Source organism: Phragmites australis, chromosome 4 (assembly GCF_958298935.1).
Source record: "Phragmites australis chromosome 4, lpPhrAust1.1, whole genome shotgun sequence".
Classification (NCBI taxonomy): Eukaryota; Viridiplantae; Streptophyta; class Magnoliopsida; order Poales; family Poaceae; genus Phragmites; species Phragmites australis.
In genome coordinates this window covers 47,243,556-47,312,366 of record NC_084924.1, presented here as the reverse complement: position 1 = coordinate 47,312,366, position 68,811 = coordinate 47,243,556, and the positions used below count along the sequence as shown (strand labels likewise).

Sequence of the window (68,811 nt, the reverse complement as noted above, 5' to 3'; positions counted from 1 at the left end):
GACCAGTTGACACCGGACAGGAACGAGTATGCTTAGACTATTTATAACTATTTTTCTTTATTTTGTTCCTTTTCTGATTCTATTTTCTATTTTTATTTTTTTTATTTTTTTTTATTTTTAAGAGTTTTATTTTGAAGGGATTTGTAAAAATAAGGGGAGAGAATCTTGTCCCGAAAAAATAATCTTTAAATTTTTTTTTCGTGAAAATAATTATAAAAGAAAACCGTTGAAGTGTTAAAAAAAATGAAAATCTCTTCGTAAGGAAATTTTGTATCGCGAAGGAAATCTGTTAGATATGATATTATCACCTGATCCAATCGCAGATCGATCATAACATGCATGCGGTAGTAGTCGTCGATCATATCTCATCTAGTCGCTGCTTTGCTGGAAGAGGAGTTCGTTTATCCAGAGGATCGATTTGGTCCTGTCAAGCTTGATCTGGTAGGGAATGGCAAATTTTTATATTCTTTAGCTGTATTAAAACTGCCTTGATGAAGCTTAAAAACTTGAGACAACTTCCGCGAATTATGAGCTGGTGCTCTCGGTCAAAGTTGGATGTGCTTATGAGCTGGATCACTTGGCTTCGTAGCTTGAGGGGGCATAACAAATTGACGAAGCAATTTGTTCTGAAAGAAAATAATTTAGGCAATTTGTGTAGGTTTCAGTACTAAAGTCTACCTATAAACTACGCATTAGGTCCTTTGTTGCCATCAAAGAAAATTTGAAGAATCCTTCAAAAGAAAACGGACGTTGCTCCTTTCCCTTTTGGGTTTAAAATAAGAGTAGCATGAATTGGCATGCCTGTTCTTTAGACTTCAGTGAAAATAAAACATCAACGACTACGACGTAGTACTGCAATGCATATATGAAACTCCATCAGTTTTTTTTCAAACGCGGAGAAACCCTATTTTCATTAACAAGTAACGGAACACGGTATATTCACAGAGTTCAGATTTTTTAGAAGGGAACATGAGAAACAACCAGCTCCGAACAGAACCAAAAGACATGGGGAACAACTAAACATAACCAAACCAGACTAGAACGGCGCTAGAGAGCACTACAAGGACCCAGCCACGTACGTCCCAGAACGAAACATGCCAAAACATTGGAAAGCCACCTCAAACAGAGGTATTAGCATCATCCACTTCCATGCGCTCTTCTTCCTCAGGATTATCACCACTTAGGAGCATCAAACGGTTGCCAGGAGGAGCTGAAGATGGCTGTTGCTGAACCAGAACTTGAGAAATTGTCTGCAGCAAGCTTTGAGCACCGCGGATTAGATCCTACCTGCTCATCTCCTTCAGAAGATCTACCCAAATATATAGCGAAGAACACGCATGAAAGACAATATCACTAAGATGCCAAATCAGTTTCTTCTCAAAAAAGCTCTATTACGAGCTTTCCAAATCACCCAACATATAGAGGTGAGACCAATAGTGAAAAAAGTTCTGCCCTCCTTCAAATGACCATCAATCCACTCAAAAAATTATGAGACAGAACTTTGGATAGTTGTAGTCCCAATCCACACAGCCACAAGACCCAAACAACTTTGGCAACAAGACATAGAAAGAACAAATGTCTATAACTCTCAGACTGGATACAGAAATAGCAGGACCTATCACTAACCCATCTTCTTAGTAAGAAGGGCATCTTGTTCTGAAAGTTATAAAAAGATTTTAAACTTTAGAGAAATCTTAGCTTTCCAAATATGACTAAAATGATGATTGAGAGAATCTCTCATCAACTAATCATACATTAATTTTACAGTAAAAGACCCCTTTGAATGTAAAGCCTAAGTTACTCTATCTCTCTTATCATAAAAGGTAAATTTCAACATTTCTTTCCTAATACCCTCCCATTGGACTTGAAAATCCCGAGGGAGCCATCTTCTAAATGACACATGCCGCAAACTCAAGTAAACATCATGTATAAAACATTTTTGTTCACACAAAATACTATAGAGAGTAGGAAACAACACATCAAGAGGCTTGTTTTTGATCTAGGAATCTTTCCAGAAACTAGTACATTTTTCATCCCCACCAATATTCTCCTACCCTGCAGGTAAACATTTCCGACCTTTAAAAGGTCTGCCCAGCAGGGGGCATCAGAGGCTTTATGTTACATCAAGGTTATGAGAATACCTTATACCTCTAATAATACTTCCTCTTAACAATTTCCTGCAACATACCATCTCCTTGTTTTCAAGGCATCACCATACACATAAGAGCACAATCATTTTTTTAATAACCTTGATATCAAGACCACCTTTCTTCTTAGATCTATAAATCTTATCCCAAACAACTAAGTGATACTTCCCAGACAACTAAGTGATACTCTATCAGTTGTCAGTTTGTTAACTGCTCTTTCACACTTGGATAGTTGCCTTCCTCCCGTACCTTTCTTCACCATGTCATGTTCGGATGAGTAGTTGCATCGTTGTTCTACTTAACACTTCCTCTACATGCTGACCACAACTTTTTGCATCTCTTTGCTTCAGAATTTCTATCTTTCTCTTCTTTTTCTGAAGAGTATGCTGCAGAAATTTCTATCACCAGCTTGAAAGCGTGGTTTCTCGCATCTCATGCAGAGCATCTATGCGCGGGCTCGGCCTGGAGCATATCTACTAGCTACTCGAACCTTCTTATTTATATATTTTTAATCTAAAAAATGCAAATATATGCTTTTGTTTTGAAATTTTGCAACTCTATAATCCTATCGCCCTTCCAATGCTGTTTTGGATTTTATATGACCATTTCGATAGTGTTTTGAATTTTAAAATCACTGAAATGCTGCATTTTTTAAAACCTATCGCCTGTTGGAAGAGCGACAGTAGTATAGAATTACAAAATTTCAAAACAGATGTATATATTTGCATTTTTTAGATTTAACAAACAAATAAAAATGATTTTTTTAAGAAAAAGGGGTGATTTTATTCTCGTTAAGCACAAACAAAGTACAACCAGAAACTTGAAAAATAAAAAGCAATACACACACAGGTCCCGATCAATAACACCTCGAAGCTTCTCTACATACCCCTGTCAAGCTAGATCGAAGGAGTCAACACCGTTACTTCCGCTACCGACAAAGTAGGGTCATAAGAGGCCAATAAATTCCTTGAGCCACCATCAGCAGCGCAAAGCACTATTAGAATGCTGAACGAACAGGACAACATACAAACAGGCTAAGATGCACCTTCCTCTTTTAGATGAATACCATTGAGAATCAACATGGCAAGACCAACAAGTTAGAGAAAAAAAAACCCTTCATAGTTCCTCAAGGAGAAACCATGAAGGAACAGAAGCACAAATGAATCTCTCACTTAATCCATAAAAAAACCTAAAAACTAACATAACAATTAGACTGCAAACTAAACTAATAAGAAGAAACACTACTACACTAATACTAACCACCAGAAGGGGTCGGTAGGCCGTCAAGGCGAGGGGGCCGGGCCACCCTCCTCCTCCAAGGCCGACAGGCCGTCAGGGCGAGGGGACATGCAAAACTTTTTAAAGGGTCGGGGAAGGTGGGCTAGGACATGTAAAACTTCTTCCACTAAACGTATGGGTTTGGGCCCGGAGTCCGGACTGGGCTCTGGAGGCTCCTGCTTTCTCGGTTCCTGCAATACTCGATGCGTTGCTTTGTGTGGAAGATACTAAGGGCGTGTACAATACAAAATGTTTAAACAGCTGCTTAAAGGGGGATAATTAACAAGCAAACATACAAGATCCTCAAACTACAGCTGTAACAATTCCAGCATGGATGCTTAAATGCCCGGATGAAATTAAGAACCCGTTTTAGCATCATCTATGCAATACATACGCTACACACTCCAGCTATTTTTTAACCTTTGCCCAAGTGCCCGCCTCCATAGGTTTAGTTGAAGCAGTGACGCCTAAGTCTAAGACTACCTCCAATCATATTTTTTCATTTCATTCCCTTCTCGATTCTCTTCCTCGTTCCTATTTCTTTTATTTACTCTCATCTCCAACAGCTTCCCTTCGAGGAGAATCGTGAAGAGAAAGGAGAGATAATCCCGTCCTGAAGGGAATGACCCTGAGAATCCCGTCGTGAAGGGAACCGTGAAGGGAAACCGTTGATACGCTGAAGGGAACATGAATCCCTTCACGACGAGAATCTCCTCTACGTTCGTCCCCGCTCTCTCACCGTGGCAACAGAATCAATTAACTGCCGTTAAGTGCCCGTGCTGTGCATGGCCTAACAGTACCAAGGAATTTCATTCCTATCTTTTTTTTTTACATAACTCACTATAAATCCCGCAACAATTCTACTATATTCTAACCTTCTAAACATGGCCTTAGAACTTTTTTGAAACTTTATAATATTCTACATTTCGCGCGTCCGGTTCATGTGAAATTGCTAGGTTCAGCATGCCACTAACCAGACAAATTGCGGACCTTATTTTCACATGGAAACAAAAATGGAAGGATGTACTTCCATATTTCAGGAATCCAGTAACGGGCAAATCAGCTTATTAATTTTTTTCTCTCCTCCAATCCGCGATTTCAAAATTCAAAATTCCCTCCCCTCCACGTTCTCTTGCCTCGCGAATTCAAACCCGGATCCAGCCCACGCCGCCGATTAATACGGTGGTGATCCGTAACGACTACTTTGCCCTACCCGCGCTGTTCCATCTCCGCCGTCCATCTCCGCACCGATGGCCACGCCCCACTGTTTCCTTTTTAAATACGCTCCCCCACCTCGGTCCCCATCCGTCTCCGCCCCCACGCTCCCCTTGCTGCTAGTTTCGGCTGCTCCACGCCAACTGCATCCGCTCCTCCGCGCTCCGAGGTTTGTGCGTCGCCTCCCCCCAAATCCCTTGATTTCTCGTGTTTTCCGCGGAATGTTCCTCTTTGAATGGTAGTTTTGTTCCGATTGCTGCGCGATTTGGCTGGTTGTTTTGGGGTTTTCGTTGATTTTTTGGGGATTTTTTTCTTGTAGAGAATTTGATCAGGAAGTGGTGGTGGACATGGGCCAGATCCAGTACTCCGAGAAGTACTTCGATGACACCTACGAGTACAGGTAGATGCGAAACCCTAGCCCCCGGTCTTCACCCGTCTCCTCCTCTTCGGTGTGCCGTGGTTGGCAAAACCCTAACTTGACCCCCTTTGGTCGGTGCAGGCACGTCGTCCTCCCGCCCGAGGTCGCCAAGCTCCTCCCCAAGAATCGCCTCCTCTCCGAGGTAAGCGTCAAGAATCTCACCTGAATTCGTGTAGATCGCGTTCTTGGCCTTTTGTCTGATGGACGATGGGGTTTTGTGGGGATTTTTTTGCAGAACGAGTGGCGTGCGATCGGCGTGCAGCAGAGCCGCGGGTGGGTGCACTACGCGATCCACAGGCCGGAGCCGCACATCATGCTATTCCGCCGCCCGCTCAACTACCAGCAGCAGCAGGAGGCGGCTGCCACGGTGGCGGCGCAGATGCTGCCCAAGTGAGCCCTCTAGCGTAGGCGGCGGCGGCCGTGGGGTTGGAATGTCTAAAACCCTAGCCCCTTTTCATCTCTAAAAGGGTTGTCGCGATACTGTTGGTTAATTTCTGTGGCTGTTGACTGGAATATATCGATCGCGGTGGTGTCCGCCTTGGAAATGCCTGGGAAGGAACTGGCATGTGCTAGGCTGTGTGTTATCATGAGTACTCTTAATTACTCAGTGCTATGTGTTTCTGGTTGATACTCCTGTTAATCTTCTATGTGATGCCGTGATGATCTGGTAGTGTTTAATCTTGCTTGTCTGGTTATGCATTCTCCAAAGTGCAAATTGCATTGCAAGGGCAAGGTGAATCTTGTTTATTTTGTGTGGTTCGGTGTGATGTTGTTATGGATTTGTGAGGATATTGTGGGTGTCAGCTCTGAGCAAAGGTTCTCTTCCTAGTATTTCTGGCAATGTATATGAACAACATTTTTTTTCCTTTGACGACCGGCTGTATGCAGGTTGAAGTCATGCTTCTGAACAAATAGCCCAGCAAGAGGAGCCTATGGGATTCAATCGTGATAGCATGTAGTAGTAGTTTGTAATTCGATCTTGTTGGTGTCCGCCTTGTGTTCATGGAAATGCCCGTGAAGGAACTGCCATGTGCCAGTGAAGGATTCTGCTTGGTATTGTTGTGCTATTAATCTGTTATGTGATGATCTGGTTTTGTTTAATCTTGCTTATCTGGTTCTTTAACCTGTTACTAGCAGCTAAGAGGTCATGTGATAATTCCTTGTGATGGATATGCATTCGCTGAGGTGCAAATGTGCCCACTGAAAAAACGGTCAGAGTTAACACAGAGTTAATGTGAAGTGCATGCATTTCCAAGATGCTATGGGTAAAGAACACCCAACAAGTGAAATGGACTATGCAACCTGGGCAGTGATTTTGGGGCAAGGTAGGCATCTGTATACCTCAATTGCTGATGTTATGTAGTTTTGCTTTAGCGCTTAGTATCGCAAGTGCAAAGCGAATCTTGTTTCTTTTTCTTTGGCACCGTATGATGTTGATATGGGTATGTGAGAATATTCTCGTTGTCAAAGCTGCGAGTAAAAGTTCTAGTATTTCTGAGAATGTATATGAACAACATTTTTGTTTCTCTCCCTTCGATGAGCGTCTATATGCAGGTTGAATATTTTCTGCTGAACAAATAACCCAGCAAAAGGATAATAGATCGGATCAATCGTGTGATAACATTTAGTAGTAGTTTGCACAACTGAAATTAGAAGGTTTATGCTTGAAAGATACCATGTTCTTCAATTGAAATGTTGATCCATGATGGACAGAGGAACAGGGTTCAAATTTGAGTTAAAGGCACAACGAAAAGTTAGTGAAGTTGAGGCAGGCAGGCACCACGTTTGTTTGCCACCGCTAAGAAGTAGCTTCGTTTATTTACCACTCCCAATATTATCTTCGTTTATTTGTCACTCAGAACAATAACTCTTTGATTATCTTGCCACTATCCCATTTTAAATCATTTTTCTTTTCTTTTCAGCTCTCACACCAAGTAAATGGACCGAATAGCCCTAGGCTCATCTAAGCTGTATGCTCCGACTAGACTGGGTTGGGTCCAACCATATCGGCGCCGATCCACTATTGTAGAATAGCCCTCCAAAACGCCGCCGTGGCACGACAACGTCCTCACCTTCGTCTCACCAACAACGCTCTCCCGCCATGCGTGAGTGTGAGTCGTGACAGAGGAAACGATACTTGAGGAGGAGGAGTTGGTTGGCCGGCGAATGCAATAGAAGTCTGCATAGATGGGGTCCAAGTACACATGGGGGTGCTGCGGGTAGCTGATGATTTTTAAATATTACTTTTTTGCGGATATTATAGAAATAATATAGAAAATAAAGAAATTCCAAAATATTATCTATTCGTCCAACGGTTTTACAAAAATAGAGTTTTCACTGTATATTTCCGCCAAACCGTATGACGAAAATAGGTGACGTGTCCCCCGACGACAGATGAAGGGTCCGTGGCGGTAGTTTTTGATGCTATTTTCGCCAACCGTTCAGTGAAAACAAGTTTTCGCCAAACCGTTGACGGAAAACTAGTTTTCGCCAAACGGTTGGTTGAAAACTCCCTATCCCCGTGAACCCATCTCCTGCGTTGGTCCTCGTGAACTCAATCTCATTTCGCTCGCCACGGGTGTGACTGCATGAGCAGAGGTGCAGAGGAGGCGACGTCAGTTGAGAATGGAGAAGAGAGAAGAGAAAGGAGGAAGGAGGAGGGAGAAGAAAGAAGGAGAAGGAAGGAGAAGGGGAGGAGGAAGAAGAGTAAGGTATTTTTTCTTTTTAATTTTGTTTTTAGATGTATGCATTTTGCTTTATCTGTATGTAAGATTTAATTATGGATTAGAAAAATAATTTTTCTTTTATAATTGTTGATTTTATGTACAAATATTTGTATTAGGTTATTTAGAGTATTATGTTAAGAAAATAAAATATATGTGCGCAGAAATATTAGATCTCAGTACTCTATTGATGTATTTACGATTATATTATTGGATTGTAATAATATGTGCTTTACACTAAAATACGATATTTATTGGTTTATTTTGACGTATGGACTAGTGGTTGTAACAGAAAACAATCAAACAAAGAGAGCATAAAAAACCAATGCAGCACCAAAGTATTTTTGTTAAAGTTTTAAAATTCAATGGTATTAATTAGTAAGTTCTTTAGAATTAAATATATGCAATTTGTTGTTGCTTGTAATATGTTTATTTAATTATGTTATCTCCGATTTAGATTTAGGACGGTAATATTGATTAGATTTTAGGCAACAAAGACTATAATAGTTCACAATTTAGGAAAATTAATTGATCATTATGTTAGTTAGTTTAAGTTAGTCGCATCGTATGAATGCAATATAAGTTGATAATTTAATTGATATACTTTTTTTAGTCACAGTTATGTCAAACTCTATAAATCTTAGAGTATTTTATGGAAATAGTCAAATCCGTAACAATCCATCTGGTGTTGATTTGAGTAATTTTTTATTTACGATCCTCGAGCCTCCAAACCTTGAGGGTACAAGGATGAATGAGATGAAAATATGGTTCACCCCAGATTTATTATGTTACGATGCAATACATGTGGATTCGTACATTAAACCTAGTTTTTTAGAGTTAAAGCCGGTGTATCGGATCGAAAAGTAGTGAAATGGTTGGAGTGGTGCAGGCGGTATCGAGCTGAGTTCAATATCCTTGTGCAACCATGTCCAAGAGAAGTGTATGATAGTAGCAGTGTAACGGCACCGGTAGAAGAAGAGGATGCACGAGGGCATGCAATATCGATGGAGGATGTTGAACAAAGGCAAACGATTGAGGTTGAGGTTGTTGTGCATAGGAAAGCGACAGAGGTTGAGGACGATCAGACTGATGCAAGGGAGGAAATTGAAGAAATTATTATTGAGCTCGAGAACGTGGACCATAACACAAATTTTGAGGAAGACACTTTATTGGAATCTATAAATGTAGATGATGATTATGGTGATGATGAGGATGATGAAGACGATGAATGCTCTAATATTGTCATCCCAGAAGAATGGAACATTTCAGGCAAAGCGAGGCTGCAAGTTATGAAGAATCATGACTCACTTTGGGAGTATGTTTCAAGTATGATTCATCTAAATCAGGTGTTTTCCAATCGATCTGAAATGAAGGATGCAGTGGCACAGTAAGCAGTGACATCACACAGAGAGGTATTTATTGTTGTATCAAGCCTAGAAAAATACAGTGTAAAGTGTAGAACTCATGTATACAACTTCTATGTTCATGCATACAAGCCAAATCATTCGACCTATCGGGTAGCCTCTAGAGTGGTTAAATACAATTGTATGCTGAAAAATATTGGTCGAAAGTACTGCAACCTCACTGCTGCACTAGTTGCAAATGAATTGTTCATTGCGATTATTCAGAAACAAAACATAGAATGCTCATTCATCCAACGAGCAATATTACGGCAATTCAAATATAAGATTACTTATCAAAAGGCTTGACGTGTGAAGCAAAAAGACTTAGAGAAGCGGCGGGGTACATATGAGGCTTCTTATTGCAACCTACCTCGTGTGCTTCAAATTCTGAAGAACAGAAACCACGATACATACACCGCTTTCAAGGAAACTGAACTTAATGAACACCAGCCTAGGATTTTTTGACGTACTTTTTCTTCTTCTTTAGATCAGTGTATTTAGTCCTTTCAACATTGTCATCCTTTGCTTTTCGTGGATAGTACATTCTTGACCGGTAATATTAGGAGTAATATTAGCATTACTTGAAGACCCCAATGAATCAGTTCAACTAACTACTGTCCAATGCTTGTTAACTGTGAGTTCTTTTTTTTAATAATGTAATTCCATTTTTAATCAATATTAACAGAATAAATGAACAGCGTATACTGGTTCCAGGTTCTTGATTTGTCAGAACAAGATGCTGTTGATCCCATCTTAATAAATCTCTTAATAAGGCTGCGGAATCTCCAGGTAACCATCCATAACAAGCATACTTCCTTGCATTGCTGGTTTTTACTGCATGATGCAGGACAATCTGCACATTGTAAAATGCTTGTTATGGAAAGGATAATGTGGAATTGGACTAAGTGCATGGGATAGAAGGTACTGGACTGTTTGGAGATCTGTGAGATAATGTGGAATTAGAGTGAATATGTAATTTGGAACAACCATAATGCCCGCACATACTAGCAACTAGCCAACATGCAAGTTGCACTTGCTCGGATCTGTCCTGGCAAAATTGTTAATGACCAGCTCACTTCCTGAGGCAGGGATGCTCGCCCCACTGCGTATACAAAGAAACTATGGAATTAATACATCAGCAGTAGTGATTATCTTTAGAAGCTATGCTGTCTTAGATTTTTATCTGCTTTCCTGCACTAGTCGATAATGGGTACATGCAGGCTAAGTGCTTTGTTAATGTAAGACCTGAAGTTGAATGTTTGGGTTGGTCTCCTCTGTTCAAAGTGGATGTAATTTTCTTAATATACGAATTTTGCAGCTATTTCTTAATAATGCTTTTGGTATTGCAAGATGATTGTTGTGATTCTCTATGGTAAATGGAAACTTAACATTTTACATGTTTCATTGGGAAAATCGCATTTCACTGATGTTTCGTTTGGACTTTTCCTTGTATTTTCCAGATTGTTTTAATTTGATCTTGCTTTTTAGTTTTTAGGGAAAAGTACTAACATGGTATGCTTCTTTATCATTCTATACATTGAAATTAGCAGCCCATGGCTGTAAACTATTCTGCAACTGTTGTGCCACAGGTCTCGATGAATACGAAAATGAGGTCCAATGCATTTGCAGCTTATGGTGCTCTAAGTGCCTATGGTGTAGGTTCACAGCGTACTGCTTTTCTTGAGCAGGTAGCATGCATTTCCACTTCAGTTGCTTTATTACTGCATCATAAGCAGGGGACTGTATCTTGTAAGGCTCCTCCTTTGGATGCTGTTATAGTGCTCACATAAAGTGCCAAGGTAATTACAAACTTACAATGTTTTGTAAGGTAGTTGAATAAGGTTCTATGATTCTATCACCCATGTCATTCCTGATTTTCTACAGCTTTTTAATTTGTTGGAAACAATAAAGTAGATAAATTTTCTACAGCACGTGCCCTTCTACTGTTTCTTGTTTTCTTATGCTGCTCAAACTATCAAGTTCTTTGCCTCTCTTTGCCCCCTTTTGCAGATACATGCCATCTTTCCTCGTTTGATCCTCCATCTTAGAGTGTGTGCAATCACAAAGCATTAGAAAGACGTACATGCATAGAGATGATGGATGAGCTACATTCGGAACTTGAGTGGCATAAAAGAAACTGCAAACATAATTAAAAATATAGAAAAAATGCACCAGCCGGGAATCGAACCCGGGTCTGTACCGTGGCAGGGTACTATTCTACCACTAGACCACTGGTGCTTGTTGGTTAGAGTGCATATTGTTAAAATATTTTAAACTAGAATATATGTTCCACACTTCCAGCTTCCAGGTTGCAGTATTTGTATATCTAGCTCACCTGTGGTTATCGGTACAATAAAATAGTATTGTCTTGTAAGTTAGATTTGAGTATCTCACAAAGCGAACCTTCTTTTCCCCTCCAATACTGACGTCACTCTACCAAATTACCAGTAGTTATTAGAATTATGTATCCTGGCGCATGTCAAAAACTGAATTGCATATATACACAAAATCGCCGATACACAGCATGAATGCGATGTGTACAATACATCACATCGTACCAAGTGGACTGCACACTGACTTCCTCCAAAAGGAAGAAGAGAGCCAAACTGTGTAGCCCCACAGCCTCCATGATCATGACGCCTGCCGAAACCCTAGTTTAGACTGCCGCCACCACCTCCTCGATCTCATGGTCATGGAGGATTTCTTTCTCACTTTGGCAGGAGCCGAACACAGGAGGCTGATGATGACAACACCACACGAAGCAGCTGCTTCTCCTCCCAGACCGACAGCAAGAAAAGGCCGGGGCACCCAAAGGAGGAACACGAGCGCACTTGCGCTGCCGGGGGCACCTCGCCTCGGATATCCTCAAGATGCCGCCCCCGCTCACGTGGGCGCCGAGGGAAAGTGCACCAAAGTTGCAGCTGGTGGCATCACCCCGGAGAAAGCGCTAATGCTCGCCGCATATCCGTGGGAAGATACCCTTCCCCGTCTACCCACGCTGCGCAAGCACAGCCCCCGGCAGATTGCGCGATCGCGCCCTGATCTCTGCAAGAATTGCATGCATCGCCAAAGATTGAGCTCAGTTCACTACTTCACTTCGACAGAATGACTGACAGGTATGAAAAGCTCGAGCTGTTCCCTTCGGCCGAACAAAGTTTTGGACCAGATCGCGGCTCGTGCAAAGCTGTTGTGGGTTAGTGCAAAACTTCGGTGATTTAGGTAGCAAAGTCTCGCTTCGGCTTTATAAAAAAAGTTTCTGCAAGAAAGCCCCTCCAATCTCAAAGAGTCGGCAATGCTTCCAAATAAAAGCGCCCAATGGGAGCTTCCTCTTCTCCCCCTCTTAACCCACGTATGCCCGGGCAGGGCACGCTAGCTCCATTATCCGCGCGCACACCATGTAAGCCACAAAGATCTAGCTTATGTCATGCATGGTCGCGTGCGTGCTCTTATTTTGGAGCGTGTCGCCGTGTCCCAGCAATGGGTAACTGCGCTCCGGGCGCCTAAAGAGAGTGGGCTCCTGGTCATGGAGGCTACTTCCTTTCTTGAGGAGTGACGGCCATGGCCTCGTCGACAACGACGACCTTTACCTCTCTACTAAGGTAGGGCAACTTGTATCCTTTGGCAAATGTTTCTGATCATCAGGGGGTGTCTCTTGGTTATGGTGGAGATAGGATGATGGATCTTGTGATCTTGGCTATATATATCAGCAAGGGGTTGATGAAGTGGTGTGGTGGTATAACCTTGGTGTTTTGTTTCTTTTAATAATTCGTTGAATAGTGTTGTATTGCTACTCCTTTGTTACCCGGTTCCTCCATGTGCTAATACTGTCATCAATAATATGAATTTGATATATTAAGTTTAATTTGTGTGCAAAGTATGTTGATTTCCTTTGTATAATCTGCATCTATCCATCAATATGTGCGGTTTCCTCTTGTTGTTTTGTTCACCACTTATGTTAATCGTACTTCTTTGTTTTTGCTATTATTCAAGTGCTTGAAACCAACTTATTGTTCGATCGATCACCTTCCCAGGCTATTGGATAAACAATCAGCATCCAACTACTTCTGCCTTGAGGTGGTTGGTGTTGATCCAAATGATTAGGATGTCGATTGAAATTAAGTTGGATTCAAGCACTTGGAAAATAGTCACTCCCATAGTTCTTCGTCGTTGTCAGTTTATCTGGCAAGATACTTTTTGTGTTTCAATTATCCGTATCGTTCAGCATGAACATGTCCAACGTAAGCTCAGCAATCGAGTGAAAATCAGATGCGTAAAACTGAAGTTCATAGATTGTTGGCTCTTCTCTTCTACTGATCTTGATCAAGGGCATGTCCCATGAACCATCTCTCTCTCTCTCTCTCTCTCTCTCTCTCTCTCTCTCTCTCTCTCTCTCTCTCTCTCTCTCTCTCTCTCTCCAGCAGAACGGAAGACATCGAAGAACATTGACAGGAATAGTCTCGTCTTCCTCCTCCGATTTCTATCCTCCCCGCTGCCTTCTCCATTTCCCAGTCCCCTTCCTCTTCTTCCCAGTCTAGAATTGTTGTTGCCTTCCTCGATCTGAAGCTGTATCCCGCACTGTGTACCGAATTGGTTGCTTAATCCACTCACCGAGCTTGTCGATTTGATATGCTCTGTGTGCTGATTTGCTGGTTTGATCAACCGGGATCGTGACCTCTAGTCAATGTTGCTAGCATGCAAGATTGACCCTTTTGTAGGCTTCAAGGACTGGATCGATCATGATCAGGCAACACGTCACGTTGTCGCCCTTGGTGCATCTGAAGGTGAAAAGATGACATGACCGATTCGGTCCAGGGGCCATTTTTGCCTCGGCGTTGAGCTGGTAATTCACTGCAAAAAGGACTTGGCTGATCGAGCGCGTGCACGCAGCTACATGAGCCAGCAGCGGTTCGCGTCCAACAGAGACGATGCCATCGCACATCACCACCCGCGCGCGCATGGTTTCCCACGCCCGATATATACAAAGTCTCGATCGGCGGCAACGCGCGCGGCCGCTGGCCGCTGGTGTTAAGCGTCGGCCGGCCGCCGCGTCGACCTCCGATCTGCCAAGACCATTGGGCTGCTGGCTGGTCGTGCGCGCACTCTTCGTTTGGTGTGTCAACTTGAGCTTCACAATAACACGGTTTGGCGTAGTTTGGAATGTTTTGCACTTGGTCTACAAAGATTTTACTGGGAATCTATTATATTATTAGTGAGTGTTACAAAGAGTATCATGTTCGCTCTCGAGATCACTAAATTATTATATTAATTGGAAAAAAAATATGGAAAAAACAAAGAATCTAAATTACTTATTAGTATGAATATCTAACGGTCTAGATTAAATCAAAAAATCCATATCAAATATGATTAATAAATAGTTAAATTCGGAATTAAAATTATAGAAAATTAGCAATTCGATTTCATACTGTTTAGGAACCAAATATCTAAATAAAGAGTTAAAAAATAAAATAAATAATAATTGAAATTAGGATTAAAATATAAAAAAGGATTCATATCAAATATAGTCTTAGAATAAATAAAAATTAAATAGATAAATAAAAAGTCCAAATAAAATACAATTAATCAAATGTTATTGTGATAAAATATTACAGCGAGACTAACCACCTTGCACAAGTGTATGTATATACATACCTAGCACTCACAGACTTGTATTGGCTATTGAAAGCGCGCGTATGATGCTATTTTTCAGGCTTTCAGCGCAGCTAGGATTTACATGCACCCAAAGCTACCATTAAGGCGCTTGATGCACCAAGATGTAAAATTGCTGCAATGATATGGTGTGTCCATACCCCATATTTGCTGCACTTTCTTAATAAAGGATGAAGGGTACAAGTTGCATGGCTTGAAAGCAGAAACTAGTACTGCATGTGTAGCACATGTACTGATGCACAAGAACTCCAATCCACAAATGAACACAAGCGACGGATGCACGCCTGGGTGCCACTGCATGCAAGTAAAATCTTTTTGTTCGATTCCTACCCGCACTGAAAAGTGCAAGACCTTTAAGCACGGGGTTTCACCCGCTTCAGCATTTGAACATACAGCGACAGAACATGAACACATATTTAACATTCAGTAACACAACAACGACCAAACACTCATCATGTAGCCTGAAACGAGTGGACAATGTATCGCACCGTTAAGAAAGGCACATCATGACAAATCTCAACACCTCGATCAAACTCTGTTCTTCGGAACATACATAACCCGGGCACACAAATCATGCAGTATAGTGTGAGGCCAAAATTGCTGGCTACATATAATGAGAAAAGATACATTTTTTAGACGAAAGATTACTCGGTTTTTATTAAAAGCCAATAAGAAGTTTTAACAACCATACGAAAACCAAACCGAAAGCGAAACAAAAACAAAAGCAAAGCTGGAAGGACCGGCTGAGTGCTGACAGATTAGAGACTACAGCACAAAGCTTAACTCTGCCAACCTAGCAGATCCAGCCCTTAGCTTAGAGTAGACTTTGCCAGCAGGAGACCCTAAGATAAGACTGCAAAGTGAGTCCCGAGCAACCTTGATGTTAACGAAGGACCCAAGAATATGGATCTTCGTATCAGCTATAACAATGCGGGTCCTGGTAGAGTTCTCCATGGCATATTTGGTCTTGCCTCCCGTCCCCGAGAGCCGTCCAATAGCACGTGACAGATGCTCCCCTCGGAGTGTCTTCACATCCTTGATCTCAAACGAATCCACATACAGGTCATCAAGACGTAGCAAGGCAACAGCATCTGCAATGTCAAATCCAAGCGTAAAAGCATGTACAAAGTCCGCGCATTTCTGAAGGTTGCTCACATCCGGTGTGTATTGCCTTGTTTTCAGCTCAACTCTTCTTGCCAGAGATAAAAAAAAAATGGGATCCGAGAATCTCGACACCTACCTTGAGGTTCATGCCATGCGGATGTCGACTTTCATGTGCTCGTAGATGGGCATGTAGATCTACATCCAACACCTCTTCAGCGGCGCGAACCGGTAGCTCAGCGCTGGCACCTTCCGAAACTGGGGCCTCCAGCCGCTCATCTCGCTCGGCATCAGCCGCTCGAACCGCGGCCTCCCCTCGCCACCCGCGGTGTCCACAGCCATCGCGCCAGAGGAGGAGTCTCCCGCCACGGCCGCACTCGTGGTCCTGTCGATTTCCATCTTCTGGGAGCAGCAGAGACGCTTCGTCGTTGACGGCAACGGGAAGAGCAAGGTCTCGGCTCTCGAGAGACTACATCATTATAAATATCACGGTTTTAAATATGTAAATACACTTTTAATATTTAAAAAATATTATTATAAATTTTCTAAAATTAGATTCATATTATTATAATTTTTTTGAAATTAGATCTATACCATTAGAAATCTACTGAAATTGATCATGCCACTACAAATCTTATAGTAGTAAAACTGAGAGACGAAGCAGTCCGAAGCGCTATTGGGCTGAACAGAACAAAAACTAGTACTTGCACAAGCCCAATAAGGTGATGTGCTGCTTGAAATTTGTAGTGGGCCCACCGCTTCGCAGTATGCCAAATTTCACCAATGTTTCGGACGAGTTTCAAAAGCAGAGTTTCGAGTGAGATTCAGTTTCGGAAGCAAAGCACCATGCTTGTTCCAAGATTTCAAAATAAAGTTTCAAGCATATTTCGGCTAAGCATCTGGAACATCAAAAGTGAAACGAGACACCAAAGCATTCTTCTTCATCAGCCCTATTTGCAACCTCCGTTCAGAACTGAAAATGCAGGCTACATGGTCAGCCATCTGCAGCCTGCTCACGGTCCGCTTAGCAGCGACAAATGGGCACAGACGGAGACATACATACACTGATACACACAATTGAGTCACAGGACAAGCCTATTTTACATGTGCTTTCTTATTGGAAGGATTCATCATTCTGCTTCTTGTATACACTATCTTCTGCCGTCAGCTGCTTCAGTAACTGATGACGATGAGCAGCCCGATCGCCGTGACAACGATGGTTGACGGGACCCCGAATCGGAGGTGGCTCCAGAAGGTGAGGTTGTAGCCGAAGAACTGAGCTCGTCTAGCCTGCTCGCAGACTATCAGATTCGCGGCAGAACCCAGGAGCGTGAGGTTCCCAGCCACGGTGCTGACCCATGCAAGTATCAGCCAGGCCTTCCTCTCTGAGTCATGAGAAATCACAGCAGCTGATGCAGCCACTCTTGTGCCGAGCAAAAGAACTGAAAGAAAGAAGTTCAGAAATGTAGAGCAAGGCAGTAAACGAGGCAAGGAAACAAAGCATAATGCAACACGCAGATGCGTCGCTTGAACCACTCTTTTGTTCAGCAGAACAGCCCCAGAATGAATAATGACTGAAATGCATGAATGACGCAAGACAAAGACTATTATCAGTTGGCTTACAACATAACAATAGGGTCTGAACAGGACCACATAAAGAAAAGGGAAAATTACTGAGATGGACTCCTACATAGGAAAAACAGACTAGAACAATTAATTAATCGCATCCCCAAACTTGTAAAACATATGTAGAGGCTAAGAAAGAACATGATGCATGACATCAGGCAACCAAAAAGCTTCACGATTTACTAAATTTTCTCAGTCCGGTACAATATATTGCTGTCTTAATGGGCAAATAGTACCTTCAAACCTTTTTCCTGTGAGAAGAATATAGTCTTTCAAGATTACGTTTCCACAAAAATAGTCTCAGGATTACATGCTTTTTCTGTATAGAAATTACTTTGCTGAGGCATCTGAAAGATATTTCAAGTCTTAATATCAGTGGCACACCACCTATCCTGTGGTCCAACATGAATTGTTGTTGCAATTTAGTTTACTTCTGAATAGACTAATATTTCCAGTTCTTTAATGTAATCATGCTTAGCACATGAAAAATAATAGGCCACAAGACCATATTTAGCGGCAAACTCTCACAGTGCCACATATCAAGGATTTTGTAAATAAAAGAGCATATGTATATAAATGATTAATTTGGCATTGATGGTCATACATCAGCAATTTCCAAGAGTACCCAAAAGAACACCAATTTCGAATATTTACCTGTGGGAACATTTGATGCAACATTTGAAAGTATAAGAATCACCACTGCAAGAAGTGCAACACCTTTGGCACTATCAATTCGTGAATATGGTTCCACTAACTCCCATAGTGTGTTCGGTATGCCAGTTTTGTTGAAGCCATCAACCGTAATAAACATCCCGCAGAAAAAGATCAGCAATGAGTATGACACCTGCCAGTCAGCAGAGTTATAAGAAGATGCTTTCTTAAAAATGTACTAAGAAGATGATCATCATTCAAGCTAGGTAAAAGATCCACCCTTTAAGTGTTAACTGATTAAAAATTAAGGAGCATACCTTCTCAAGACAAGCCTGTGCATCCGTAAAATCAAGTGCCAGAAGAACAAGAGCCGCAGTGATTGCAGTCCAGGACATATTAAGCCCCATTAGAAGTGCAATGAGCATACCAAGAGTTATAAGATAAACAGCTGTTTTCCACACAAGAATTTTCCATCTCTTCTCTGCAACTTCAGTTTCTTTCTCCTTTTCCCCATTTGTGTCTGGAGAGGGTGGCAAGTCCTCTATTATCACACTACGTTGCTGGCTAGCAGTTCTTGTGAACTTCCTTGAGGATGCACCTTCATCTCTCCTATCAGGAACCGTCGAGACCTCTAGCATCTCATGCGACATGCTCGACGCCCGCAGAGACTTGATTGCAAGTTGAATGTCGCCCTCAGAATTGATGCTTCTGCTTCTCAGGTTCTCACTCACACTGGTTCTGACACTGTTGCTCCTGATGATTGGTTCACTTATGATATCCATATCGTCTGGATTCAGAGAGGAGACATGTGACATCCTAGCCGGTGTGAACCGATGTGAGGTAACCTCATCATCGGCAACCACCTCCGGTCCTGTCGGTTGCCCACCCTCCTGATCCTTCTCCACAGACAAGTATTTCCAGAAGTACAAAAGGAGGATAGCAGCATTTGTCAGAACCCCGACAATCATTGCTGGGAAAATTCCCAGCAAGAACTGGCCAAATGAAATCCCACTCTCCACAGCTATGACAAGGTTCTGAGGGTTACCGATCGGCGTCGCAGCAGAGCCGATGTTTGAACTGGTGGCAAGGGCTAGGAGGAAAGGCTGTGGAGGCAGGTTGTTCTGCCTCGCAACCTTGAGGATGAATTCAGTGAGCACAACACAGCATGTGTCATTGGTGAAAAGCGCGCTCGCAAATGCGGACACGATGCAAACTCGGAAGAGCAGGTCCTTGCTGCCTCTGCTCTTCCACGAGAGCAGGTTGCCAAGGTACTTAAACATGTCAGCCCTCTCAAGGAAGATGCTGACGACCATTGTCCCGAAGAGCAGGCCGATGATCGGGAGGTCAATCGCAGCATATGCGTCCTCCGGTGATATGACACGGAACAGGACCATTAGCATAGCACCAAGGAGGGACCCAGCCGTCCGTCCAACGGGCATGAACGGGACGGTGGGGAAGACGGCCATCACCCAGAAAATCCCAAAGGCGACACATCCCAGCACTACTTTGGAGGTCCCTGCCAACGCCATATTAGCAAATTCTCTCTTCTGCTACAACTAAAACTCTAACAATTGCACTTCAAGAACCTGTCACAACTCACAAAGTAAAGACAGTACAGAACAACCCCCAATATCAAGGCCGTTCAGACTAAGTTCACGAGAAGGATCATGTTGGAATCAACCACCTCCATGCCCAACTTAACTTAAGATCCTGCAAAATTGCAGCAAACAAACAAAGATTGCACATCAACCCAAAGCTAAAAGGTGGGATATTTAGCAAAAATAAAAGGAAAGCAAAGAAATATGCAAAGATCCTTAATAAAAAATGTTTCTTGATCCCTTAAACTAAAACGAATTAGCGAGAAACGGTGTTAGACTGCATGAAAACGGGGGGGCACATTGATATCAAGCACCACCACGCCTACTCACGGTGTATCCTGCAACAATTCAAACGAGAAAAGAGCCTTTATCAATATAAAAGTTTTCACACGGTTCACCAATCCAAATAAAGCCAAAAAGATCCCAAGATTTTGGGCAGGTGCTACTGCTAGAATAAGCCGGTTGGCAAACCCCTACAAGCCCAAACAAGATTGTTCCTAACTCTGGGCTTGTAGTCCAGATCAGAAATTTGTTTGTGCAGGGATCAGATCCAAGCTTACCAGCGATGAAAACTCCAGCGCAACTTCATCATGCACTGGTGCCGAGGTCGAACGGGTATTTAATTTGTGTGCTACGCTACGATCGGATTATTATCAATTTATCAGAGAAAATTAACATGGGCGCGGGACTGCTCACCTCGGAGTAGGGGAGTGGAGACTGGATAGTCCACAGTGCTGTGGCGAGAGACGCAAGAGCGAGGAGAAGGAGGAGGACTAGGTGGTGGTGGATTGGTGGAGTGGAAGCGGAAGCAGAAGTCGAGTGGAGGCGAGAATAAAGTGGAGGTGCAGTGGGGGTGGCTAAATAGGGCGCCATGGCAGCGATGCTGGGGAGGGCGCAGGCCAGTGAGTGCCTCAGCTTTCACGGATGAGGAATAAGGTGACTTGGGTCAGGCGGGCCCACAGGTGGGGTTGCCTCCTAGGACGGTATTTTACTATGTGCACACCAGTGGAAATCCTAATTTTTTTTAGGTTGGAGTTGGGGTATCATTATCGGATCCAAAGCTACCAAATAAACAAATTTATCATCTTCCTTTTCTTTCTTATCTTCTTTTTTCTCTTCCATACCTAAAAGTAGAAGAGGGAGGGGGCTTTGAGGGGCTCATAAATACATCCAGGGTAGTGGGCTTAGCCTCTCTACCCCTGTGGTGGATCTCTGGGTAGTAGGTAGTTAGGGCAACTCTAACATATGTCAAAAACAATCTCAATAGCTAATTTTAGGTATATGAACAAAAAAAACTCCTCAAATAGAAACCCAAAATGTTTAAAAAATAGCTATACCTAAAAAACACCTCTGAACTCGCACGATGTAACGAACCCCGATCAGACTCCCAATCAGCGAAATTCTCGATCTCGCGCTCATCCCACGCTTCGTGTGCCTCCTTCGCATGCCACCGCTGGTTCCCATGCCGCCCGTAGTAGAGCGCTCGCCAATGGGACAGCTGCTTCACATGCCCTTCGCAGCCCGGCGAGGGCGTCGTTTGGTGCTCGGTGGTGGGCAGCTGCAGCACTTGTCGGGCGAGGGTGGCGGAAAGATTGGCTAGGAGGAGGCAACGACTTCCCTTTGATTCATGTGCAATTCTTGCAGTTCCTTAGAGTTCATGGACAGCAACTACGTCACGAACCTGCTGATGGGCGTCGCTGCATCTGCTCCGGTGCTCGACTTTGGCACACTGGATGATGGGTCTTGGAGACGCTTTGCGGCGACAGTGGTGCCAACATGTTCGGGGTGTGCGTCCCTGGAGCGGTCGTCGGTGCCCGACTCAGTGTGGACGCACGCGAGGGATGGCGGGAATGCCAGGAAGAGGAAGGCGCGGCTAGAGCCAGCGGTAGGAAGGGCGATGAGGCCTGCTTGGCAAGGTGTGGGAACGAGGAGCGCAGAGAGGGTTCTGCCATGGTCTAGCTTTCTAGTTCATAATGTGTTGGTCTCATTCTAAATTCTGGTTTGGCAAGTGGGGGAGGCAAAGGGGTCGGATGGGAAGAGGTGCAAAGTGGGCGACGACGAGAGCCTCGTGAAGCCGAAGGTGGAGGAGGCGACGACGAGTGATAGCTTGTTTCCTATTTTCAATCGCTGCGACAGCAAGTTGAGGTGAGGATGCCACTTACATTTGGTTGCATCACACGGTCGTAGCTCAAAATTCTGATATTTTTTCTGTTCATTACACTTTTAGTTATTGTCCATGAAGCTCGCGACCATGAATCCGCAACTTGACTTCAGCAACCTGTCTACACTCTTAAACAAAGATGTGAGCTTGAATTATCCCATTTATGGTGCTCCAGATCTATGAAACAATTCTCCCTAAAATATTATTTCCTCGGTAACAATCAGTGCTCTCAAGTTTGTTAGACATGTCTCTACCTCACACAACAATTTGCTTTTCAGAAGCAGGTGACTAATTATCGATATGGTGTGATTGATGTAGGTCAGTTACAAGCTGATCATATAAAGATCAAGTTCTAATCCTTGGTAATATCCGGTTTTGATATTTTAGTATGTAGGGAGTATGAAGACCTGTGGCCAGTGAAGTCCTAAGCTAACTGTCATTAGACTTTAGGTCTGAGAACTGATTAATTTTATGATATGCTAGATGTACGACAATTTGATTCTTCTTATAGAGATCATATCGATCTCACAAAATTAAAGTAGATCGTGTAATATATACGGTGTAAATATTATAAGCACCATTTTCTAAAGTTCTAATATGTAAGATTTGACTGGTATTAGAATGACACCATGGTGCAAATCCTATAGATTGCTATAGGTCATAAATATTTTTACTATAGCGTGTGGGTGTTGTAATTCAATTTACTCTAGTTGCGTTGTCTATGTCCGAATTGTAACTATTGTTATCATAACTTGAATGGTAACTGCGCTCATAGTGCACCTGCTAATGTTGTAACTAGAGTTACGCTGCTCATACCCGAGTTGTAACTATTATTACCATGATTTAAATGGTAACTACGATCACAGTGCACCTGTCAGTGTCGTAACTAGAGTTACGTTGCTCATGCTCGAGTTGTAACTATTGTTACCATGACTTTAATGGTAACTGTTATTGATATTTATATGTTTAAAAATAGTTGTTGAAAATACTACGGTTTGAATTGTAACCATTTAAAAATATAGTCGTTGGGATATAGGAAGTTAGATATTGAGAGTTTATTAGAGAGTAAAACCATATTGAGAAATAATCTTATTAGGAAGGCTCCCTATATGAGATTTTTGGAAGTGACTTTTTAGGAGTTTATTGGAGATACCCTTAGGTCATATCTTGTTTATTTTCAAAGCTTAGACTACAAACAAAACAATATCAGTTTGTTTGGACGGTTACATCGGACCATGTTATTACTTAGGAATGTTGGGTCTGACTAATCATTTTATTAAATCGTGGACCAAAATGTGGTCACCATATAAGTGACAAATAGGTTCAGATTTTGTTGAGGTAATTTCATGGAATTTCCTGCTTGTGTATTGGAAAGCTCATCCCAATAAGTTTTAACAAGTATGCCTTTGAAAAGAATAGCCCATTCGTAAGAATCAAATTATTTTTTAGCACAAACAAGCGGCCAGTCGGTGTGCTAGCAGCCAGTCAAGAGTTTGATTCTCGACCAACTCCCAACCTCACACTCACGCCCAGGTTTAGCCCGGGTTATTGGCTTTCTTTCGATCAGCCTCAAGCGTATGTGGTTTGCAAGAGAAATACAACGTGCTCGTCGCTTGCGGAGCCAAATGCAGGCTCCGTTGATCTTTTTAGTAGATATGTGTAGGTTGTAAATCTAGAATATGTGTGAATGTATATCTATAGAGTGTGATATAAGTTTATATTCTACAACTTATATCATATTCTTAGGCTAAAAAAATCATTTTTTTAGCATAAAGGAGCGCGTTATTGGTCGGTGTCCTTCGGAGTAGAGCTAGCATTTTTCACATGCTAGTGAACCCCTTATCCGATCTGTGGTACCATGATTTTGATGTCGCTGATCTGGATTTTGCGCGTTGGAATTTGGGACGTTTCCGGCGGCCAGCTGACTGATGTCGCCTGTTTCTTCAGATCCAAGAAACGCATCCGGTTCAAGCGACAAAACCAGAGGGCAGCTATCAATCTCGATTGCTTTGATGGATATATCTTGGAACAAACAGGGGCGTATCGTGGAACACATAGGGGTAGATCCACCGTGGGGCAGGCTACTTTACCCCTTGGGCACACAGGAGAACCCTGAATTTTTGGTAGAGAGAAAGAAGAGGAGTAGAAAGAACAAGATAAAGATCATTTTTATTTGGTGGTTCTGAATCTGCTATTTGGAATAAATGTATAATCTTTTCAGGAGAACAAATTAAAAGAACAGTTTAGATTTGAGGTTTGATGCTTAGGTACATAGTACTAAGAGACAATGTTTTAGTGATCAATCCCATTCCGTCGAAAATTTTGGATATAATCATTTTGGATATTTTTATCTCATTATTTTGGGTTGTCAAACTAGGGTTTTTCTTGGAACCCAGTAATATCAAATGACACAATAGAACTGGTGAATAACTCTAGCCTTCGAAACATGAGCTTAATATGTAATCTAGGCTAGCTGGCAGGGGCGATGCCAAGTACAACTACGGTGGTGCACATGTACCAGATTAAAACAATATTTAAGTAGTAATTAGTTTATAATGATCACTATATTACTTTAAAATTGTATATATTACTAAATGTACTATAATATGGTGTATACCGTCAATTTGTTTCTAACTTTGCTCCTGCTAGCTCGTCTTTTGCTTATTAACAGGGGATTGGTTGTCAGGTTTGTTGCTTTTATCTTCTTCTCTTTTATTATGCGGGAGGTTTGTTGCTATGGGTGACATCAGGTGTGATAAGCTCTTGATTAAAGGTCCACCAAGACCCACTACAGTATACGGTACTCACTCAGATGCTGCCTGCTCGCCAGAGCTGACTTGGTGAGGCTTTGCAATCACGACCAAATGACACAGGACTGAGCCACGTGTCAAAACACCTGTGGACACAGCTACAGATTAGATGAACGCGAAAGTTTCTCTTTCTAATGACCGGCCAATAATTGAGTAATATATACGTATGTGTTAATCAGAGCACAGAGCCTAATTGGCCTAAAAAAGAGAGAGGGCACAAAGCCTAGTGGAACACTGTTGGAAGTGCCAAGTGCTAACCTCGTGAAGACAGCACTGACTATCAAGGCCCTGAATGATAGAAATAAATCTTATAGGATTCTATAAAAAAAACTCATATAAGATCTTATCTATGTTATCTATTATGTGATTTAATGATCGTGCTGAAGAGGAAAGAAAAAAAATAGATGCATATCATTATAAAGAAGAGAGTCTTTCGTAGAACAGAGTCTTATAGAATTTGTTTTCGTGAATGACACATGTGATTGCAGTCATATTGTGATTTTCTCCATATAATTGGCTCTAGTCATGTCAGTAAACCTATATCACCAATGTCCAGCAACCTTCTAATCAGAGGTCTCCTAGCTCGCTTAGGAAGGCGACGTCGAATTTAATTTCCTGCCGCGTCATTTGATCCCAGCAGAGGCAAGACAACTCATGCGACGTCTCATGGGCGTAACGACATCGGACCGGGACGATTCACCTACAAATACAGCTAGTCTTGTCACCGTTTGATCACATCGATTCAACGATATCCAACCGTGAAGAGGAGGAAGAAAAGATGAGGAAGAATGATCCTGGATCCGTTACTGACTCCAACTGATACCCGTGTCCGCTCAATCATATTACTCATGTGATGAAAGAGGGGAAGGGAAGATCTTCTGCACCCACCGGCTTTTGGCCGGAGTTGACAAATTACGCATTTTGGAGATACGATCGTGTCAGGTTTTTCCTCACCGTCTCTTTGCGAGCTATAAAAGTGATCGGTGCAGTTTCAAGGAACAGGCATAAAAAAGGGTCGTTTTGTCAACTTCTTTCAGGGATAGGCAGAAATCTGCCTGTCACGGTTCTAGCCAAGGCACATCGATGCATTATTTTCCTCGAAAGCTGAGCACGGTCTCAAAACTCCACCTACCAGTAACTCGTGTTGACAAAAATGTAGTTCATATTGTGATAGTGTTTGGCTGGTGAGTGATGTTGAATTTGGTGCTATGGCACGTGCGGTTGATGTTGAATTTTTTTTAGAAATCATTCAAGCTAATTTGTCATGACTTTTTTTTTCCCAGATGAATTTGTCATGGAATTGGCTCAACGTGCTAGCGAAACATTGCCCAATTTGGGTGGCCAAGGCATTGATTTATGGCATATTTATTTCAGCGGTAGATTATAAAAAGTAGCTTATGGCTCGGTTTGTTTCTGCTTACGAGCAGTTTCTGTTTCTCAGAAAAGTTGATAAACTAAAACAAACGTCAAACGTATTGCTGAGCTATGACTTTTCTAATAAGCTGATTTCTATTAAAATAAACTAAAAATTAATAAACTGGTTGAAATCAGCTTTTTTGAAAAATGATGTGTTAAAAGCTAAAAATTAAAACCATAAACTAATCGTTTTTCTTAGAAGCAATAAACAGTTTTTTAGATAAGCAAATTTTCAGAAAACAAATCCATAAGTTCGAGTTGTACCAAATAGGGTATATAGATTGTGAATTGTGATAGTTTAAATTGTTATAATCTATTGTAAAAGCTAGTAACTGTTTAACAACTTAGATTATGAAATATGTGGTTTGCTTCTTTTAAATATCAATAGTCTGTAATGCCCTCGGTTATTTTGAGTAACATATTTATTCTCTTATAATACATTTATTTTAAAACATAAAAAAATATAAATAAAATTTAAACAATACATAATTCACGCAAAATTGAATATTTGTCTATAGCAAACAAAGCATTAGCTGCTCTCTCTCTCTCTCTCCATCTTCTCTCTCAGCTGCAAGCAGCAGCACACCTTCCTCTGCCATTTTTCCCCTCCAGAGCTGCAGCAGCACTGAGCTGATCCTACTCACCATCTCCGTCCAGTTGTTGGCCTTCCCATTGCCCAGAGCTCCGCCACTGCTCTCCTCTGCTCTCTCCCTCACTTTCCTCCCCAGCCGAGCATACATCGCACAGGGAGAACACATCACCAAGCAGCACGCCACCACCTCGTCGAGCTTCCTGCTGCTCCACCCCTCCTCTGACCAAGCCAGCCGCTCGGTGAGCTCCCTCCTGTCACGGTGAGGCTCGCAGCCGCCCTCGCTCCTCTCTCCCTCCCCCTCGTTTTTCCTCTCACAACCAAGCACCATTGAGCAGGACACCACCATTGCAGCACCCCGAGCTCAAATCCGAAGCCAACAAGCACAGATCTGCCCAACCAAGCCCCAAATCGCGTTTTGGAAGGTCGTTCGGAGCTTTCCCCGCTGAATGCCGGGACACTGCGCCGGAGATGCCGTCCTTGAACGCGATGGCAGCCGCGCTCGGGCCCGACGACCCAGCGCCACACGCCGTGGCCACGAACTCGCCGGGGACGGGTGCAGTCGCGCCGGGAGTCGCCCGGGTGTGCGCAGCCGCCTTCTCCGCCAAATCCAATTCCGGCGCGTCGGAGATTGACCTCGCGCCACAAGCCGCGGCCATGAAGGCGGTGGCGGTGGACCTCGCGACACCACTCGCGCCGGGGAGTGGGAGATGCGCGCCGGGAGCCGCCGATCCGTGCGCTGCCGCGTCGAAGACCTCTGCCGGATCCCAATCCGCGGCGCCGGAGAGGCCGTCCATCTCAGGCCGGGGGCGCTAAGGTTTCGAGGTGTTGCGGAAGAGAGAGAGAGGAGTTGCGGGTGTGAGGCGAACCGAGCTCGGGAAAGAGGAAGAAAGCGTTTCGATCGATAACTTCATCGATGGCACTGGCGGGTTTTACCTCCTAACTTGAGGGGGACTCTCGTTTGCACCCTCCACAGAATCTATAAAATCTCCTCAAACGTGGATTACGGATTTAGCCATAATCCGAGTCTGGATGGTGAAAATCCGATTCCATAATCTGGTAGTTTGTTTACGCAATCGGATTGTGGAGCGCAATCCACAATCTAAAATCCTAAACAAATAAGCTCTTATTCTGTCCTAAAACGTTTTGGTGAACCATTAGTAAATCGGTAACGAGTACTTATATATTAAGTAGGGATCTAGGATGGTTACAGAGTATGTATAAAAATAGAGATACTAATTGTTATATTGGTTTAGATTTTTTTTAATAACATGTATATATCATATCTAGTCTTAATTAATCTCATAAATAGATAATTACAATAAGTATTTAGATCTAGTCCTAAGACTATAGACGAATTCCTCCGCGTTCTTAGATCCTCGAAGCTCTTGCATAATAATTATAATATTATCATGAATCTAATATTGCAATATCATAGTATTGGATGGCTTGAGAGGCATGTGATTTGATGTACCTCTCTCCTCTTTTTATAGTCGGATAAGTTAGTCTCATTGTACTCAAATTCCTCTTAGTATAATCTTTTTGATTGTAACTCTTCCAAATATATGAGAAATCATTTCCAAGTATGAGCATGATCTTCGAGTCGCACACGATGAAGTGCTAGATATTTCAGCACATGCGCTATTTATTTTATAACAGTTACGACACCTTCCGAAATGAGTAAATGATACGTATTATAAATATATTGATATATACTAAATAATTATATATCTCGTCAGTAAAAGATACGTGTGGTGGGCCCTGTTGCCCCTTGACTATTGCAGAACGTGTGGTGGGCCCTGTTGCCCCAGAGCAGCACAGGGGCAACGATCGCTTCCAAGTCCAGGCCCGGGCACGCCCGAGCTGTTCACGACGACACGCCCCGTCACATTGTTGCCTGCTGTTGGGGGCATAGAAATAGACATAGACTCGTGAATCACCCAACTGCATGTTGCTCTATTGTCGGACTACCAGCCCGTGAAGTCAGAAAGATCCACTGCACAACGTACGAGCTAGTACGAAGACTCCATGGTATACTATTTCCTCAGTATTACTTTATTCGCAAATTAATCTGAATCAACTAAAAACTATATATGGCACGTGTAAATAACTCGTACGTGTGTTAAGTTGCCTCACCCAAGGCATATATACACACTGCCCTTAGTACTAGCCGGTCACTGCTCGCTAGCTTCAGTACTTTAGTTCAGGACCGTATTGCTCCTGCATTCGCACGTGCACATGCACTGATATCCATGTGCGTTTCAGCGTTTCAACCATGAACTTGTTGTTAATCCAGCTGCAACTTGTGTACGTTAGTTAGACTCCAAACATGCAAGGACTCCTCGCCTCCATGGTTACAACTTGTGTAACGAAGAAACATCGAGTAGGATCTGATCATCTATCTCAAGATAGAGTGCATTCCAAAGCTAGCGCCCGGCAAATTCACATGCATGGATCAATCGTAGAACACGTCGCAGCAGCATGTATGCACGCATGAAATTGAGCAAAGCGCAAGAACCAACAAGAAGCATGAAACATAAACTTACACAATGCCCTGATCGCACGTAGGCGGACGCGCGGCTCGCCGATCAGCTCCTCGATATCCTTCTGAGCTCTGATCCAACCCAAAGATGGCACCGTTTGGCTCCCTCGACGCCACCAAGCTTCCGGCAGGCGCGCGCGGCGGTGGACGGTGCCCGATCGTGCGCTGCCGGCTGGCTCTGTATGGAGAAGTGAGGCAGACCCCGGCCGGGGCGGGGAGGTTTAAATAAGGGCGCCGGCGACGAATGGGGCCGGCCGGGGCTAGACGATCGACGTAATGTGAGGCTAGCGTTGGGACTTAGGCCGTGCCGTGCCAAGGGAAGTACGAAGCCAGCACGGCACCGTCCACCATCGTAACTTGTGTTATATCGTGTCATATTTACTAGAGACGATTAGTTTATTGTGACTACTGTGTCGGTATGAGTTAACTTTAGAAAGGCCCATGCACGACTCTGCTCCATGTCGTCGTGCCATGTCAGCTCAAGCACAACTCTAGTTCATATCATCTGACAATATTTATATATTTATTTTTTATCATCTCACACATGTATCTCTTATGTTTATACATGCTCTATATCGCTTGATAATATTTACATATTTATCTCTTATCATCTCATACTTATATCTCTTATACTCACGTATCTTTCTTAGTATCTCATATTTTGTATCAGAGAGATTAGATAATAAACATGAAAAAAATGTTAATACAAATTGTGTCGTGGCGTGCACAATCTAAGCCACCGTATCGTACTGACACGCCTACCATACCGGTACTAAACATGGTATGAATCTCGTGTTCATACCGTACCGTACCGATTTAACCTAAAATATTTCATATTTCGTATTGTGTCGTACTTTAAGCCGTACCAAAACTTATATAGTGAACGACCTAGAGATAGCACGACCCTAAGTCCAGGTCTATGTGAGGCCACGAAACTACGAAAGGTTCGCTGCACATCTCTATCGCGGACATAGCCGGTCCATCGCCCTGTTAAGGCCGACAGCGACGGCGCAGCTTCGCAGAGCAGCGGAAGCTGGTGGCTGGCTGCCCTGCTGTGGAAGAAGATGGTTGGCTCATCGCTGTCCGTCCAATCCATCCATTCACACGTCAGCGTTATGCATCGCGAGCATCCACGTACGTGGTGCTGGTAAAAAAAGTCAGTCGGGGTCATTAAGGTTTAACAGCGCATGGATTACCTAACTAATCTTGGTGGATCAAGCTTGATGATATCCAGTAATAAACTTTGCTTTGTTTGGTGGGAACTAAACTGACGCTAATGAACAGGAGACGATGCAATGCTGGATCTTGCGGCGAAGATGAATCGATGATATCATGGATGGATTGATTGATCATTATCGTCCATAAATAGGGTTTACATCGTGATTAAATCTGTGCTCTTTTTTCCTTGTAAAGCTAGCATGGCAATACTGTATCAGATGAATGGCGATGGGACTAAATATTTGACGGACTGGGAGAGGACTAGTGCAGTTAAATGTCTTTATAATTGTTGCTAATCATGTCTGAACATTAATTGTTGCTCATGAGTTCGATCAATCTATTTTTTTAAAAAAATGGAGAGTTCGATCAATCGACGTATACATAACTTAGAAAAGCAGCATGTACATCCAAGATTCCAAGTACGATCTTGATCTGAGATGGTGATCATCTACCAATAGTACTAACGATCTCATCTCTGTTCCTACTTGATTAGCACATTAAACACAACCTCCTCTGTGCAAAAGCACTAAAGCAGTAGGGGGGGGGGGGCGAAAATCCCATATGCAGCTTCAATCATGCGGTTGCTCTTGCTTCAATCGTAATAACCTTTTTAAAGTACGAATTAGACTGGTTTTAATTTCTTTCTCTGGTCTCGTCGTTCGCAAGAATCTAGTTAAATGAGCTAACTTTGATGAAATTGATCATCATATGATGGCTCTTCTGATTACTCTGAAAGTTATTGATTTGATATGCTAAATGTCGGAACCTGCTGTTACTCTAGCATTAGTACCGACCTCAATGTGCTTATCTTGTGTTTCTATTGCTATCATTCATACCAGATCTGTTGTTTATGCTCCCCTGCCTTGGTAGAAAACATGTAAATGACACATCAATTGTTCATACGTGGACAATACGCTTCAGGCTTCCTTACAAAATATGTTTTTAGAGGAAGAAAACATGCCAAGACACTAGAGCTGGCACTTAACAGAATCAATCTCTGAACATGGAATTGTTGATCAGCAGGATTGGATGTTTGGTTTCTCAAATTCAGGGGACCGATTTCAATTCCCCCCTCGTCCGACGTCACGAAACATCATGGACATTTCTTGCTTTTGCTCAGTCCTTTCTTTATTTGCCATTGCAAAGTTTTGCAATCCCGACTGCAATTAATGGAAAGCATACACGCAGCAGCTATTGCCGGATGCGACCTTGCGCAACCACAAGCTAGGCAGATAATTAGCTAAAGTCTCTGGCAGTTAATTATACCTGTACTGGGTACTAATGGATAAGCTGGACCACAACACGGGAGCGCCCGAGCTCACCCGGCACTAATGGATACGCTGGACCACAAGACGGGAGCACCCGAGCTCACCGACGCCATCACATATCAGGACGCTTTGCGAGCTCCAGCGGCCGGCGCGGAATCGATCCCTGGCGTGGATAGCTCGTATTCTGATGTGGATGGCATCACTACAACCTCCCTGATCTGCTCTCACCGTGGATACACAGCCAACACCCTCTAATTTGAAGCTTTCCCTACCACACGTCTTTCCTTCGCCGGCGTGAAGATGCTGACCGTCGATCCACCGCTGTCGAGCTCCTCTTGCTAGCTGAGCACTTGGTGAGCTCCTTAAATTGCACTGGTGCTGGTGCCGCCCTTCACTAGCCAAGCCCCTACTAGATGCGCCGCTGGCGAGCTACGCCATGCCATCAGCCAGTCATGCACGCCCGGGAGTTCTGCTGCTAGTTGCTACAGTGAAAAGCTAGATATACTAGCTATGCAAGTTAGAACCAAGGTTCACAAATTAGTTTTGGTAACAAAAATCGCTCGCCGGTGGTTACCGAAAAATCGCGGTTATCGTGATAACTATGTAAAATTCTGTAAGAATTCACTCAAAATTCACTCGATCAAATTTGAAATTCGGTGAGAATTCAATCTAAATCGACCAAACGGTAACCTGTCGGTTTGCTACGGTTACCAATCCATTTAGCGATTTATCGATCGATTTTTCTGCATTTTCCGAATTACCGGTAAACATTTGAATTCTTCGATAACCGTTTGGTTTTAGTGATATATCGAGCAGTTTTCTCGAATTTCAGTGAAGTTAAAAAAACAAAAAAATAACTTAAATTTGTAAAATCAATAACTAATTCATCTGAGCTTCAAATCAAGTGAAACAAATTTTGTTAGTTTCCTTGTAACATGACATACATGGTAAAAGTATTTATACTCATAAAAAAGTTAAATATTTTCCTTGAGAAAATATATTTGCTAAACCAAGTTAAATGCATAGTTTACTCTTCCCTAATCCAAAAATCATGAAACCAATTTTTGTTAGTCTTCTTACATGATCATATGTCTTTTAAAAATACATGAACTCATTAAATAGTTATTGTTACATGCAGGATTGTGTAAAATATGTTGCAACTAGATTAATTCATAACTAACCCATCACACCTCTAACATTAGTGAAACCACTTTTATTAGTTTACTTATACTATGCTTTGTGCTTTATGTAGTAAAAATAATGATAGACATGAAAAGGTTAATTACATGATGTTTCTTAACATATTTACTTTATGCTTGTGAACTCTGTGAAAATCATAGAGAAATTAATAAAACTCTAAATAAAGTGAAACTAATTTTAAAGGTCTTCTAAAGATACGTCTTGCATAAAAAATTTGTTTTTACATGTTAATATTTTTCTTAACATAAATTAATAAATAAGCTGCGCGCTTCAACTTTTTTTTTCAAACTTCTTCCCTATAGAATATGATGCAAACGACATTATTTTTCAAAAGAATTTTCACAGAAGGTCCTAGAATCGTCTCTAGTTTTTTAAGATTTTTTTATTTTTTATTTTTTTTTGAATTTTTGAATTCAAATTCGATTACCAAACGGTTTTTATTATCGGTGCGGAGCGGTAAGCTCGTTTACCGCGATTTTCGAGTGGTAACCGACGCATTTGTGAACCCTGGTTAGAACTAGCACATTCACAATCTTGTAAAAATAGAACAATAATTACAGCTTAGAAAATATGAAATAAATTTTGTTAGTTTTATATTCATTGGTCCTATATGTTAAAAATATATTCATATATGCAATGTTCACTGAATTTCCTGTGCTTAATTAAACATGTTATAAATTCTTAAATTTATGGTTAAATCTTAAGCTATCCAAACAATCATGAAACCAATTCTTATGACTTTATCTGTACATGCTATATCTGATAAAAATATGTGCGCTCATGAAAATGTTAAAAATCATGAAATAAATATTCAAGTTTTTATGAATGATGCATCTTTTAAATTTTCTTTATGGATTTTTATGTTCCAAAATGAATTACAAGTCCAATCGAATATTAAACGTGTCATAAAAGAATAAACAAGCTATCCAAAATAACTGAGAACATTACAAACTATTTACATCAAAAAATATCAATTCACTCCCTCGTAATCCAGGTTGACAAAGAGGTACCGGCTTTTTATAAAGCTATTTTTACCGTCTATAACTGAAACAAATAGTATGAATGTCTGTTCGCTGTAGTTACAGCATGTTGATAAGCTATGAGCAGATGGTGCCCGCGCATGTAATGCGTTCGCTAGTCGCCTAGCTAAATAATTGCGCATCTCACGAATTCAAGTCCTGATCTGGACGTCAGCTAAAATAAAACCCTTCCATTCACACGAACACTTACATTCTCCTACTATGTAGTAAGTAGGTGAAAGTCTGTTCAGTAGGGTTTTAGTTTTAAAAATTTTTAGAGCTAGATATAATTAATTTTAGAAATTTATGCAACTAGAGGTATAGATATATTGATAGTATTTAGTTGAGTCATTTTATTCCTATTTTAGATTTAAAAATAAAGTTTTAGATCATTTTATTTTAGCACGTAACCTCAAAATTTGATATGGCGTTAAAAACTGAAACTCTCAAACAGACCTTAGATACCGTGGCTTCACATACCAGTCATCATTGCTTATCTCGCTAGATCGGTTGAAGGCTACGGCTTGGATTTTCGGCAATGCATAACTGAAACGTACGCATTTTCGGCTAGATCCTACCAAACCTTTCTTATTATTCACGAGATGGACAGTGTTGCTGGAGTATGTACTTAACACATGCACGCATTGGAACGCACGTACGTACGAGTTTTGTTCGTTACTCGTGATGGCACTTGAGTGGTGTACGTGACGATTCATTATTTCTGATGGTCTCACTTTATAGAGCCAAACTGTAACAGCACGCGTTGACAAAACTGGCCGGTTGCATGCATTTTTCAGCTTGCTTAATTATGCTGCTCTTCCTAGTTCGGCAGTGAGTACTACTACTACCACCCCATTTTTCATCATTTGGGTACGGTTCTTGACAAGCATGCGTGGGCATGCATTCTCCCAAAGTTTCATGATTAGTGTTACCCGTTTGATCATGTGATTGTTATGGATAACTGACGACCTAAATCATATCTCATGAGTAGTTTGAATGGTAAGCGAGAAATGAATTGGGTGAGTCTAAGGGCTGGTTTGATAGGATACTGGATTCTTCTTAGAAACGTTTTTATTTTTAGTTTTTCTTTGAAAACCTTTGGCTGGTTTGGTAGGGTACTGAATTCTTTGAGAAATGTTTTTGGTTTTAGTATCTCCTTAAAAACCATTCTATGATGAATCGGAATTATTTTGTGTAATTGTTTAGATAGTTGAATATATTTTGATTTTCGAGAGATGATATCAGTTGTAAATAAGAAGAAAATTATTCAGAAACAGGAGAAACCACATTTTGCTTGTTTTTTTCTAGTAGTGTAAAAAAAGAAACATTTAATCACATGCCAAAAACACCATCAAGTAAGAATTTCACTGATTTTAGCCAAAAAACCCTGAAACTCTCCTCAAAATAGGATCATGTTATTCCAACCTCCATTTTAAGGAGATTTCTTACATGATATGGACGCCAATGTTACTACCATTCGTATGTTCCCATCAATCTACATACTACCTGCTGTTGGTAAAGATCCTTCTTTTTTTCATGGACACGCAACGCATGAGGAGAATGCGAGCCGTTTAGTCAGGCATATGCATGTTCTTCATAGGAGTCCAGTTTACTGTGCATCACCGATCGCTATTCGCTAGGTGCTGAAATAATTGGAGCAGGTAGCTGGTACGTACGATTCCCTTAGCAGACTTGGATTAGGCGAGTACCCTTGGCTTCGCATCATAATTCAGAGCGCGTCACACCGAACCGAACCAACAGCACGTCGCGGGGCCGAGCGGAGTAAAAACCAACAAAAAAACGCGTTCATCTTTCGTGTCAAACTGTCGATCGTGTCCTGTGCGTGGGCCGTTCGACCTGCAGGAAGGTGCAGTGCACCATCACCTCGCAATAGTTGCTTGCATGCCTGCCTGAATTGCGATGGATCTCTCGCACGTTTTCCTGAAAAAATTGGTTTCAAACGACAATGCACAAATGGGGCATGCTTGAACAGGATTCAGCTAGACGTTCAGATCCTGTACGAATTAACAGAGCCATCATTTTCATTTTCCCTGCAGGTTGAAGTCAATGCCCGGGTAAATGTCCAGTCGTTTTTCCTTGATGGCTGACAGCATAGTACACATGGAAGAGAGAATGGATGGCCAGATTTCCACGCTTTTATCCATCATTGTTGCCATTGATGGAGGATTTGTCGTCTCACAAGGGATATCGCAGCCGAAGTGGTAATGTTGCTAAGATCCTAAGCAAAGGGGACGAAAAGAGAGTACAGGACAGAACAGAACAATGACCAGCTGAGAGGAGAGAGACTGTTTGCACGGGGAATTTTTGAGCCAGGCAATCCATTTATTGCGTTCTTCCTTTAAAAAAACAAAAAAACAACAACAGTAATATACTACTACTCCCTCTATTTCTCAATATTTATCTATAGTCTCAAGAGTATATGTCTTAAATTATTTATTCATTACGGTAACTAAGGATGTTTTATAGTCCATTTTTTTTTATACCTTTGAATGTATACATGCATTTTACTCTAACGCTAATGAGTTACTTGCACTCATACTTGTATTGATTAGGAGTAGTATGATGATTTTACTGTATTTTTTCACTCGATTTTAATATTTTTTAATTTATACGTAATGATGGGCGTGAAAAAACATTACGAAATGAAGGGATTGTCGATTCTGGCTACGCCCTTGGAAGATTCGGCGAATTATTGTGCCTGGAACCAGGCCAAAAGAGTCGGTCTCGTGTATGCAAACCAGCAATGGGAGCGTGCGTCGTGGCTCCCGAATCACTCGGCGAAATCTCCATCCCCTGCAAGGTTCCATCGGCAGGGACAACGCGCAAAACCTTTCGAAGACAGTTTCGGTTAAAGGTCAAACGACCTTGATGCCTGTTCAAGAAGAAACAACTCACCGCTGCAATCGTTCGGCGACGAGCTGATTCGGTTTGGCTTCTGCCGGCGATCCATCGCGTACGTTTCTTCCGTCACGGTTGGAATTCGCTTCGTCGCAGACGATCAAAAGGAGAAATGAATTCGAGCCTTGCTAAGTTGTTTAATACTGAACACTACTCAGTATCCAGGTTTGTCAAACCGTCGCCTGTCGGAATTACTATACGTGTGCAGGGTTTCGAGAGAATTCCTTCAAAATGTATCCAACAAGAATATGTTTTTAAAGCAAGCGGATTCGCATCTCTTACAACTCACACAATCTTCGGTTCTCGGCACAGAAGCAATTTGCGGTTCATGGCCTCGTCTTATCAATCATGTAGGCAGCGTTACAGGCAAGATTTGCAAAATTGGTGTATAATAAATTTTCTGTTGCACGATTTGACATAACAGTACAATACAATGGCGATATCAAAATTAAGCATCAATCGTGATTTCCTCAAGTGTTTTTTGTTGCAGCAAGGACAATGCTAGCTGCAACCTTCACTTCATAGATGTATTAGGGAAGAAAAAAAAAAGAAACATCAGCAAGACAGTACAGAATGTTTCCATTACAAGTTGCCACAGGCTGAGCCGTCCAGTTTAAGCACCAGAGAACTACAGTAAAAATTTCATTCTCGTAGACTGAAAATGCAGAAGGCTTGTGCTGGACCTTCAACAAGAGCCGTTACAGCTACAGTAGCGAGAAAGGTAGCCAGCATCACAACACTGACTACAGCTATTAGTTCTTTGCCGGGGGTGACTTTGGCCTGAGGCTTTCGATCTCCGGAGTTGTCACAACTAGGTGAGGAGCCTCTGGGGGAGGGTTTCGCCCACCGCCTCCCTGCCATACTTTCCCATCCTTGTCTGAGAAACTCTTAATATATGCCTGCAGGAGTAAAATTCATACAGAGACGATGTAAAAAGATCTGGGGAACTCATGGAATGGAAGGGCTTGCGTGTGTGCATATGCACAAAGTTGGACTTCCAGCTCTCTACCTCTTTGTTGAGGTTGGAGTAGGATAAACCTTTCCCAAGAGTAAGCCAACCTGGACGAATATTATGATCCTCACCAAAGAGTTCAAGCCGCCTCCTTCCAAGAGCAAAATGCTCAATGATCCTGTACATGTCCTCAGGTTTTTTGGTTGAACCTGCAAAAGAAAGCACATCAGGATGTCACATGCTGCTAAATATATCAAAAATGAAAACAATACCTTTGAAATCATGCATATGATTTGATGTTCATAGCGGGGGTTCAGTGATATTATCACTAAGTATATGCTGCCAGAAGTTCCCCGACAATATGATTTAGTTTTTTTTTTTTTGAATCAGCATTTCAATGATCGTAGATCAACACTTCAAGCTTCCTATGAACAGCTAGGCAGGTCACAACGCAAATGGCAGCAACACAATGTACAATTTGGTTCAGATAATTTGTAGATACCAAAGTTCCAGCAAAATCCATGGGAAATATATTTTTGCCTACCAAGCCAAATTTTACAAAAGAGTACTGCATTTTGGTGGACCAAACAAGAATATTCATATCATGGAAATGATGAAAACCAAAACAGAGAACTCCATTTTATTAAGGCACAAAACAGAACGAACTACAGAAAAGATTAGTTTACAAAGTCTATGCCCCCATCCTTGATAATGTTAGTCCTGATCATAAAGCAATTTAGTAGGTATCAAGCGTATATGCATAATAGGAGTAAAAGTTTATAATAAGAACCTAAGAAAAAAATACCATCGGTTGGTTCTTCAGCTATTATTATATCTGTGTCAATATTTGCATGGATGACGTGACCATCAGTGCTACGCCGTACAGTTCCTTTTATGCCCATCAGGCAATGCTCCTGCACATGGAAAGATTAGATACTTCATAAGGAAGCCAGGCGAATGCAGAAGAGAATATAAAGATGACAGCTAAATGATACTCCATCTCAAAATAGATGACGCTTCAGCCTCTTCTACAGCGTTCATAATACATGATGTTCTACGATTTCGAGGTAACTTTAGCCTAAGTTTTCCAATGTTACCCCCTGCATTAAATAACTTCCTTCTCAATGCAGGTCTCATTTTCCACACAATAAATGGTATTAAATAGGGGTAAGATGGTCATTTTATCTTTCACCTTAATACTTGTGTTCAACTCTAAAACATCATCTATTTTGAGACAGAGGGAGTATGAAGCATACTAGTCAGCTACTCAGCTACAATAATACCTTTGAATGCTGCAAAAGCGTATGAGAGTCATGTCGCAGGCTTGGTGTTGCATTTTTCTTGTTGGTTTTTACCCAGCAGACATCTTCACACCTACGAAATCCCCACTGGACAGAGAAGTTTCAGTCAGGCTTGTGTTATTAGCTATTGTGACATTTCGTCAACCGCTGAAAATTTAAAGACAAATCTAGATAAAATGTAAGTATGAAACACTGTCAGTTTGCTATGGACAGTGCTTACATCCTTACAGTACATGAAATAGCAATGATAAAATACATGAATGAAGCATACTGTGGCTATTGTTTTCAGAGAGGCTACAGGACGCTGGGTGACCTTATGTAAACTGATTTCATGCTCCAGCCCAAAAATTGGATAGTATTAAATAAATAAATAAATAGCAGGCTATGTTACCTTCTTTAAACATTGACGACCCTGTTCAAGGCCTACACCATCGCCAACCCAAAGGAAGACAAAAGAAGGTGTATCTGCTATAGCCTGTTGATTAAAAAATGCACTTTGGCATATTAATTCTGCAGCGTAAAATGAACTCACAAATCCCAAAAGAGAAAGGATGAAAAACAAAAGGGAATAACCTCAATCTTCAAATTCATAATCTGCTCAGCATTCCAATATTCTATGTGATCAGTGATTCCTGGTGCACGATGAGCATACTCCTCCCATGGAGGATCCACAAGAATAACATCGAACTTTGTACCAAAAAATTCTGGAGAAAGAACATGTTCCCGCAGGTCACACTTATAATACATTGGCGGTGAAGCTGAATTAGCAACAATTTCATCTTTTCTCTGTATGAGTTCTCTCAACTTTGGATAGTCCTCTGCTACGCTTGTAAGATCCAGTTCTCTAATGAAATTTTGAGGCCGTGTGCCAGTGTCCACAAAATTCTGTGAGTAATCATTTTGTTCACCCCTTGATGGAGCTTTTCTGTTCAGTCCGCTGTTCCTATGTGGTGTCCAACCTGCAGATGATTTATCATGGAGCATATCACGACTCTGTGCGCCCATGTGATTGAAACTCAATCCTGATATATCTGATGGAGCACCTATCCTGGTGTCTATTTGATTTAAGTGAATATTATGGCCAGATCCAGCTCCCATACTTGGAGTGAACCTATGTTCAGCAGCAACCGGAGCGATGGGAAGGTTGGGCGGAACAGAAAGCATACTCACATCAACACCTCGTGCTCCAGGCCACATATGAGGTCCTGAAAATGGTGGCATGAAAACACCAGGCATAAGAGGAGGACCTGGAGAATGGGGAATATTTGGTCCCATATGCTGCATTGGTCCTGGTGGCAGACCAAGAGGACCGAATGGAGGAAGCATGATTGGCACTGGAACTCCTATTCTTTGAGAATCCCGTCCATTTGGTCTCCCCCTTCCTCTAGAGGGTCTATCACTTTTCGACCCTTGTTGAGAAAATGGAGAAATCATGCTGGTGCTACCACTTTGATCTGCTTCAGGATGATCAGCGCATTTATCATCATTTCCACCAGGTACTGAATCACGATCTGCTCCCACTTCAAATCTTGTTCCAGAAACAGATCCCTCTCTTCCAAAATTAAGATTACTATTAGGTCGGATCTCTATCGAATCAGAACTGTCATGCCTGTTTCCATAGGTTGACGGACCTCGAACACTTTCAGATCTACCCCTAGAATCTCTGCGGTACCCGGCTCGGACATGGAAACTCCCACCATCTAGCCTTTCCTGCACATTCCTCCACTCAGCGTCATTTGTGTCCTTAGGATCTCGCAACTGATTGTTCCTTCTGTAGTCCTTAGACCCTTCAAGTTCATGAATTTTCTCACTCCAATTTCGGTCCCTCCCTCTGTCTGATTTATCATCTCTATAGGCTTCTCTTGTGTCAAATCTAAGAGAACCACCACTTCCATCAGCATAAATCTCATCCACCCTCCTGAATGAAGCCTTTTCCTCTTGGTCCCGTTGTCCTTGCATCTCCCTGCTACTCTCTCTCCTTTCCGAACTCCTTGCACCCATCTCCTTACGTCTCTCAGACTCACCATCATGTGGACCCTCTGATTTGCTTCTACTTGTACTATTGGATACAGCATAAGCAGAAGCATCAGGGCTATATCTTCTTGAAGAGTCCCAATCATTCTTGTCCTCTCTTCCCCTCCTTCTATCATTGTCATTATCCTTGGAATCATCAGGGCTTCTCCTTGGAACTTTGGGTGATCGTGAGTCCCTTCCCACATGATAGACGTCTTCCTCAGCACTGCCAGCCAGGCCTAAGGTTCTAGCTGGGTTCCTTTTTGATTCATTCCTATCACTTGAAGGTATAATCATCCCATCATGATCCTGATGCCCAACTTCATATTCATATCCATGCTTTATGGATCTGCCAGCATAGTTTCTGCTATCTGCATTCTCCGGCCCATCCTCAACCTCCTGCTTGCTGTGACCTCTACTAGACTCAGGCCCTTCCATTGTGAGTCCTATAGCATACAGTCAGTCAACTATCACGTTTCCCAATAATACAACTGAGTTGAAATTCCTCTACACAAAAGAAAGGTCAACCATATCACATCAAGTGTATACAATAGTCAATAGCACTAGAAACCATCAGTATTGGACAAGTGAAGGAACTATAAAATTAGATCTTCAATGAAAGCAAAATATCAAACCAAGTATTACTGTGCTTTTTAACATTGATAGGTACCAATTAGCATACAAATTCAAACAGTACATTCAACCTCTAGAGACAAAGCTGTTGAGATATACACATCTGCTATGCTTCTTGAACTATAATGAGTCAAGCTATATGCAGCAATCAATAGATGAATACAAGTGTAACATAAGATCAAAAGTCTAAAAGTGATGTTGGAAAAACAAGCAACTTATATACAAATAAATTGGCTAGCACAGAACAAACAAAACACAGAAATACTAAAAATAAATAGGCTAGCACAGCACGAACAAAACACAGAAATGTGTAGTGGACACCATGACCTCAAACTCTCAAAGAAATGTGTAGTGGACACCATGATCTGGAACTAAAATCTTACAATTCCTCCACTTGCCCAATCCAATTTCATGCAATAACCTCAAATATCCTGATACTAAAACACAAAACAAAGAACACATAGGCCCAGGTCTGCAGAGTCCTCCTTGAGCTATATACTCACCGAACAAGAGGACCAACTGAAAGAGGCATCCTCAACCGGTTGAAAACCCGACAAATGGATAATTTGTAAATCGGAGACATCAGGATCTACGGCATTATCTATTCTGCTATGCAGGGCTGCCAAACAATAATTAGCTGAGTCTCAATCCACTAACAGCGCAGATCACCAGTCATCCATGGAGATCAAAACGTAAAACCCTGGCCTCGTAACGGAGCACCAAGACCAAAACTTAGCTGACGCTAAGCCATCTTCTAAACCCTAAGATCCTTGGCAAACTAAAACAAATCCATAACAGCATCACGGACCAGGGACGAACCAAAACCTCCCGATCCGAATCGCAAAACCCAAGTCGAGACGTTCCGCGCGAAGCTAGGTTCCGTCGAAAGTTTTGAGCACGGAAGCGGGAGGCGGGGGGGGGGGGGGAGGAGCGGAGCTTACCGGGACGGGAGGAGAGGGTTTGGCCGTGGTGAGCGCGCCGTGGAAGGCAGGCGGGCGGCAAGAGCGCGGCGGAGGCGGATGGGTGGCGCCGTGGTGGTCGGGGGTTGGTTGCCCCCGCCGACGATGGCAGCGCTCTCTCTCTTTCTCTCAGGGGCAGCGGCGCGCGGGTGAGATTTAATCAACTAAATAAAAATTTAGTTCAATATGTTAAATAAATACAAACAACATTTTATTCAGTGTTTTCACTATATATACAGTTATATAGTCAAGTCAACCAATCACATCTGAATTGAACTTTCCTTCCAAACTAAACTAAAAATGTATATTTGTATTTGCCAAATCAAACTTAAATAATATATACATATAATTAAATATGTTTTTAAATTATACGCATAACAGAACTAAACAACGAGAGTACGAGACCAGTACCCGTACCGCACGGCTGGAACCCACCCCGGTTCGGAGTGAACATGCTTTGACTCGGACCGTCGTTGCGTGATCGGACGGATGACGACACGCGCTGGTTTCCCATTCCTGGCGCGCACTATCACCTCCGACCGAGCGAGCTCCCCAACCCGCCGCCGCCGCCGACGACGACAGCAACCCCCGCAGTTCCTCTTCGGATCCTCAACGCAGTTACCGATCAGCCTCTATCTCCTCCGTAACAACAGTACTGAAGCTCCTCTGACTCTCTGAGCGCTTAACCTTCTCGTGCCCCTAACTGGAGATCCATCCGTACTAACTTTTCTTGGTAAGTTCTGATAGATTCCACATGCTCCAAGTTTACTCTGCGGGAGACGAAAATTTTTATGATTCCACGCAGTTATTGTATGCGTCACTCATTGGCTTAGTCGCACAGTTGATTGCTGTACTGATGCACAACATTTTATTCAGTGTTTTCACTTGCACTGCTCCACTCACTGTTGCTATCCTTATGATTGGATAGTTGGATACTTAGGACATGGGAACCTACAGGCATCTTTGGTCAATTACCAAGAAGAATGTAATGGCAGTTGCAATCGGCGTCACCATTTCTGATCGTTATGTGGCTTTCGTCTCGGTGACTGGTGAATCGATGCATCCTACGTTTACAGCGGCCAGTAGTGCCTTGCGAAGTATTGTGATTTTGGTACATATCAGATAGGCACGCACAGTTTGGTTATCCTGCATTCCATATTCAAATAGTTCGGTCTTCTCGTTTGTGCTGACCAGGGTATTGGAACCAGGTGATTTCGTTTTAGCAGAAAGGAGATGCCTTGAGAAGCACGAGTTCTCCCATGGTGATGTGGTTTTGTTTAAGTAAGGATTGGGCATTTGGGGAAAAGGTCGATGCCGTTAAGTTGCTCAATGTCTCGAGTCTGATCATTACTTGTGTGGTCTGCAGGTGCCCTAGCAATCATAACGAGTTGTTTGTGAAGAGATTGATTGTGCTACCCGGTGAGTGGATACAGCTCCCTGGGTCCCCCCCGAGATAATTAAGATCCCAGAAGGGCATTGTTGGGTTGAAGGTGATAACGCTGCCCGTAGTTGGGACTCTAGGGCATTTGGCCTGGTAAGTTACTTCTGCTCCTTTTACCTTTGACATCAGTAAAACTTATTCGAGTGTCCTTAACTGGGTTAATAATGTTCAAGTCAAGTTGGTTGAGTGAACCATAATAATGCATCCAGTACTTTTCTTTAGGGGATTATCGAATATTGATGGTTTAGGGGACCGTTTGTTCAATGGTTGGATTTTTCCTATTTTCTATCCTGAGGGCCAGTATTCTTAATACTGTGGTTTGATTTTGAAAACTAAGAGGCCAATCAAGGAGATACAGGGGTTGGCGAGAAAACCTAAATTGGAACAGTTTGTTCTTGGCTTCCAATTTTGAGCTTCTGACTATTTTATTTCCAAAAGAATGAATCCACTGACAATAGCTCAGTACATTTATTACGATAACTATAAGAAACCAATACAGTATGTTAACAAACTGTATGCTGCATTAGTATGACTTATTTCGTTATTTATGTTGTTTTTCAGATTCCCTTAGGTCTAGTTAATGGGAGGGTGACCCACATCATTTGGCCACCCTCAAAGATTGGGCAAGTGGAGAGAAAGATGCCTGAAGGGAGAATTTCACCTTTCTTATTTGACTCCCTACTACATCGGGCGACAATATATTTATCAGATAAACCTGCCTAGGCACCTGGCTACCATTTATCAGATAGCTGGTTGGTAGTAGTGTAGATGGAAATTTAAACTGTTCAACTTTTGGTCAGTTTTGTCTACATTTCTTTTTGTTCACCATGCTACTGTTACCTGCTTGTGTAAGCGAATTGATTTTTAAGTTATTCAAGTGATAAACTCTCAATCGGGGCCATTCACATTGAATCATATGTTCCAAGTATGCATATATACATACTTAGTACCGAATAAATAAAGCCCCAATGGTTGCTGTGATATTGTATTCTGAGCTCTTGAAAACTTGTTCGAGTGGCTATTGTTTCAGCTTCACAATGCTGGGTAGTAAAACCCTAAATCAGGCTATATTTTTTTGAATGCTGCAATACGCAGTGTAATTGTAGAAAAAATAAACAAAAAGCAGATAGGCCTGTACTGGGAAATCTTCGTCTATCTTTTTGCTTTTCTTCTGTACTGGGGAAAGAGAACTAGTATATGTACACAGGCTAAAGTCTGTCCTACGAGCACGCGTTTTTCTTTCTCCTGGTCAACCCGAACTCTGCTCTGCAGCAGCTATGAACTTCATCACCATGCTCCTGGCCTTGTTGATGGTCATGAAGCACAGGAAGAGGTGCTCCTCTAGCTCGTCCAGCTTCTGCCTAAAGCTCTCCTCGTTCTTGCACAGCTGCTTCAACACCTCCTGCACCAGCCTCCCCTTGTCGCCGGGCGCCGCGCGGTGCTCCACGCACAGCTGCAGCAGCGCGAGCATGTGCTCCCCCTCGTCGCGCACCCGCGCCACGAGGCGGCTTATGGTGTCCATGTCCCGGTTCAGTATGTACGTGCCCTTGGCCGCGGCCTCCAGCTGCACCAGAGCTCGCCTCACTGTCCGGCCGGAGAAAAGGCCCATCCACGCCGGCGACATCATTGGGAAAGCCGCGAATGCGGCCAAGATGTGCACGCCGATGCATGCGCCGACAACAGCCACGACGGCGACGACCGTGATGAACGAGACTGAGAGCACTTGCCTGAGCCGGGCGAGGCTCTTGATCCGGAGGCGCGCCTTCTTCCTGCTGGAGTCGAGGCTCTTGAGGAGATCGGTGGAGCTGAGCTGCACCTGCCTGAGCTTGCCCTGCGACACGGCCAGCGCGGTGAACGGCTGGCCGAGGGCGGCCGAGACGTCGGCGAGGCTTGACACCCCGACGTCGCGGGCGAGCTTGCGGAGCGTGTTCTTGAGCGGGCGGTAGCGGAGGCGTATCTGCTCGATGTCCTTGAGCAGGTGGCTGCACAGGAAGGACGCGTTGGCCGTCTCGTTGTAGTAGGTGGCGAGGAGGCCGAGGACGTCCGGGTTGAGCCGTCCCTTGCGCGCGGACTCGAGGGCCGCTCCTACGTCGCGCTGCTCCGGCTCGAGGAGGTGCTCGGCGAAGAGGCGGTAGGAAGGGAGGCGGTTGGACGCCTTGCCGCCGCCCGGGCGCGGCACCAGCCCCGCGCCGTGCGCGAGGGTGACGTCCAGGACGCGCGCCCAGAAGTCGTTGTAGGACTCGGTGCGGAACGTGCTGGTGTACTCCTCGCGGAAGTCGAAGCTCGACGACGGCGTCATCATCAGGGGCTTGGGGTCCTGCGCTGCTGCATGCCATAGCACCAAGACACGAAACTTATCGAGGTCAGCAACAGATTAGTTGCCATGCGTCCGTACTATCTATACAACATATATATGTGCGTATCAGGCATGAGACAATGAATCAAAGATGCTATAGGTGAATCATGAATTGTACAATTCGTTGAAGGATCGATCTCTGCAGCTACCTTGATGATGAAGGTGATGCATGCATGCTCCGAAACAGTCGAACATGCTGCCACCCGTTCTCTGACCCAATGGTGCAGTGCAACAGCTTTCGTGAATGGGATTATACGCGCGCAGGTGCTTTTTATGTGGTGGATTGATTAAGTTGCTTAACAATGCAGAAATGAGGATCGGTGCAAGTATTTGTATTGCTATGTGTCAAAGCGAAGCGACAACATCGTTAACGGGTGGTGTCTTGCGGCTCTGTCCTGCCGTGTTGCTACACCTACACGCATGCACGCACGGACGCAACCGGTTGACTGGCTCCGACGCAGAACTACGCCGTGTTCTCGCCACCACTCGGCCTGTCCCGGGCAGCGACCGACGTCCTTGTACTAACTAGAAATGCAAACCGCGCATAGATGACAGACATATCGACATGATCAGATAATTAACGTTCAGCCTACAGGTGTGCATCGTACAATTTGTACGTTCTACTACAGTACAGCGCATGCATGCCACAACATGATCGGTCTTTTTCTTACTAAAATACGTGCAAGAATCAAGAATGCATACCTTGCTGACCACCATCGCGCTGCACGCACCCTCCAAAGCACCCGAACGCGACGCCCATCGACCGACCACACACGATCGAGTTCGCGAGTCGCGACACGATCGATGAAGCTACGGCCGGCGAACCCGATCGATAATCTATTTGCTTCGACGGGCTAGCAAGGCCGGCCGGCCGGCTACAAGCAAGCAACTAAGCACAAGTGTCTAACTTCCTTGTGACTGAGCAGCCTGTGTCTTCCAGTCCAAGTGAACATGAGCCTGGGACGGAGAGGACGCTTATAAAGCCCGGCCGGCCGGCCGCGTCGAAGATATCCCGTCGTCGGCCTTGGGCGCAAAGACAAGTCTTCTATCTCCAGCTTGCTAATGGTAGCTAGCCCTCCGATTTGGCGGAAGCTTGGAAGGAAGCACAAGAGGTTGGCGAGCACTCAACGGGAAAGGCCGCCACCTCGCCGCCTACGCCAGACGAGCCGAGACGACACGCGCACGCGCACGACCTAGAGTCATCCAGAGCCGTCGGATCGTCCCGGGACAGACGAGGACGTGACCTGACCTGACCTGGGGGACGACGTGGCACGTTGTGGGCCCGGCAGATCCATATCTCCGTTGCCTGTTGGTGGCGTGGCGAGCCGGGAGCGCGACGTGAGCGGGGGTCGGGTCGGGTGGAGAGACGCGAGGCGGGAAAATTTCCAGAGTCTTTGCGCGTGCCCACGTGGCAAGCCGGGAGCACGACGTTAGTGTAAGGGAATTATAGGAGATCCTCACCGAAAGATCTTTACGAGATTCTGATCTATATCGTTCTTTTATGATTTAATAGTTGTCATGTGTAACTGAGAGGAATGAGAGAAACATATGATATATATAAAAAATGTATTTCTATGAGATTGAATCTCATAAAATTTCTTTCCGACATGAACGGATCGGGTGGAGAGACAACCAGAGAAATTTTCATTAGCTCGTGAGCACGTATATGTGTTATTAAGATTGTTTATTTATATCAATATTTATATTGAAAAGTTAAATAAAAAAATATAGAAGAAATAAAGAAATTAACGGATATATAAATATTAGATATGAGAGGTGGAAGAATCCCCGCCCGCGAGTGGATGCGCGAAATCCGGACGGGGAGTCGGGGATTCGAGTTGGCGTTGCGTCTGGCCGAGGTTCGCCAGCTGCGAACGCCACCGGCCGGCGTCATGGCTGGGTTCGTAGTGGCTGTGCCGGTCTGTCCTGTAAAGCGCCGGCGCGTGCCGAGTGTGGTCCAGAATCCAGGTAGATAGATACATATACGTGTCGAGATATTTTAGTCGTCCGTATCTTTCCGATGATCCAGGATTAATTTGCGGTGATGCTGAAAAGGGTTGGGCGCCTAGGATCTAGCTCGCTGCTTCACCTTCTGCCTCAAGGAATGCTCGGTTCTCAGATTTCCCGATTCATTTATTTTTCTTTGAACAAATGAGGAAGCTAGCTATATTAAACACTACCAGGTTGGTTGGAGCAACGAGAGTTGGTGACAAGCGCATGCGCATACTTGGAGCGAATGATTAAGGAATTTTTCATCTAGGGTAGTTTAAATTTCGCATGAAAAAGTTATCATCATAAATCACTCACACGTTGGAGATCTTTTACTTTTGCCATGCACTTTTTTGTCTCTTTCTTTTTTCCTATTATTTGGTTAGGTATATTTTCATATGTAAGAGTCAAAGGTTGAATTTTTTACAGTTATATTAGTTGATGTAACGTTAAGAGTTAATAAATTTTCTCTTTTTAAAAAAAATGAAGTTCATTTTAGGGCTCATGCCCATCTTCCCTTTCCAAACAGACCACTACTGCGTCGGCACAATGCTCAGGAAGTTCTTGTGCGGAGGCAGATGTGGAATTGGTAAAACAGGTTGCAGAAATCTCAAGTTTCCTGGCGGCCCTGCCACAGAAAGGTAATGAGCGGTCAGCTCGCAGTGGCTTGCAGAAGAATCGCCGCGTTGGACAGGCAATGGCGTCCCTGTTTGCCGGTGCTCTCTACGCTAGCCTTCACTGACGGGGAATGGCGTCGCTGTTGGTCGCTGTTTACGCCAGACGGCCAGCCATCATTACTCGTGTGGCTCACTCTGGCTCTTCGACCGAGTTCAGCGATGATTGCAGTGCACTCTTCTTCTCTCGATGTGCATTTGGCTCGAAATGGTCAAGATCGAAATACAGCAAGTTGCGTCTGCAAGGCACATAAATTTTTTATTCTTGTGCTAAAGCAATCAACCCAATTTACAAAGACTGCATGCTTAATTGTTTATGAAGTAGCATGTACGGATCGGGTCATTAGCTTGCAATCGCGAGACTGAATACTTGTGATCAAAGGAAATTGAATCCTCTCATCCAAAATGTGGCGAAAAAAGTTACGAAGCTCCATTACTTCCACAGAGCATACGGAGCAATGTTTCTGGTAAAGAGAACTACTTTTTATCGTGTACGATAGTAAAATAGTATCTTATTACACATGCTACTCTATAGCTGCTACTCAAGCAAAACTGTGAAGGAGTACGGGAGAATCTACGAATCAACAACCGAATGAAGCAGTAATGGATCTACAGGACATGCATTACAAATTAGCAAATGAATCTACAGTTCATCTTTAGACTTATCCCTCCTCTTTTTGTATCTTATCAACAACTGGGTTCAAGGGTGGGTCTCCAGGTCTGCGAAAAATTTGATCACCAATCTTGAATTCGTAGGCCTCCGCCTGGCTCAAGATGAACTCTTTCAGCTGAAACAAAATACAGAAATAAAAAAAAAAATCAGGAAATCGGAAAGGAAAGGCCAAGCTAACCGTGAATGGATCGTTACTCGCATTATCATATTTCCCCATAGTTTGAGCCCTCGATTTCACATCCTACGCTCTAAAAATGGTAAAAATGGTAGGATAGCTTGACAACTACAACCAATTCTGGACATACCCCTCAATTCCAATTCTCACCACCAACACGAATCATATTTGTTACCTATTCTCATATATAACGATGACAATGTTTAGTTTCTACCATAGATGTAAATACATTAGAACCATAATGCCAGTGGTCATGTGTGGAGGAGTTATTTCTCTTTAATTTCCATATAGGCCATGGAATATGCGTAGATTAGTATGACCACTCATCCAGCTCGTAATCCGTGATAGACGTTACATCGATGAAGCATATTGCTTAAATTTCCCAAATTTCCATTTAACTTAAATTTTGGATGAATTGGCTCAAATATGGTATCAGAGTCAAAAAGACCCCGGTTCGAAACATAGCTAACGCAATTCAGAGAAAGCTAATTGATTCCATTTCAAGTTCACATCGCAATCCAAAAAAACCTCAACGTGAAGAGGAGTGCTGAAGTATATTAGCCACCTTTAATTTAGTCCACCAATTACACTTTTGGACAAAAAAAGTCTCAACATGAATGGGAGTGTTGAAGTAAATTGTTCACTTTTTTCTCAACGTCTAATCTTTCGAGTGAACTGATCAGATCAAGCCCAAGAGAAATGATCGATCCAAAGGAAGCAAGCACCTACCTCTAGAATGTCTTGCCCCTCTCCATGGTGAACATGAGCGTCCCAAAATCAACGGCGACGAATTTGGCCTCCACCGATCCGGTTCGCAACACATTGCTCCACCTCGCCGCGATCCCCACCACATCCTCCCCTGAAGGAAAGAAAGAAAAAGGTCCAGAATTTCAACGCCACCGGCAAACGAAAAACAACCAGCGCGCGGGAGCGGATGCGATCGAGGGATCCGCACCCGGGAGCGGGGGGCGCCGGGGCGGAGATTGACGAAGCCGAACGAGGGCCCGGCGTGGTGGCGGATGAGCTCGGCCTGGACGGCGGCCGGATCCATCCGCGACAGGTCCGGCGGCGGGCCGTCGCCGCGGCCTTGCCCCTGCGCGGGTGCCGCGCCCCAGTGGCGCCAGTCGTCGTCCACCACGTCGCGCAGATCGTCCGGGATGGGCACCCGGTCACCCGCTTCGCCCCCAGCCGCGGCCGCGCACAGGAGGAGGACGGCGGCGGCGAGTGTCACTCGGCACGCCATTCTCTCGTGGCTAACCAAACCGCTGTCGAACGACACGAACGGTTATTCTCTCTCTCTCTCTCTCTCTCTCTCGTCAACGTCAACTCCTCGTTTGCTAGTTAAAAAAAATGAAAGATCACTTCTTGATCTTAACACGGGCTATGGTATCGACAGTTATAAAAAAGATTACAGTATGATGTAGAGATATTGCGTATTAGATATAGTACCGCCGTTAATGAAACGGCGATGCACTCAGGCACTAGTCTCCAAAACAAGAAAAGAGATCCCCCATTTTACCAGTTCACGCATTACAGACTGCATCGTCAGACAATGTCTCGACGCCACGGAAGAAAATGTCTACACCACCATTTGAATTTCAAACGAGCAATCTTCCTACATGACTATCGTTCATCTAATTTGTAGACTTTGCTTCTTTTAACAATCGCACAGATATTAAAGCAGCCGGCCAAGTCTAATGCAGAAATCTACAATCATGGTACTTTGGGAAATTTTAGTGCTGCTGGAAATCAAATTGGTCAATTGAGGACGGCAATAATATTAGAGAAGATGAACGTACAATTATTTACATGGCATCCAGACTTCACGGGAACGTTCACTTCAGAGACTGTTTGATTACTGTTGCTGCAATAAGCATTGTATGCGGATTAGGCGGAGGAATAGGTTCCAACGTGACTACAGATCTGGTTTGTCCAGTATCTCCTCATCGCCAGAGTCATCTTCATCCTCGCTAAGCTCTTCCTCGCTGGACTTGTCTTCTGGGATTACACCAGCATCCTCTGGTTTGGCGTATTTTTTGCAGTATTCTGCGGAACCATGGGCAGGGAACATCAGCTTTCAAGTGCTGAGGAACAGAGCACAATCCATTAAACATGAAAATGGTAAAGAAATACATCAAAACAAATCATAATATATTTGATTTGATGAATGATTGAGAGGAACTATATTCTAGTAGAGGAAGCAATTCCATAGCATCAACATAAGTTACTGACTCAGCCAATGCATTGGAACTTGGAAGAAATGGAAACAATTAAGCTCTTAACAGCTAAGCACATCATACATGCTCGCAAGTCAACGAAATTTCCTGACTTCCTTTAGAAGATATATTTTACAAGATTTTCAGGACTTCTTGAGGATATCAAGGCCTTCCATGGTCGCAATCAATAAACCCTGTTTGTTTCTATCGTCCCATGATCCCATCCAGAAGAATCAGTCCATCCTACTACTACATCAAAGTGGTGGATCATGGAGGACGAAATAACAGAGCCAAACTACTACATCACTATAGCAATTCCATATACAAAGCATTTAAGCCCACCACCTGAAAGGGCATCGAAGATCATCAATCTAAATATTCTCCATTGCCAACAAAAGCTTATCAGACCTCAACTTACGACGCCCATGGCCTCGAGGAAAGGAATTTATAAAGGCAGGCTGAATGGAGTGATCATCACTATTGATGGCATCTGTAGTATGCCTGGTGGGCTCTTGGACGAAGACATTGTAGTAGCCACTTGTGATAGCACTTCTACCCTTGCAAGGAAGGGCACGGTAAAACTCATCCCAAAAAATTCTGTGAAGAAGGAAATTTTGTTTCAACAATGGCAATGAACTTATCTTCTCCCGTTGTCCACGATATTGCTTTGTTCTCACCCGTGGTCAAATCCCATTTCAAGACATGCTGAACCACGTCTCCACTAAGTCTAATCCTTTCCTGTGCCACATGGAAAACACGATCAATGGAACCTGGGACCTTGATACACACTCATCTGGCCTGCTTGAACCTATTGTTCCGGTATCAAGGGCCAATACTAGATCTTTTTTCCCTAGAGGTAAAGTTGGTTTCCCCATGTATACCAACCTGTCTGGATCAATAGTCAGGTTTGCCAGTCCACTCTGGAGCTTCTGCTTGGCCTTCACACTGAACATTTGCTTCTAGCATTTCCTTGTCTTGTAAATAAAATCAACTGGGCTGCTCCGAGAATGATTGGATCATCTGGTTGTGTTCTGACTTTATTCAGACATATCTCTACCTGATAGCAGGGTAGCATTCGGCCCCCGCCAAAATAGGGTGTAAATGACCATATCCGCAGCTTGATTTCTACAAGTACTGTGCAAACCAGGATTCCAGGAAGCATGAACAGAACGGAACTGTTAGTTGGAGACAGCATAGTATGAATATGCAGCTAAAAGGATGCTTGTGCAGAATCCACAGCCTATGGCGAAAGAAGGCCGAGGGGACTGAATGTGCGAGTGGACATCACATTTGTGGACAGGGTAGTCGGACAGAGTAATCTGCAAAAACTTCATGGACAGAGTAGTCGGACAGATTTTATTTACAGTTAACTCCAAAATATAAATGGCCTGGCTTTTTTCATGTGCCAGACTGTCAGTAGCATACTGCATATTTATAAAAATTAGTACTTAAATAAGCTTTGAAAGCAATCAATATCATAAGCTCCCCAACATACACACACAAAAAGGAAAGGAAAAGGCTGCATATGTATAAGTTGAACAGCACAGTAATATGTTCCCAGAACCCCTAGTAATAACAAAACTTAAAGTTAATCAGGAGGCTTGCAGGTTCATTAGAATTACATACTTCTACAATTCTATAGATATATAAGTGGGGCACATGTTTACATCTTGATAGAAATTTACCAGATTTAACATATAAGATAGGCAGAGATGAACTATCATCACAGACAATTGAATGAAACAGCAAATTGGTTATACAATGTACTCGCCCTGTTTTTCTTTTTCTTTTTAATAAAAAATATAAGACCAACAAGGGTCATTTAGGCGTTGATCTACGGAAAGAAGGGAACTTCAATTCATAGCAAATGGCCTATCATGGTATGATCCAATAAGATTAAACATAAACAACAACTCAACCTTGACTAAACAAGAAGAATCGCCTTAAAGTAAACTGGATTAAGATCCGCATGCAAGCATTACACACAGCAGAAGGACCGAGGACCCCACCTATAAGAATTCCCTTGAGAATGACGACAGGAGATAAATGCCCACATGAGTGAAACCTAGCCATGCCATTTATAGGCGACCAATGAACAACATGGGTCAATGGTTATAATGTAATAACGGCAGAAATGTGAACAGTAGTAGAAATTTCATAGACGACTAAATGTAGGAAAGAAAATTCTAACATAAAGAGGAGTACTGGCTCAACAGGAACTTTCAATGCAGCTTATTGCCTTATTCATGTAGATTGTAGCATGCGGTCTGTGATGTCCGGTTATTTCCTATGGTTACATGCTAATCATATATAATAACAACAGTTGAAAATTCTGAGGCTTGTAAATTTTTTCAACCATTGACAAACATACATATGATTAGGAGGACGCAACTTGGTTAAAACATCATATATCTTCACCGAGACTTGAAAATTCAGATCTCTCAGAACAAATAATACAAATATTATTTTCAATTTAAATAATTACATTGTGATATTAATCTGCACAGATTTGTCCAGATTCCATCTATAAGAAACATCTTAAAAGAACAGATCAGCAAATCTGCAACTAACACTGAAGCTTCTTGAGTCTAAGTTGGGACTTAACAATGTCCTACAAGAGAATATAGTGGAATGACTTACAATGTTGCCAATCCTTAGAAACCAAGTAGATTGCAAAGAAAAGTTGCTTCTGCTGCTGCCATCTTCTAAAACACATGGCATGGGCTAATATTCTACTTCAGCCACTCATATGAAACCGAAAAGTCCTGTGGCAAACATGCGTGAGTTTCTCCTCCTCCCCCTGTTTGCAGTTCTGGTGCTTCTCATTGGTGTCAGATAAAACCGTAGCATCCCATTCTCCAAGTTCCCAGGAGATGTATAATGCAAACTCCTGCTTCTCCCAATCTTACATTCCTTATTCTTAAGCCAATCTGTGCGGAAATTCTGTGCATCCCCCTTAGATGCAGCTTGTGAACTTCTGATTGCTCCTTGGCTTGCTCTGCCTGAACCATGTTCGTTACTACCGCCAGGCTGAATTTCACCATTGATGTCTGCTGCCTCTGCGTTTTTACCCCTCCGGATTTCCTTCCTGGACTCCGAGAGGGACCGCTCAAGAACATGCTCTCCCTTTCTCACAAATTCTTTGAGTGGACTTGTTATGCTCCGATCCCACACCCTGCTCCACCTGTTGGACCTCCGTCTCCCAACACCAGAGACGGTCATCTCCATCCCGGTCTCACCACAACTCCTTCCCCTGAAACGCCGCCCCTCGCTGCCCACATCAACCGAGTGCCCCCCACTCCTGCTCTCTGCAACCCCGACACGGTTCTCCCCAACCGCCTCTTCTGCATAGCTCCGCCTCGTCCTCCTCGTTGCATCCGGAGGCTCCTCTAAGCAGGCGAACGAGCAAGCGAAGGCCCTGCCCACCATCGACCCGTCCCACGAGTGACGGAGTGGCTCCGGGGAGCCTCTGCTCGGCTCCCGGCACACCATCCACTCGTACGAGCGCCGGAAGCTCTTTCGCTCCACCTGCACATCACCGCAGCTGCCGTTGCAGCCGCTCGGATCCGCCGCCGCCTCCCGCGGCGGCACCGAGGGCTCCTTACTAGAGCCCACGTTCCTCCTCCACCGCATCCCCTTCCTCGGCAAGATCGACCTGAACCACGAGCCGCCCTTCCACTTGCCCCCTCGATGTCCTCCGCCGCCTCCTCCTCCTCCAGAGTCCACCCGAAATTCCGCTACTTGGGGGTCCTTCCCTTCCGACGGATGCGCGATACCACTGCCGCCGCTGGAGTCGTCGAGCTGGAAGAGCAGCATGAGCGTCTTCCGCAGCTTGCCCGGGTCGGCGCCGGAGCCCTCGACAGGCTCCGCGGCGCCGACCTCGACGATCTCGGCCTCGGGGTGGTCGCGGACGGAGGAGAGGCGCTCCATGAGGCAGAAGGAACAGATGCCGGTGAGGAGCTGGGACGGGTGCCGCCCGCAACGGGGTGGCTCCGACTCCTCCTTTTCCTTCTCCCCCTCCGGCGGCGGCTGCGGCTGCTCGTCTTCCTCCATTGGGTTGGAACTTGGAAACTGGCTACGCAGGCTGCAGCAGCAGCAGCCGAGCCAATCGGGTCAGGCGGGGACAAGTGGGTACGACATGGCCAGAAAAGAACCCTAGCGAGCCACCCGAGCAAAGGTGCGTGGGCTTTGGGGACGGAGAGCGGACGAGAGGAATCGAGGAGGGGCCGGCAGACGGGCGGGTGGGTTTCGATTTGTCCCGAGCAGGGGAACACCCGCAAGGCGAGACCCCAGAGGTATCGCCGAGCCCGAAGCGGCCAGGCACGGCCGCGATGCGCGCACCCGCAACCGACTCGCGCGCTCCGGCCCGCGCGGCGTCCGGGGATCAGAGGCGGTGGGCGCGTTTGTCCCGGCGGCGCGCGGTAGTTATAGGGGAGCGGGAACGTGGGGCTCGATCCAGCCAGAGTCGGTCGGCCGGTCACAGGAGCAAACAGTTCGACAGTTCTTGTACCAAATATAGCCTTTTACTACTACAAGAAAAAGTTGCCACTCCGTATTTACCAGCAGCTGTCCATGTGCATTCGTGCAGCCTAAGATTGCGCTTAGCATGTCAGGATGCTTCGTCCTAGCATCAAAAATTAGATTCGGTGTAAGGGACATATATAGCCTAGTGTGTATCACATCAGAGTATAGGATGAGGAAGAGCGATACTCAAGTTCTGAAGAAGAGACGACAGCGGTTGATGGGTGGCGGACATATAACAGGGAACGGTCGTTGATGGGTGATGGCGCGTGATTGGAGAGAGACGACGGTATCGCGGCTCTGATGATTGGGTGGAGGAGTTTGATGCCTCTCGGTGATCGGGAGATGAGTTGTATGGTTGTTTGTCATTTTTTTGCTCTGGTTGAGCATGATCTTTCTACTCCTAGTCAGCTCTCTAGTTTTGGATCATGCTACGGAGGTCAGTGCCAAAGAACATTGTGCAGGTCAGTGGGTTTGCTGTTACAACACGGCGGGGGTCTACAAACACTTCTTATCATAGAGGGAGTACATAATTTTTCCTGTCACGTGGTCTGCTACGATTCTTGGTGATCGTGACATTCACTAGTGCTTGTACCGGACGTGGTGTTTGTCACCACAGTTTGGCGTTGGACGGTCTCTACCAAGAAGGCGAGGTCATTTAGCCATGGTGCTACTAGCGAATCCTCCGACATGGCCACCGGCAGGTAGTTAAGGAGCATTCGCACGGTCTGTAGTTTCTGCGCGAACGTCATAGCCTTGTAGCGAAGCTACTAAGCGCGAAGCGGCAACATATGGCAAGGAGCGGAGGGGGTTGTATCGGAGTGCCTCACTATTTGGTACCAGGCTGGTTTCCCTTTGAACGTAAGGCATGAGACTCATCGACAGTGCCTATGTTACATGGTATGCCATGCAAATATTGTGTTGAATCTTGGAGCATTTGGACTCTAATTTGATATCCCAAATTTGAAGCACACCGAGCTCATTTGGGTTGTACCCTATGATAAACACTTCGCGGTGATCAGGGTCCTCAGAACGAGACTCACAGGTTGCATGGATTCGACCATAGTAGCTCAATCGAGTTATCAACACTTATCGAACATAAAAACATGTACTTATCTAATGCAACAACTGTCAAGTGTTAGTCGCTGATAATGTATCCAGGTATGTCGGACGATGAATACGGGATTAATGTTTTTAGTAACTGTTGATGGATATGTGTATGTGAAAGAAACCTAAGAATATTAGAATTTATCTGAATTCAAATCTTTTGATAACCGTCTTAGATCTATTGTATTTTCTTATAAATTGGTTAAACTTATCCACGGAAGCGATCCAGCCATGCTTCGTGCACTTGAGCGTTTTGTTCTGCATGACCCATGTTCATGTACCGCTGCTAATTTGTTTGATCCCGTGGCCTGTACGCTTCACTCGTCACGCCTGGTCGCTGGAGCAAACAGTCCAACAGTTCTTGTACCAAATATAGCCTTTTACTCCTACAAGAAAAAGGTGCCACTCCGTACTTTACCAGCAGCTGTCCATGTGCATTCGTGCAACCTAAGATTGCACTCTAGCATCTCCAGCTGTCAGTATGCTTCGTCCTAAGATGAAAAATTAGATTCGGTGTAAGGAACATATATATATAGCCCAGTGCGTATCACATCAGCGTATAGGATGAGGAAGAGGGACACGGATCCTCTGCATTAATGACATTAATGCAGAGGATACTGTTTACACAGTAGTATGAGTCTGCTGTTACAGTCTCGGTATTAATTAATCACTGTTTACTGATGTTACTGTAGCTGCAGTGTCTTGGTTCTACTGCACCGTGGATTTATACTGTAGCACCGGGTACTGTAGCGTGTTCTCCTGATGCGCTCTACTGCAGCTCTCTGCAGCTGCCAGTGACGACTGCAGAAGATCCGTGTCCGAGGAAGAGCGATACTCAAGTTCCTGAAGAAGAGAAAAATATAGGGCCTCCGAGCTGAAGCTTGAGCACCCGTACTCTCACTGATCAATCGAGAGTTGTAGGGTCCAATCAGGCCTAATTACCTTAGGAAAACGCACGTTGTTGGAACTTGGAATACATGCGCATTTGTGATTATTTCAATTCCTAAAACAATGATAAAAATATTACTGCAAATAAACTAGATCTAGATAATAGAACTAGCATCACCATAAACAACATAATCATTGTGTAAACCATTGATCTAAACGGTAGATGTATCGCACACGTAAACCACATGTTCACAATAGCAGAAAGAAACGAATCTAAAGCATGATCAACAGAACAAATACACTTTATACACCTATTGCATATACATGTTCCATCGTGGCATATCCTAGATCAATAATACTGCTAATAACAGGGGAGGGCTCCTTCGGTGGTTGTCATAGAGTCGGATCCGTTGAAGAAGTCAGCGAGCAATGCAGTGAAAGAAGGCAGATAATCAGCCAGCATCGTGATGACACTATCTAAAAACCTGATTCACTATCAACCTATGTAGGTTTTTGAGGGACGAGAGTTTTAGAGATCGGCTCTCTCAACATTGGTGGCACATCGGCACTGAGATAGAGTAGTTTAGATATGGTAACACAACAGAGAGTGTTTAGGTTAATCTCTGATAATGTATCTGGCGATTGGGGTATGCCGGACGATAGGTGCGTGATTAATGTTTATAATGACTGTTGGTGAGTATATGTGTATCGAAGGAACTGAAGAACACCAGAGTTTATCTAGGTTTAGGTCTCCTGTTGCATAACAACTTTAGGTCATATGTATTTTCTTATGAATTAGATAAATTTATCCAGAGTGTCTCCCTTATAAGCCCAGTCCTTCCCCATTTATATAGCAGGAGGTGATGTGTACATACAAGTAGATTGTACCAAATACGATGACTGCTCTATATCTGACGAAAATAGCTACTCCTAATTCATCATTACAGAGAGTGGGCACACCCGATTTGCCTTGATCGTCATGCACGCCCTGTCCTATCTACCAAATGCCGTCACGCTTGCCTGCTAGCCTATCATGCTCGCCTGTCAGCCCATCCCGTAGCATTTAATGCTACGGGACGGGTCATTCCGTCTCTACGCTGGCTTACAACTTCGTTCGCCAAAAGGGTACATGGGAAAAAAACGCATGAGTGTATGCCATTAAATACGATTAGATTGGTTAGATGTGTACCTGCCTTACGACCAACAAGGCCTAGTCGTGATGTTTCCATCTATGATCAGAGGACTGGTTGTGTGAGTCCTTCCTGGTCGCACAATGAGATCATGGTCATAAAAATATCAACTGCTAGCTGTCATCTACCGGTGTAGGCTCTCGTGACAAGAGACCATTTATTCTTTACACCGAAAGAGAGAAAGATATAAAAATCTTAACTCACATATGCCTTGTGATGGGCCGGTAAGTATATATAGAGAAGCCCACGTCTTTGAGATGTATTTTAACCAATGCGATTTAAGTATCTCATAAGTCATAACAATGTTGACAATCTTCCTCCCTAGTAAAACAATAAAAATTACAAAAGAATGTCGTAAATGTGAGGCTACTGGACCCAATTTTAATGAAACATTTACACGTGTCATGTGCCCATGCTCTCCGGCGAGAAGAGTGAGTGCGTGTTCTTTTTGTCTTTCCATCAATATGAGTTAATGGAGTGGATAACACAACTCTTTTTAAATTGGTCCACCTTCAACTCTATTACCAAAATGAGGCTAAAGAATAATACCTCCATTCACATAATAAACTTTTAAAATTTATTAAGAATTATTAAATAAGGGTAGGAAGTAAAATGCTCCCTATAAGATCTTTAAATACTGATCGATCAACTCTGTATCTACTTGAAGACTGGCCAAATAAGTGACCTCCGGTCCCCAAATAAATGAGGCACCCTCAGGATCGAACCTGGACACGGGTAGCATACCCACCGGTGCTATCACCATTGGGCCACATGCTCGTTCCCAGTGGGCAAATTTATTAGTGGGCAGATTTATTAGGAATTATTCTAATAGAAGTACCATCCGTTCTTAGCATTAAGTTCGTCCAAGGCCTATCTGACAATTTTCGTCATGATCTCTTTAACTTATTCCTATGAATATAATATAATGAGATTGCTTTGATGTCGCATCGTCCATTCGACCTGGGACGAGTGGATTTACGTGCTGCCGCAACGAACACCAAACTCTTCCGTAGATCTAACAGATTTATGTCGGAGCTTGACTATGCGCGTCAGGGCTACCATGGTATTCATCAAATTAAGCTTTGTCCTGGAGCCCCTCCTAGACGTCACGTACGTAGGCGATGCTTCCGTACGTGGCCTGAAACGCGGTTCCTGCCTCCGGAGCGCGCTCGCCAAGGCAAGGCATGCAGTGTCTCGCTGCGCCCCCAACGCCGCCGGGCCACCGCGCGCGAGCGAAGCGCGTGTGCCCGCCCGCCCGCGCGCAGCCAGGGTCACCGGCTCACCGCGCGCTGGTGCTGGGGCACACGAGCGTTCGTCTCCTGAAGTCGTCACGGGAGCCGCGAGCCCGCGACCGAGGAATTCGGCGTGGATCCTTCGTAGTTAGTGCCAAAATAGAAATTGGAAGAAGTCACCTGCCGACGTGCTGTTGACCACTCGTTGGTAGAATGGTAGCTGGTGTGCCGGTATGATCGGTTGTTCTTATAGATTATATTATACATAAGCTAACGAAATAAGTTGAGCGAAGTCATATTTATTAAAAAAAGTGTTTAATTAGTTATATTTATTTAGATAGTCTGAATTGTGATTTTATTTAGTTGATCGAATATGAAGTCGTACGAGCAGATGTAAAAGTTGAGACTATAATTAGTTACTCGTATAAAAATAAATTTGTGACATCTATAAGTGAACCCGTCTACATGACGGATACATGAGTTTGCATCCGTCGGGCCAAACTACAGCCGTATATTTACATCCACTGGACTAGGCTAGAACAGTGCATGCGAACAACCAAACACATTTCTCTATGAGATTATACATACACGTTGAGCCATGTTACTCTCATGCAGGAAACAAATCACATCATTAGTAACTAAGTAGCATAAGGTGTGTTTGGTTGTCTGAATTTATCTTAGTTTGGCTTGGTGGATACGTATAATCTCAGAGAGAAACATATTTAGTTACCTGTATTTACTATTCTAGTCTGGTCCGGTAGATGTAAATATACGTCTTTAATCTGGCATGCTATTTCAAGTAGTGGATGGACTCGGAATTTGTTGGCAAAGAAAAAGAGTAATCGAGGACATAATGGACGAGGAATGACACATCGGACTAGGGACTAGATTGACCTAGAAAAGAAAAATAGGAGGCTCCATTGGCTGGTTTAATAGTTTAGGGATGAAATTGGACCTGAGGTGAAAGTTGGAGCAAGGAAAATGGCTATTTCGCCCATAACAACAACATATGTTGGGGCAGTTGGGCTCATGGGCGGACCTAGTGTAAATATGTTGTTTTCAGTGAATTTTAGAGAATTAATTATTTTTTTTCATAAAATTATAAATATCCAGTCATGGTAAGTCGCTGCTCAACTTTTGGGCTGAGCCTAGTTGCAGCGGACGTCCACTGGTCTCCCCGCCCCCACACCCCCCCAGTCCACCTTGACGCGCCGAAGAGAGCGCGCAAAACCCCACGACTCCGACCCTTCTCGCTCCCGGCTCCTTGCTCCGTGTCATCGTCAAACCGCCGCTTTCCAAGGCAGCAAGGCCCCCTCCCCCTCCCTTCGTCTCCGCACGCGGCTGCCCCCCTCGCCACGCGTGCAGTGCAATCCAGGAGCCAAGATGTGGAGCGGCGGCTCGGCCGGGAGGCGGAGCGATCCCGGCGGCAGCGGCGACCTGCCCCGCTTCTCCGCCGCCACCACGGCATCGTCCGCCTCCGAGCGTTCCGTGAACGGTGGCGGTCGCGGGGTGTCCTTCCTCGACGCCTTCCGGTCCTGCTTCGTCCCCACGGGGACGCGCTCGCCGGAGACCTCCTTGTCCGAGGACTTCCACCCCTCCCAACAACGTACGTATGCTCACGCCCTTTTCTTTCTCCATTTCTCCACTGCTTTTGTACTTTGAGGTATTTTTTCAATCCAAGATGATATTTTTGCCGGGCAAGCTAGTCCTTTTTTGCGCATTTTTTGAGATTATAGTATTTATAGTGTGCTAATGCTGGAAAAGAACCCTTGTGCGATGAACAATTTTCGAGACATTTTCTTCAATTGGTGCTTACTACTTCCGGCCTTGTTGTAAAAAGATCTGATTTTGATCTTAGATTACCTTTGCAGCTTTTCTTATATGCATTTTGTAGCATGTCTGCAGAAATACAGAGCTTTACTTTAATCGCACGTGTGCGACACTTCACCTGCCTGTACTTTGTGGTTTTTTATTTGTTTGTTTTCCATCTGTCACCATTTGATCACGGTTCTGGGCCCATATTGGTAAAAAAAATTAATATGAGTTACCATACTAGTATATTCGAACCCCTACCACAAGGTATCATTTGTTAATCCTCTCTGATTGAAGGAGAATTCCAAAGCCTGTAAAGAACGGTGAATTACGCCCTTCCCTGTTTAGTTCAAAGTTCTCATGATATGAAATATCTTAGTGATGTAGAGATAAGTTATCCTTGAATGGATGCTGTTGAATTCTTTGAGCAATACACGTAAACGCTTTTGACTATATTTGCAGCACGTGTTATCGATATGTCTTCTAGCAGTTCAGGTACTTACCTATGTTAAATTTGCAGTCTCACAGTCGGTGAGCTCACATGGTTCTAGCAGTGGAAGCACTTTTGAGAGCAAGCGATCAGTTAGAGGACTGTATAGTCCCATGCACAGGAATTCTTCAGATAGGGATAGGGAGATCCCTGGCAGCACAAATTTCTCCTTGTCAGAGATCCAGAAAGCAACCAAGAACTTCTCGCCAAACTTGAAGATTGGGCAGGGTGGTTCTGGGACTGTATACAAGGGTCAGCTCGTTGATGGTACTCTCATTGCCGTCAAACGCGCCAAGAAGGTTTGTTCTTTTTTCTTGTGTTCTGTTTGTGCAAGGTGTTTCTTGCTACAAGACTATATGGGTTGTCTTCTTTTCAGAATGTGTATGACAAACATATGGGTCGTGAGTTCTGGAACGAGATTGAGACATTGCAACGCATTGAGCACCTGAATTTGGTTAGGTTTCATGGGTACCTGGAGTTTGGTGGTGAGCAGTTGATAATTGTGGAGTATGTTCCCAATGGGAATCTTCGAGAACACCTTGACTGTAAGAATGTCAATGACTCCTCTGCAGTAGAAGTGCAATGGTTTGTACTGTGTCTTACATGAGGTTAACCATATGCAGGTCTGAATGGTAAATTACTGAAGTTCTCACTGAGATTGGATATTGCAATTGATGTGGCTCATGCTATTACTTATCTTCATACCTACTCAGGTAATATGAAATTCTTAATTTTTTATATCTTCTTTCAGCTGCATTTTGTCCCCTAATTTGGCAGATTAGTTGTTTTTTTACGTTCTATTATTTATCTGTAAATTCAGAAAAGACCTCTAAAGCTGGCATAGTTCAAGGCTTCATTTTTATTTAGTTCAGAAATGATATTGTAGCATTCATAGTTAAAAAAAGTTATCATCTGTTATGCCTGTATACCTTTGCTGACTGAAACCGGCCTTGGGTACTGCTGGAACAGCCATGGTAAGAATAATGAACACCTCATATAACAAATATACAAGATTCATAATTTCTAATCCTAATAGGAAACCAGCCAATATTTAATTGGGACTGAACTATCGAACCTATAATTAGACCAGCAGATGAGGCATCCTAACAGTGAAGAGATGATATCTCTATTCCAAACATTATTTTTTACCTGCTTCATCATGTCCCTAAATGGTATAAAGGAACAAACATTTTCTGTGTGAGAGTTCTCTCGTTAGTATGTCCATCTATTCCATTCATTCCCCATTTTAATGGTACTGCCTGGTAACCTGCCCTAATGCAATAGGTTTCCTACATGAATGATACTGGATAAATATCTCTTTCTTATTTTTTGTACTACAGTACACTACGCTCATAACAGTACTGTATGTACTGCCTTTGATATTTTTACATGCTATGCATCCATAGAGAACTCTTTGTGAAAAAGAATATCTTGTAACTGACACTGGAAACCCGCTGTCTACAAGTTTGTGACTGGCTTAGACCCAGGCCACTAGTGACTATCTAAGCTAAAGTTTCAGGTATCCATTAGATGCAAGTTCCTAAGCTAGATATCTTGAAGCCAAATCTGGATACTACGAACTTGCTTGGGCATTGTAGGGCTTGATCTGCGGATGATGGACTGCAGACTTTTTTTGTTGCATGCCTTAACTTTCATATAAAGAAATTTAACTTTAAATAAATTAGTTCTGGATATCTAATCGCTTGGATCATGAGAAATCAAATACCGACTCATATATTTCATCCATGCAGACCATCCAGTCATCCACAGGGACATCAAATCCTCAAACATTCTCCTAATGAACAATTGTCGAGCCAAGGTTGCTGACTTTGGATTCGCCAAACTGGCTCCAACTGATGCTAGCCATGTCTCTACTCAAGTCAAAGGAACAGCAGGCTATCTTGATCCAGAATATCTCAGAACATACCAGCTCAATCAGAAGAGTGATGTCTACTCCTTTGGAGTCCTGTTGGTGGAGTTGGTTACTGGGAGGCGCCCTATAGAACCAAAGAGGGCAATAATTGAGCGTGTTACCGCAAAATGGGTTAGTTTACTTTCACTCTAAACATTACATTTGCATCTCCATTGGTTTCCATTATCTGATGAAAAACAGAGAAAACAGTTATGCAGTATTATGTCTTGGCAAAGAGTATACATTTGGTTTCATTGTGCTTCCTCCATGTACTATTGTACGATTTTCATAGGCAATGGAGAAATTTGTGGAGGGCAATGCTATCCAAACACTGGATTCAAATCTGGAAGCAACCGACGCGATCAATCTGGCAGTCGAGAAGATGTACGAGCTGGCTCTGCAATGCTTAGCTCCAACGAAGAGGAACCGACCGAGCATGAGGCGATGCGCAGAGATCCTATGGAGCATACGCAAAGATTACAGGGAGTTGGTCGTACCAACTTCGGCCATGAACTGAAGCAGCTCATCTGGAACGATCAAGTAAAGAAAAGGTGTCTTCCAGTTTGCCTCTCTTCAAAGCTTAGGCATACATGACCCTGCTGCTGGGATTCCTTCGGTTACGCTGTAAGTAGTCGCGAACGAGACTGATGGCCTTCCTAGACGTTGAGTGTATACTAGCTAGCAACTAGAGAGGGTTCCTTAAAAGTCTTCCTACACAGTGTGCTTGAATCGTTGCTGTGAGCAAACATATAGGAATACGAGTATATAATGGTGTGTATATCTCGTAAGTTTTCTTATAAGGGGTAGATGCATGGAGAAATCCTTGTTTTTCTGAAGAGTGCTGTATTTCCCATGGAAGTGAATGCACTTTCTGTGTATGATGAGCAGTATTCAGGAGCTGTATTCGTTTTCCTGGTGTTCAATTTGTGCCCCATCACGGCACAGAAGTGTAGAGAACTCACGGTTGCACTTTTGAAACTGGAGCCAGAGTGAGAACATTCCTGACAAGCAGCTAAGTTGTAGTAATTTTTGTAGCTTCGGGTTCTTGATGCCTTTTCTTCTACCGAGGTTCAATAACAACCTGCTTAAAGAAGTTTTATTCTTCTCCCAAAAAAAAAAAGGCACGAGGGATTGAGAGAAGCCCAAAGCAAGGCCATAGTGTCAGACGTGTGAATCCCTATGCAAAACTGTGGAGTTTTTGGACAGCCCAATAGGCCTAATTAGGCCCATATAGTATTTCCTAGAACGGAAGGCCGAAGAATGCAAAAGTGCTCCTGCATGCTGAATACCGAGCACAGCCTTGACGGAACGAGAACGACGGGGACTTCTCGAAGGAAAAGTTGTCAATGACGTGCCTGACAAGAGGCCAAGCGCGGGAGATGATATCCCCGGCGTTAGCCGAGTCCGAGGCCTCGCCGCCGCATAACCTCTCCGTGCGTCTCGAACCATCGGAACTGCACTCGCTATTGAGTACACTGACCCTACCGTCCGCCATGTCTGCTTTGACCCCGGCCTCGCCGGCGGGGACATGTTTCGTGGCTTCTCACGCAAATCGCGCCTGCGTTGCCGCCGTCCATGCTCTCTGGTGTCTGGACTTCACGGCCGCTATGCACCCCGGTCATTAGTTGTCTCTGCCGGGAGTAGAATCGATTGGAGTTGGCAACGTCAAGCGAGCGAGCGAGCGAGCACGGGGCGGAGCCCAGAGGCCTGACAGCCAGGGTCAGTGGACGGTTCACCCATCACACTGGTGCTTCACTGAGAACCATTGGATCAAATATGGATGGCCTCAATTGATGAGAAGAATGTGGTAGAGGGTCCTCTGCGAAAATCTAAGGGAGCATGCACGGCGATACCACCGGCCTCGTTGATGAACGTGTCCCACCCTCGCCGCCACCGGCCCTGGCATCAACAGCGTCGCTAGCTGTTGCTTTGGCGCGCGGCGCAGTGCGGCAGCAGGCGCCGTAAGGGGCTGCCAAGGTCAGCGCCACCAGATCGACGTGACTCCAGAGCGACGGGCCAGCCACGGCAGCTGGAGGCATCCTGCACGCCACGCGCGTTGAAGCAGCCGCGCTCCGTCGAGTTTCTGCGCGCGGGGAGCTGCCAAGTTTACCGGGCCCGATTCGAGTGCGAGGTGTATTAAGTTCTTAGCGTTGTAAATACGGTTTCCTGAAGACCTTATAATGTAAAAGAAGAGAAAGAGATCAGGTGCAATGGACGTGAATACATTGACGCAGGACATCATCTGAAAAATTTACGCAAACATCATGCAAACGCTTGCACTATAAGGAATAGAGATTACCATCCTAATGAAAGCTAGCCCCAAAACTGCATAAAAGAGTAGCTATACCTCCAAAAAAATCGATCAACAAGTAGTTGCTGTCGTAACTGAACCAGATACTATTGACATGTTAGAAGTGTCCACGCCCTGCAGCTTTGTAATCAGGCATGGCGGGTATCTCATCGAGGTTGCAAGGGGCCAGGTGCTTCCAAACGTCTATATCTTACATACGGCCCCAATACGTGCTAGATATGTCATGGTTATGGTGGTCATGGTACATACCAATATCACCGATCACATGTTGAAGCTCCCTCCACCCCACAATGATGAAGTCACAACTCTATGTGAAGCTCTTTAGCAAAGGATCCAGTAAAAGAGGGGTGACATCATGGTCTCCAGTGCATCCTCGTCTGGACGAGTTTCAATACACTGCCTTCTCTTCCAGAGAAGCCAGCTTCACTGCCTTCTCCTCCACATCCAGCAGCCTCGCTTTCAGCTATAATGTCATCTCCCCCAAAAAGCCCAAAGAAGAAGAAAAAGGAGACCGAGAAGAAATACTTTAAGAAGCACATGCCAAAGAGGTCGAACGCCATTGCACTAGCGAAGAAGTCCACGGACATTGGAGCAGCATGGACTAGTGTGCACACGAAATTTAAATATGGGAAGCCCTTGCTAACCTAGATGACCTAACCGGAGCGGGACAAGCCCTTATCGACCTGCATAATTACTGTATGCAGACTTCTAGAGATACCAATACTCAAATCACAGTTTTACATTACAAACGACAACACTTCTTAAAAAATGACGGCTACTTTCTTGACTTATACCATCTCATCAACCTTGATGTTATGGACGTATCATTATTACTAATCTTCATATTATAAGTTCCTTGAAACTAGACATTCATTAATTAATACAACTAATTCTTGAATCTAACTATATTTTTATATGTAGGCACTTGATCAAAGAAACAAGGAAGAACAAGAAGCACATCGGATTTCTTGACCCTGAAACCATTACAATCTCGGTT

General features: G+C 43.7%; 7 protein-coding genes, 1 non-coding gene and 2 pseudogenes across 17 annotated transcripts; 3 read left to right on the top strand and 7 right to left on the bottom strand.

Annotated features, from left to right (window-relative positions):
- The first annotated feature begins 4,713 nt into the window (after positions 1–4,713).
- LOC133914515 (cyclin-dependent kinases regulatory subunit 1) lies at positions 4,714–5,736 on the top strand. Its single transcript, XM_062357615.1, has 4 exons — positions 4,714–4,809; positions 4,960–5,040; positions 5,140–5,200; positions 5,294–5,736. Exons 2-4 carry the CDS (start codon positions 4,988–4,990, stop codon positions 5,450–5,452), a joined length of 273 nt encoding a protein of 90 aa, XP_062213599.1. The 5' UTR covers positions 4,714–4,809; positions 4,960–4,987; the 3' UTR covers positions 5,453–5,736.
- A 5,615-nt stretch (positions 5,737–11,351) lies between these two features.
- Positions 11,352–11,422, bottom strand: TRNAG-GCC (transfer RNA glycine (anticodon GCC)). Its single transcript has one exon. It is a non-coding gene; the product is annotated as a tRNA-Gly (tRNA).
- Positions 11,423–15,607: 4,185 nt separating this feature from the next.
- LOC133914882 (uncharacterized) lies at positions 15,608–16,954 on the bottom strand. Its single transcript, XM_062357860.1, has 3 exons — positions 16,880–16,954; positions 16,092–16,421; positions 15,608–15,942 (listed from the first exon to the last, which is right to left on the bottom strand). Exons 1-3 carry the CDS (start codon positions 16,952–16,954, stop codon positions 15,880–15,882), a joined length of 468 nt encoding a protein of 155 aa, XP_062213844.1. The 3' UTR covers positions 15,608–15,879.
- Positions 16,878–20,735, bottom strand: LOC133916917 (silicon efflux transporter LSI2-like). 5 transcript variants are annotated; one of them, XM_062360812.1, is made up of 5 exons: positions 20,524–20,735; positions 19,830–20,165; positions 18,547–19,730; positions 18,233–18,422; positions 16,878–17,394 (listed from the first exon to the last, which is right to left on the bottom strand). In XM_062360812.1, exons 3-5 carry the CDS (start codon positions 19,693–19,695, stop codon positions 17,126–17,128), a joined length of 1,608 nt encoding a protein of 535 aa, XP_062216796.1. In that variant the 5' UTR covers positions 19,696–19,730; positions 19,830–20,165; positions 20,524–20,735; the 3' UTR covers positions 16,878–17,125. The 5 variants fall into 5 exon arrangements, with proteins under 5 accessions (XP_062216796.1, XP_062216795.1, XP_062216797.1 ...); XM_062360811.1 differs by having other exon boundaries at positions 18,547–19,745; positions 20,524–20,734; XM_062360813.1 differs by having other exon boundaries at positions 18,547–19,745; positions 19,830–19,939; positions 20,524–20,734.
- A 16,658-nt stretch (positions 20,736–37,393) lies between these two features.
- LOC133916916 (N6-adenosine-methyltransferase non-catalytic subunit MTB-like) lies at positions 37,394–42,989 on the bottom strand. Of its 2 annotated transcripts, none has more exons than XM_062360807.1 (7): positions 42,810–42,989; positions 39,796–41,742; positions 39,614–39,697; positions 39,205–39,309; positions 38,727–38,835; positions 37,979–38,130; positions 37,394–37,868 (listed from the first exon to the last, which is right to left on the bottom strand). In XM_062360807.1, the coding sequence occupies exons 2-7, from the start codon at positions 41,671–41,673 to the stop codon at positions 37,722–37,724; spliced, it is 2,475 nt and encodes an 824-aa protein (XP_062216791.1). In that variant the 5' UTR covers positions 41,674–41,742; positions 42,810–42,989; the 3' UTR covers positions 37,394–37,721. The 2 variants fall into 2 exon arrangements, with proteins under 2 accessions (XP_062216791.1, XP_062216792.1); XM_062360808.1 differs by having other exon boundaries at positions 39,796–41,681.
- Positions 42,990–43,712: 723 nt separating this feature from the next.
- Positions 43,713–44,991, top strand: LOC133914881 (uncharacterized; annotated as a pseudogene).
- A 390-nt stretch (positions 44,992–45,381) lies between these two features.
- Positions 45,382–47,559, bottom strand: LOC133914514 (UPF0496 protein 3-like). Of its 3 annotated transcripts, none has more exons than XM_062357612.1 (2): positions 47,327–47,559; positions 45,382–46,593 (listed from the first exon to the last, which is right to left on the bottom strand). In XM_062357612.1, the coding sequence occupies exons 1-2, from the start codon at positions 47,382–47,384 to the stop codon at positions 45,518–45,520; spliced, it is 1,134 nt and encodes a 377-aa protein (XP_062213596.1). In that variant the 5' UTR covers positions 47,385–47,559; the 3' UTR covers positions 45,382–45,517. The 3 variants fall into 3 exon arrangements, with proteins under 3 accessions (XP_062213596.1, XP_062213597.1, XP_062213598.1); XM_062357613.1 differs by having other exon boundaries at positions 45,382–46,590; XM_062357614.1 differs by lacking the exon at positions 47,327–47,559 and adding an exon at positions 46,774–47,308.
- A 2,057-nt stretch (positions 47,560–49,616) lies between these two features.
- On the bottom strand, positions 49,617–51,434 carry LOC133914513 (uncharacterized; annotated as a pseudogene).
- A 455-nt stretch (positions 51,435–51,889) lies between these two features.
- On the bottom strand, positions 51,890–56,794 carry LOC133916915 (uncharacterized). 3 transcript variants are annotated; one of them, XM_062360805.1, is made up of 3 exons: positions 54,992–56,794; positions 53,237–53,485; positions 51,890–53,089 (listed from the first exon to the last, which is right to left on the bottom strand). In XM_062360805.1, exon 1 carries the CDS (start codon positions 56,402–56,404, stop codon positions 55,097–55,099), a length of 1,308 nt encoding a protein of 435 aa, XP_062216789.1. In that variant the 5' UTR covers positions 56,405–56,794; the 3' UTR covers positions 51,890–53,089; positions 53,237–53,485; positions 54,992–55,096. The 3 variants fall into 3 exon arrangements, with proteins under 3 accessions (XP_062216789.1, XP_062216788.1, XP_062216790.1); XM_062360804.1 differs by having other exon boundaries at positions 51,890–53,485; XM_062360806.1 differs by lacking the exons at positions 51,890–53,089; positions 53,237–53,485 and adding an exon at positions 53,510–54,416.
- A 5,717-nt stretch (positions 56,795–62,511) lies between these two features.
- Positions 62,512–66,381, top strand: LOC133916914 (calmodulin-binding receptor-like cytoplasmic kinase 2). The gene is made up of 6 exons (XM_062360803.1): positions 62,512–62,895; positions 63,622–63,890; positions 63,968–64,136; positions 64,215–64,304; positions 65,343–65,635; positions 65,796–66,381. The coding sequence occupies exons 1-6, from the start codon at positions 62,673–62,675 to the stop codon at positions 66,018–66,020; spliced, it is 1,269 nt and encodes a 422-aa protein (XP_062216787.1). The 5' UTR covers positions 62,512–62,672; the 3' UTR covers positions 66,021–66,381.
- The last annotated feature ends 2,430 nt before the right edge of the window (positions 66,382–68,811 follow it).

Coding starts and splice junctions, on each gene's coding strand:
- LOC133914515 (XM_062357615.1), top strand. CDS start 4,988: ATGGGCCAGATCCAGTACTCCGAGAAGTACTTCGATGACACCTACGAG. Junction 5,041..5,139: donor GATGACACCTACGAGTACAG/GTAGATGCGAAA, acceptor TGGTCGGTGCAG/GCACGTCGTCCTCCCGCCCG. Junction 5,201..5,293: donor AGAATCGCCTCCTCTCCGAG/GTAAGCGTCAAG, acceptor ATTTTTTTGCAG/AACGAGTGGCGTGCGATCGG.
- LOC133914882 (XM_062357860.1), bottom strand. CDS start 16,954: ATGGCTGACCATGTAGCCTGCATTTTCAGTTCTGAACGGAGGTTGCAA. Junction 16,422..16,879: donor TGATGAAGAAGAATGCTTTG/GTGTCTCGTTTC, acceptor ATAATGATGTAG/TCTCTCGAGAGCCGAGACCT. Junction 15,943..16,091: donor CGCATGGCATGAACCTCAAG/GTAGGTGTCGAG, acceptor TTGACATTGCAG/ATGCTGTTGCCTTGCTACGT.
- LOC133916917 (XM_062360809.1), bottom strand. CDS start 19,758: ATGGCGTTGGCAGGGACCTCCAAAGTAGTGCTGGGATGTGTCGCCTTT. Junction 18,423..18,546: donor CACAGGCTTGTCTTGAGAAG/GTATGCTCCTTA, acceptor GCTGACTGGCAG/GTGTCATACTCATTGCTGAT. Junction 17,395..18,232: donor TGCATCAAATGTTCCCACAG/GTAAATATTCGA, acceptor TCTTTCTTTCAG/TTCTTTTGCTCGGCACAAGA.
- LOC133916916 (XM_062360807.1), bottom strand. CDS start 41,673: ATGGAAGGGCCTGAGTCTAGTAGAGGTCACAGCAAGCAGGAGGTTGAG. Junction 39,698..39,795: donor TTATGAATTTGAAGATTGAG/GTTATTCCCTTT, acceptor TTTAATCAACAG/GCTATAGCAGATACACCTTC. Junction 39,310..39,613: donor GTCGTCAATGTTTAAAGAAG/GTAACATAGCCT, acceptor TTCTCTGTCCAG/TGGGGATTTCGTAGGTGTGA.
- LOC133914514 (XM_062357612.1), bottom strand. CDS start 47,384: ATGGGCGTCGCGTTCGGGTGCTTTGGAGGGTGCGTGCAGCGCGATGGT. Junction 46,594..47,326: donor GCGCGATGGTGGTCAGCAAG/GTATGCATTCTT, acceptor TATGGCATGCAG/CAGCGCAGGACCCCAAGCCC.
- LOC133916915 (XM_062360804.1), bottom strand. CDS start 56,404: ATGGAGGAAGACGAGCAGCCGCAGCCGCCGCCGGAGGGGGAGAAGGAA.
- LOC133916914 (XM_062360803.1), top strand. CDS start 62,673: ATGTGGAGCGGCGGCTCGGCCGGGAGGCGGAGCGATCCCGGCGGCAGC. Junction 64,137..64,214: donor TCTTCGAGAACACCTTGACT/GTAAGAATGTCA, acceptor AACCATATGCAG/GTCTGAATGGTAAATTACTG. Junction 64,305..65,342: donor TTATCTTCATACCTACTCAG/GTAATATGAAAT, acceptor TCATCCATGCAG/ACCATCCAGTCATCCACAGG.